Raw genomic sequence first — 62,521 nt, 5'->3', positions numbered from 1 at the left:
AGCTCACTTCCAGATGCAACAACGGAACCTCCTCGGCAAGGTAGCAGAGAGCTATTACTTGACAGCGGCATCAATGGGGTTGAGAGCAATTGAAAATCTGAAGAACAACCCATCAAGGTTGATGTGCTGGTGCCCCCTGCAGTCAAGTCTGCAGTAGTGAAAGCGAAGCCTACTGTGAGTGCCCCCCAGGAGATTGCATAATTTATATTAAAGAGTACAGTAAGTTCCCATACAAAATATTAGTTTTCTTCAAAGTTACCTATTCACTTTTTTGACTTTGATTCTTTATTAAAGTTGCATTCACACTCTCAAACTTACCCAAAGCCATATGTTACATGTCATATAAATGAAAAAAGGCCCGGTTTTCACTAACCCAAATCCATATGTCATTTTATTTATTTATTACTATTATTATCTTCTTCACCTTTTGATGCCAAAATTTAATTTTAAAAACTTTAATCTTCAAATAATTTTCCTAAACTCCAATTTCTTCTAAATTTAAATTTAAATTCCCAATTTTTAATTTTCACACCAGTTTATTTAATCATTGTCATTTTATTCATTTATTTATTTGTTTATTTTTAAAATTCCATCTTTAAACAAATTCTTCAAAATTCCGGCTTTCGAATTTAATTTTCAATTTCAAAAATTCCAATATTTCCATTCATTTATTTAATCATTATTTTCGTCCTTATTATTATTATTCCATTTATTTATTTATTTTAAAATTTCATATTTTTAACATTTTTTTCAAAATTCCAATTTCCAAACTTAATTTCCGATTTCCAAAATTCTAATTTCTTTCTAATTTAATATTCAAAATTCCAATTCTTAAATTTAATTCCCAAAATTCCAATTTTCAAATTTAATTCCCAAAGCTCCAATTTTCAAATAAATTCCAAAAATCCAATTTTCACTTGAACAATTTTAATTCTACTCCGATTCTCAAACCTTATGTTTTTCTTGGTTTTACATAAGCAAGAATAATGAATTTTCATAATTCCAAAATAATGGAATTTGTGAGATTAATTCATGCAAGATCAATCGGGCTTTGGTGGGGGCCCAACATATGTGATTTTCTTATGATCTATTGATTGATTTGATTGATTGACTTGGTTATCATACATGATTTATTTATCCTGCTCTCCGACATGCATGCTATTATTTCTTAATTGTGCACTAACCTCTCTCTTGATAGCGCATGGTGGCTCGTCGCCCAGGTACTCACCTACTTTCACTCTGGTAATTGTCCAAGCATATTTTGATTCTCACGTGTGCATGATTTATTCTGGGTACTCATTGATCTACTCGTCCACTGCCATGATTGCTTCATTTTATTAGTAGAGACCCCATTTTAGGGACTTAGAAGGGTGCTACGGTTTTTACCGTACCTTCCAAGTAACCTGACCCTCGAACCCGATCCGGTTTTTCACAGACCACCTTTTCCAAAGTAAGGAGTCACACTTATGGTTTTTCTTTCTTATTTTGTTTACCCTTTTAAAAATAAAACAAAAATAAGTGGCGACTCCGAGTCATTTTCATAATCAATAAAATCAAAATTTTCAAAATTAAAATCGAGTTTGCCATCGAGTGGGAAACGCATGAGTCGAAATGCAGGGTCCACAGATATATATTTTTTTAACTTTCTATATAAAGTCTTTATTTTGTAAAATAAAAAATGGTTAAAAATACTCAATGTGGTTTTATACAATAGAACATAACAATAATTTTTTTATGATATTAATCATAACATGTGAAATTATATTATTAACAATTGTTTGTAAAAACAAAAAGTTATTTTTCAGACTAAAAAACATATCTAATAAATTTTTTTTTGACATATTTAACATATTTATTGTCCTAAAATCAAAGAATAATTATATAAATTTGAATATTAATTGAAAATAAAGAAGTATAAATAAAAATTATTTTTAAATTTTTTTTGAAAATATAATAAATGAATTGAGAATATTTAAATTTTTAATCAGACTCCTGTTCTAAAAATATCATGAAGTAGATTTTTTTTTTTTTTTTTTACAAAAAAAAGTGATTTTCTTATATTCATATTCAATTTCATTATAAGAAAATAAATATAATTACAATTAATTAAAATTTTATATATTTTTAAATTATTTAATCTTGAGAAAAATTAATAAAATAAATTTGAAGAAATATATATAAAAATAATTTATTGATTTTAAATATATATGTATTTATTTATTTATTTTTATTTTGATGTATTTTTTCCCTTAGCCTAAATTTAAGGGGCAAAAAAGACTATTAAATACATTTAAAAGTTGCATAAAATTTTCAACAATTATTTTTATGGATTTCTTATAGAATAAGAACTTCAAATTTAGCAGGGGAGTTTTCTTTGAAGGCAAGAGTCAGCAACCGCCTACCTTACACACGGACGAAGTCCACGACCCGCAGCTTCCTGTCGCTCTACTCAATTGATCTGGTCCCACACGCCTTCTCCCAAACCCCTATAAATTCACCACCTCCACCCTCTCATTCCATCAATCACTCCGCCTTTCTCCGATATCAAATCAATTTCCTTTGCTCTTAGCCTCTCGATTTCTCACAATGGCTCAAGCAATCACATTCAATGCCATCGCCGTCGCCTTCATTGTGGCCGCAATCTTCGCTTCCGCCACCGTTTCTGCTCAGGATTTCTCTGGAGCACCAGCACCGGCACCGGGAATGGATGCCGGATCGGCGCATTCGTCCGGCCTCTCCGGCGCTGTGATGTTGTCGTCGCTCGTCTTGGCTGCAATGGCTCTCTTCAAGCATTAAATTTTTTTTTTTTGGGTTGGGGATTTTATGAATTGAGGTGGTAGATTATAGGTATTGATGATACATATCTATTTGTTGTTCTTTAATGATCAGTGATGAATAAGAGAGATTATTATTTATTTTTATTATTTTAAAATTTGTTTTTATTTGGTGAATAAGAGAGTGATGATTTTTAATTCTTATATTTTAAAAATATTTTAATTAATTATATAAACTTAAATAAATAAATAAAAAGCTACTTTCGCAACTTATCATGGTCAAATGTGTTCACAAAGTATTTTTTTTTAAAACATCTGAAAATATTTTAAGCTTATTTTGAAAAACAATTCTTTTTTAGAATAAATTACCAAAAATATTTTTTTTAAAACAATTCCTAAAAAATAGGAATAAAATTATATTTTAGAAACTTAAATAGTTAAATATTAACAATGGATTTGCCAATTGATCTTTTAAAAAATAGTGTTCTATTTTCAAAATATTCATATTTTCGAATATTTTTTTCCAAAAACATATTTTCGAAAAGCATATCCAAATATATATTTTTAAATTAAAAAACACTTTCAAAACATGTCATTGATTTCCAACTTTTGAGATCTCAAAGAGGATATGTTTCACCAATTTGAGAAAGTTGTATGACATGAATTGTGAACTTTTCTATGACCAAATATTAGTTATCAAATAAGAATAAGAATAAGAATAAGAAATGTTATGCCTTTTTATATTTATACCAAGCTGCTTTTTGAAAACTTGCTTTATTATTTTCTAAAAAAATGAAAATAGAAAGACGGTTTGGAAACTATTTTCAAAAATAAATTTATGTTTGAAAAAAAAACAAACAAACAAAAAAAAATTGTTTAAAAACCAAAAATCGTTTTCAAATTTTTTTTAATTATTTTTTGAGGATTATTTAGAAAATAATTATACAATGTAAAATGATTAAAAATAAAGTAATAAATATGAAATTATTTTTTAAATATATTTTAAAATATTAAAAATAAGTTTAAAATTTTTTAAGTTTTCTAATAGATTTTTATTTTACAAAACATTATAGAATAGTTTTCAAATATTGATATAAAAAACCATTTTGTAGAATGATTAAAAATAAAGTAATAGATATAAAAATTATTTTTAAAACATATTTTAAAATATTAAAAATAAGTTAAAAACATTTTAAGTTTTTAAATAGATTTTTTTTTATAAAACATTATAGAACAAGTCTCAAATATTGATATAAAAAACCGTTTTCCAAAAGTGTTTTAAAAACCAATTACCAAGCAGGACCATAATTTTTTTAATTATATCATTTGTTTTTCATATAAATTAAGAAACTTGTCCTTCAAAACAAAAAGTAAAAATATATATTCACCTAGAAATATCATTTTCCATGATTTTCAATGTGCCTATATGAGACTTGGTATCATTGATATGATAAAAATAAATAAGATGCAAATGAATTATAAGAGCTAATTTCAAACATTTTAAAATTCGTGTTAAAAAAAAAATTGAAAATTAATATTATTAAATTGAAAAAGAAAAAGTAAAACATGATTTTACACCCGGTAAAAATTAAATATCCTACCAAACATATCCAAATTTGATCATTGATAAAATCCAATAGAGAAGTGCATAAGATTCTAAAGAAGTTTCTTCTAGCTCAAGGTTTAGACCATGTCCCATATTCAAGAATTGTCGTTTAGGTGACAAATTCAATCTAGATGGTTCTCCTATTAGTTTGACTAGACATCCAGGGCTAAGTCGCTATTTGAGTTGCCTTCATCCCAAAACACTTGATTTGAACCATTTAAACACAAAGGAGGCCATTCTCAAAACCTCTGGATCATTGCATCACTCCGTTACATCTTCTGCCTTTATGATATCGACTAATATTTCATACGCCTCTCTCCTCTCTCTCTCTTTTTTTATTTTTTTTATTTATTATCCATATGAAATCTACACTGACACCTGAGATTCCATAATCAAATTTTTTTGTTAAATACATTTCAATTTGTTTGGAAAATGTTTTTAAAAATAATTCAAAAAAATATTTTTTGAAACGTGTTTTCAAAAACCATTTTCTAACATTTTGTAAAACAAAAAATGATTTAAGAACCTAAAATACTTTTTACATGCTTTTAAAAATAATTTTTATGTATAATATTTTATTTTTAATTATTTTTCATATTTATATATAGTTATTTGTAAAAACAATCCCAAAAAATCAAGTAAAAACAACACAAATATATTATTTAAAAACACCATTTTTTATTTTAAAAACAAAAAAAAAACCATTTTCTGGTTTTCACACATGTTTTCCTTCTTCTTCTTTTTTTCTTTTTCTTTTTCTTTTTAATTTAATTTGGAGAAGAGAACTATTTTGGGTCTTTCTTCTTTCTCAAAGTCATTGCTTTAGAAATATTGCAAGAGCGCTAACGCGAACTTCCTCGAGGCGGCACCGCCCCATCCATTCATCTCTCTTTCGGTCTTTCCAAATGGACATTTAGCTTCAAGGGGCTTTTGTGAACAAGGCAAAATAAGAGGTAATAGTACCTACTCTGGGCGTTTGATATCCCTTCTAATTGGGATATAGGTTGACTTCATCCTCTTTACTTGTAGGGCGCTTGCCTTTTAGTTTTAGGTATGTCCTATATCATTTTTTCCTCTCAATAGAATAATTTACCTAACCAAACCCACCAAAGAAAAGCAATAGACAGCTAATGAAAATTCTCCCATTTCCATTCGTTGTACATCATATATAAAGGCTATACAACACAACCTGGAATATGATTCAACTACAAAAAATGACACCAAATAATTCTGAACCCGAAGGATTCATACATACCAAGTATCGAGATTTCCACAAGTCCAATCTGCTCCTTCAATAATCTGATCTCTCCAGCATGAATTCATCACACATGAAAGGGTATCCTGGGGAAATCGAAGCCAAAAGACACAAAAAAACCTTATAAATAATGTTTTCCCAGTTCATCATATCAAGCAATACAGCGCCAATAATCACAGTAAAACCCAGTATCTATAGAGATTTTAGTTCCCAAGTGTCTTATTGATTGGAGCAGGCAGGCAGGCAGGCGGGCATACGTTGTAAACACACAGCTACTGGCATTTCCCTTATTCAAATTCAATGTTCTTTAAAAGGGGGGAAATTAATGGAAAATATCGACTGGCAAGCATATAGATGTTGAAAGCCTCAAACATATTTGGCCATTCTGATGATGTTATCGTCTAGTTTTATTTCACTTATAATTTAGATGCATTTTATTACATAGCCAGCCATGCCCCTGCCTTCAATCCTTGTTCGAGTTCCACTCCACCAAGCAATTCTGCATTCAACACCAATTGAAAGGTTAAAACAACATACTTGACAAGTAAAGTTACAATAATACAAAACTTCTCATATGTATTTTCTGTTTGTTGTTTTTCCCGTTCTAAGGACCCAAAAAAATGTTTGGGTCAGATCTGTCTGGCAGCATTTTAGAGAACAGTTCTTGAAAATGGATTCATGAGAATAGTTCTTAAAAACAATTTTATGCTGTTTTTTGGGAACAAAATTCTGTATGAGAACTCAACTCAAAACGGGTTTTTTTGGTCTATTCTCTGTAGAGGCATTGCACAATTATACACAATGCAATATTCCTGACCTGAGCTATTTTCTATGTTTCAATTGTTTCTTAAGAGTCGTGACATTAAAAAACAAAACACCAAAAAAACAACTCAAATTTGTTTTAAAAAAACCGCCCCTAGCTTCAGAATAAATTCTCAAAAAACTATTTTTCGTCTAAATTTTTCCAAACATGTCTTTGAAATTGGAAAACTGTTTTTTGATTTTTGTTTTGTTTGTTTGTTTGTTTGTTTATCATTTTTTTTTTATAGGAAATCGTTTTTAAAAAATACTTATCAAACAGGCCAAAGTTTTCACCAAGAAATTTTTAGTCAGAAATCTAAAACTAAGTAAATTAAAATAGAACAAATTTGGAAAATGGCGTTCATTCAAGAGGTTAGCAGGTTTCTATGCAGTTGGAAACTTCCCCATGCACATGCTCCCGAAAGGTAATACCAGATGAAGTGGAATGAACAAATTATAAAAGCAATGACCTATAATGATTTACTTCCAGTGTCCTCATGGGTATGATTTGGTCATATGCAAATTATCAAAATGCAACACACATCAAGACGGAAATATATAACAGTTGAGGGGTCCACTCGGGTTACACAAAATCATCTCAATGAACAAAAAAGAAGAACAGTGATTCTTTGGACCCATAAGATGAGATAGTACACCTACCTTAAAAATAACTGGCGAGTGACACTGGCAATTGAGATCTTCAGCATCTAAAGTAAAGTAGCACACATTTCCTTCATAGTTCATAGTAGTAGACATCCTGCACAAATAAACTTGATTAAACCAGTTGATCTCTGCTAAATGGCATAGGTGATCTGGGGGAACCTGTTATACTGAGGTGATTGATGCTTCAGTAGACACTACTTTGACCATCAAGGCCATGGTAAACTATCATAAGGGACTAGAATGCCATTGTAAATTAAAAGTTAGGATCCTAGAGTGTTCAGTGCTTCTCCAATCATCGGTCACCAATCACAGGATAACACATTGCAGCACAGAAGAGAATACCTAACATCTTCACTGGAAGAGCAGGCAAAGAAATAACTAATTTCTAATGCCTTGCCAAAATCCAGCAGCAATCATTATGCTATGATATGGTCTGAGGTTGGTGACTAGATAACAAAGGAGAAGAGTTAACCTGAGGAGGAACCAGGGTCCACATCTCAATCCCAGCACCAGACAACAACAGACGTCATGCTATATGGTGTAGACTTCCTTTCATTAATTAACATGGGCTTGGACTCATGTCTAATGCACAAGCATACAACAAAGGGAAGTTCAAAATGATCCATACGCTGAAACTTACACTCAGAAGATTTAACAGCACTGTTCACCTTATATGCAAGCCACCAAGGAAGTCTGAAAGCCTGAAAATACCCTCCATTTTGTAAGAATAAAAGAATGAACACAGAAAGCAGCTTTTGATCGATCATTAGAGAACAAATTGACAAGAAAAGAAGATGCAATGTAAAACCTGATATTTTTAGCGATCATAACATGTCCATCTTCGGCCCCGAGATGACGCAGAACTACCTCCTCCAGGCGACCATCACGGTATGCATGCTGCATTAACAGTATGTCCATGAAAATAAATGTAATAAGGATGTCTGATCTGATCAAAAGCACCATGTGCAAACACAAAGGAAAATAAAGCAGAATATCCAAAAAAACAGGTGCTTCTTGTGTGCCTACAAAGGTGGGCTTTTTTGCTTGGGAAGCTTCTTGGGGGAAGGTTCTAACCCAAGATCAACTCAAGAGGAGGGGCTGGATTTTAGCAAACAGGTGCTTCTTGTGTTGTGATGAAGAGGAGACGATAAATCACATCCTTGTTCATTGCCCCAAGGTGAGGGTTTTGTGGGATCTTGTGTATTCTTTGTTTGGTGTTAATTAGGTCCTCCTGCTTACGGTTAGAGACACTCTAATAGGATGGTCCGCTTCCTTTGTGGATAAGAAGCGTGGAAAGGCTTGGTGGGCAGCTCCTCTTTGTTTATTTTGGACGGTTTGGAAAGAAAGAAACATGATAGTTTTTGATAATGAGATTTTGTCGATTCAAAGAATGAAAAATTCTTTTGTTTGTAATCTCTTTTCTTGGGCTAAGTTTTGTTCAAATGGAGGACCCCGATCTTTAATTAATTTTGTTGATTGGTTGGGTTCTAGTTCAGGGCTGGTAAGTGTTTGCCTTTTTGTGTGTTTTTTGTCTTTTGGCATCTCGTGTATACTCCCTGTATGCTTCGAGTTGCTTTTTAGCTCCCTTTTTCTAATAAAGTTTCTGTAGTTTTATCTATAAATATATATATATATATATATCCGAAAAAAAAGTTTTACATTGATTACGTTAAAAATGAGATGGCACAATATCTTCTTCACAGGAAGATGATTGTATATTGTATATTGCAAAACAAAAAGTTTTAAACTTCATACAAGCCTGGCTTGAGCATGTCTTGGAAACAACAAACATGGTATCTATTATAGGAGTCATAAAGCTACCACCCTTGGAGATGAATGTAAATGATTAACATGATAAGGAACATTAATCTGAGGACTGTATCCTGAAGTAGCCTCTTTGGAGCATCTCTTGGACCATCCTCAAATACAATCTATTGATAAGCAAAATGGTATGATTGTGCTCTAACAATAGAAGACAAAGATTGATGGGGAAGAAAAAGCAGAAACTGGCAAGGTAACTAGAGAGAGAGAGAGAGAAAACAGGACAGAGGCATAAAATGTTTGACAATTTTTTGAACCCGTTCCAAAATACTTGGAAAGGCAAAGAAAATTATTTGCTACTTTTCCACAGCAATATCAGATGATGGAACGTATAAACATAAACATATGAAATTTTATACACACATATAGCATTGCAATTTGAAAGGCCAGGGAAGGAATCCGTGACTGTCTGCCACTGCTGTTTTCCAAAGAAAGTTTATTATTGAGTTAATATTTTCTGAGAACTCCTTGATAGACATATTTTGACACCAGAATTCCCCCACAGTAATGATTCAATGGTTTGTATTGCAATCAATCACATGATATAAAATATAACCCAAAAGATGGTAAAAATATCATACAGAGGCAACCAATAAAGACAACCAAACGTTTGAGAATGCAATGGCTTTTATTAAGAAACAATTTTTTTAGTAAACTGAAGAAAAATGTTCAACCCACAAGAAGAGAAACTTCACTGGGTGTAAAATATACAACACATCAAGGAAATTATTTTTACAAAAAGTTAATATTAACTAAGAGAAAGGGGAAAACACTGCTCATGAACACATGATAGTAAGTTGCTTCACCTTCAAATTCGTGCTCTATGAGGAACAGCACAAGTTCTAAGTAGACGCCATTATGACAATATAATCAATCAGTTGAACTCCAGATGAGAAGACAAGTTCCAGCTAAATGCTATTTATAATCAGTTGAACTCCAGATGAGAAGAAAACATACTCTACATAATTAACAAGCATGACAACAAATTTTACCTTGTAAAAACAACTAGTGCCAAAAGGGCATGTCCCATTTCCAAAATCAAAGTGCTTGCAGTCAATAGACCTGCGAGAGGAGAAAACACTAAGGCCAAAAATAACAATTACCATACAAATGAACAACTCCTGAACTTCTTTAGTTATCTTAATTGTTAATTAATATAATTATATAATATACAGATGCAATGTTAAAATTATCTGAACCCAAAAAGCAGGAAACCAAGGAATAACAATTCTTGAATCAAAACTTTGTATTTTTTTTTTCATACAAGTATGAAAAAGGGAACCACTATGGAAATCTAAGCATATGGTGAATGCTGAAATGTGGATTGTCAAATCAAACTTGGCTAAGCTACATAAAGTATGCCCACTAAGCGCACTCATTAAGCCAAACATTAACCTAAAAACAGTTTGTAAATGCATAGTAAACACTGATGCCCACATGGATATTATGACATTACCTGAGTTTTGCTTTGTAGCTGTCAACGATTTCCTGCTTTTCTTCTTTTGTTGAATACCAAATGACACTCGGAATGACAAAATATGAAAGCTTGCGACAAATTGGGCAGGCCCTCAATGCAGTATTGATATCCATTCCAGAGGCTGGTGAACTACTACGCCAATTTCTGATACAGGATATACAGAATGGATGATCACATTCTGAAAGCAATCCAAACTTCCGTTCAGCTGCTGTGGGCTTTGAAAGAACACGATCTAAGCACACACTGCATTCTATTTCTTGACTATGTTTTAATGCCTCAAGATGCTTTTGCTTTTTTTCACAAGTTCTTAAATGTTCTTCTATTTCCTCGGGTCTGAAAGGATGCAAGCAATGTTTTCCACATGTGGGGCACAAGTCGCCATGAATATGAGGACATTTCTCCCCACGTGGACAGCTACCAGCAGCAGCAAATGAACAGATGGACTGGTCAGCTGGCCTATCAGTCCTAGGTTCTCCAATATTATTTTCTAAGAAATCCTGATCCCCAGACTCTTGATTCCATGCTGGTTGAGTGGGTGGAAATAAAGGTCGACTAGAAGCTGATGGCTCTGGAGGGACACCTGGGGCTGGAATCAACCCATTTGTTACAGTTCTAGAAGGATGAGTGAGAGAAGCAGAATCTGGAACCAGCAACTGGTGAGAACTTGTTGATGAAGATGGAGCAGAAGGCTGAGAATGAGAAACTTTAACATGTTCATATCTGCATCGACCACCATATGAGCAGACACCTTTTTGATAAAAGGTACAAATCTGTAACACAAAGATGAGGAAACAAGGATATAATGGAGCCTCTAGATTTATGGGTCAATTCTAAGAAAGTCAGAAAATTTTACATTATTTGGTGAGGCCTTCCAATCATGTGAAAACTCACAATGGTCCCCTTTAAGACATGCTCCATGTGCAAAGAACTTGCATTGAACCCTGAAGGAAGTACAAAACATGAAGTTATGAGAACATCAGTTGTCTTCCAGCTGCTGCTGAAAGACAAGCTGACTCAGGACTGAAGAGACAGTGTGAGATAACTATTCTTGGAAAATGAGTTTTGCAAAGCCATGATAGGAAATGATTTCAAAATAAATAATCCTCAAATGCATTTCAGAAATCTAACATCAGGCAAAGGAATGTTTTGTTTCACAAATTAAAACATGAAGATGCCACTTATTATCATTCCATGCCTTTGTTGAGATAAAATAAGAACCACCGATTAAAGTTTTGTGCGTGCTGCAGCTGTACTGTATAGACCTATTCAACAGTAACATCCAGCATTTGGGATATCAATATCTCCATCTTAGGACTGCCTCTATATATTAAATTTGTGGTTTTATGATAATTAATTGAAAAATATGAAAAGCCATCATCAAATTTAATATAGCTCACTATGTCAAGCCTAGAACAGTAAAGGGGAATAGCACACGAGAATGAACAGAAAAATTCAATTTTGCATCAAGACACATATATGCAAGTTTTGATGCTGCAGCCATATAAATAGTCTCTTCGATATGGTTAAAACAGCAACTCACAAGAGTACTGCACGTATAGACCATTTATTTGTCTGAAACTCCAGTTGTAAACATTATGTATTCAATTAAACACATCGGTTTCCCAAATATTATGTATATATGGAATAACTTTACCTGTGTAATGAAGGATACATAACTAGAGATTTTAAAGACCGAATTGTCTCAATCAACATGAGCATAAAACCAGAACAGCTTTACATCCACAGTGAAGGATGCAAAAATGGAGACTCTCACACCATAAAGTACCAAAGTACAAAACCTAGTTAGGAATATAGATGATCGGGCTATCTACCATAGGCAAGGGCAAATTATTGCATATGTCAATAAGCTAAGAAGATCCATTTCTTTTGCTTTTGTTCTTCCTCCCTTTATTGAGATTGACCCTTTATCTTATTCATTGCGAATTTATCTGCCTGTCTCTCAATCAAAATAATAATAATTAAAAGATACACAAACTAATACATTTTTGCCAAAATCTTCTGTAAAAAAAAAAATGAAATCGTACTATATAATGGCCCAAGAGCACATTCCAGTTATGTGGCACCAATTTCACTCTATTATCAACACAAATTTCCAATTCCAATCATTCGTCCATATATAAACAGATGACCAAACAAATCCTAAGAGGTCAATATCTACAAGTATAGGAACAGAACAGAAATAAAGACCAACTTAAAAAATTCAAGCCATCTCACACCATGTTCATCACAATAATAACTAAAGAACAAGAAAATCAACAAAAAGCAAAAAACCATCATGATCAAGCCTTCATACATGTTTTGATCACAATATTTAGGAAAAACGATTCTTCGCAGAATTGGAATTTCAGGTTCAATTACTGAGAAACTCAGGAGATGAAGAGAATCAAATTCGAACCATATAGGTCACAGAATTGTACAGAATTTGGGGAAAAGAGTTTTCCTCCACCAAAATGAAACCCAAGATAAAAATTAAAAGTACAGATTTCCAAGAGTTAAATGAGAATCCGGAGCTCAGAATCAAGCTGAATCGCTGTTTACTCACATAAAAGTTTCATGCGTTTTCTTCTGTTTTCCCCCACAAAACCAAGCTGAATACTTGCTGTCTAATCTTTTATTTCAAAAAAGTAATAATCGACGCCATTTCTATTTCTTTTCTTCCCGTTTCTCAGCACCCAAACAAAAATCAAACCCCAAAAAAATCGAAGATTATATAATAATTTTTGAAAAAATATAATAAAATTACCTCTTCGACATCGCGAAACGGAGATGCGATAGATTGAAACACGTTCATCAAAATCGAACCCTAGCCTTTTCGAGAGCGACTCAGCGAAATTGAGGGAAGGAGAAAATTCACACATTCTAGGGTTTTTGGCGGCCAGAGGTTAATAATGGCCATCGTTTTCGAAGTAATAACGGTAATGCCACTTGCGTAAACAAATCATATTTCTTGAGGACGTGGCGCTAATGCAATTATACGAAAGTTCGGGGGTCGCATCAGATGGTGCGTTGATTTTTTTTTTTTGTGAGTTCCGGTTTCAGGTGTACGGACACGTGGTTTTCCGGCCCCGTACAATGCAATGAGTAGATTCTTCTATTTATTTTTATTTTGATTCCATAAAATAATAATAATAATAATTTTTTACTTTTTCTAAAAAAACAATTTTGTAACTCTAAAAACAAATTTAATAATATTTTTTGAAAATAAATTTGAAATATTTTTAGGTATTAAATATGTAGAAAAATATTTAAAATATAAAAAAATCTAATAAAATTTTACATTCTATATAAATAAAAAATACTTAAACCAATAAAATGTTTTTTTTTTAATATTTATGTTACTAAACAAAACTTTACTTTTAAAAATTATTTTCAAAATGATTGATTTCACTTGCCTCCTTTAATATTTTAACTAAATACAATTAATTTCCAATGGTTTGAAATTCCACATTTATTTTGAATTAAAAAAAAAATTAAATCAATGGGAGTTAAGTGTATTTAGCTAAAATCTTGAGGTCAATGAAATTAATCATTTTTTAAAATTATTTTGAAAAATGTTTTAAAAAACATTATTAGGCAATGAAGTTAAATAGAAAGGAAATATGATTGAAATATTGAAAATCGATGTTGTTGCTAGAAAATTCATTAAAACATGAAAAATAAAATTCATTTCATTTAAAAAATGATACAAATATGAAAATAAAAATATTGCAAGGTAAAAAAAATTGGATTTCTTGCCATACAAAAATGTGATTAAAATGAAATTATGTATGTATTTATTGGTATCATACTATAAAACAATATCTACATTAATAATAATAGTATTTGTAATTTTTTTTTTTTGGGGTTTAATTGATTTTATTCAAATATTTTATTTGAAAGGTATGAGTATAGCAAATCAATCACATGAAAAGCATACTTTTGTGGGTAAGAGGTCTTATCTTTTAATTAATCACACTCAAGTGTGAAATTTTGGGACTTTTCCTTTTGAGAAAGGTGATGAGTCAAGATTTCTTAAATAAAAAAAAATAAAAAAATGCAAAATGAAAAATAATAAAAGAAATTAAAAGGTTAAAAAAAAGGGTCAGAAATAAAGTGTATGAAAGAAAAAATAATTGTTGGAAATTTGATTGTTATGCTTGTTGGATAGTTTTTGTGAAATCCCAAAATTAGTATTTTTATTTATTTTACATTTATAAAAAAATAATCCAAAAAGTAAAACAATCTATTTCAAAAAGTAAATATATGAAAAAATATATTAAAATTTATGAAATTAGTCCATAATTAGTATTTTCATTTTATTTTGTCATGAAAAACCAGACAACTAAAAATTAAATATAGAATGTCAATAAAGTAGTCTTGATTAGGGATGATAATGAGATGGATATTTTTCGGTATCCATCCGGATCTGTTTTAAAAAAACAAGTTTGAAATTTAAATAAATGAATTAAAGACAAATTTAAGATGTTTTTTTAAACCTACTATGAGTTCCAGATGGTTTGGGTATTGTCTTATTTCGCTTTGCCCCAATGATATCTAAAATTAATTTAATTATTCATTTTAATGTAATTTAAAAATATTTAATAAAAATTAAATAAGGTAGGAGATGATAACTTGATAAGTATGAAAAATTCCTATATGCTCTAGTCCATTTAACTTTCTTAATGGGAAGTGAATGAAAATTATTTTGAATTAATGGTTGGAGATGAGATGGGGGTGAGTTTTATCCCGATCTCACCCCTAGTCTTTGGTATTATAAAACTTCTATTTAATTAGAAAAGAGGTTTTTATTTAATAAAATTACCCTAAAATTCTTATCAACATAAAAAAGGGTTTTCATCTCCAACCATTAGAAACTTTAATTCTTTCATCTATTTGTTTTTTTTTTTTGGGTAAATTTTAAAATAATTTCATGACCTAACAAAACCCTAGAAAACAAACAATGCTCTATTCTCCACCAAATGTCTTGTTTGATATTTCAATTGTGGAGAATGCATCACTCAAAGTTAGGTATACATAATACAAATACACCAACTTATATTGGTAGGTTATTAATGTTTACACCAACTTTTTTTACTTAATTAGAGTATGGGGTTAGAGGCTAAGCACAAGTGGATTTCACATTTTCATTTTTGTTCGTAATCACGAAAAAAAAAATTATTCTAGTTATCAAATATGTTTTCTTAAATCTTTGTTAGAATGTATTTGGAAGTGATTCTAGAAAGCGTTTCCACCATTTCTAATACTTGAATGATGAAAATTTTTAAGTGTTAAAAATATTAAAAACGTTTCCTAAATTTACTACCAAACAGGGTCTTGATCTTATAAAACTTAAAAAGAGAGTTATTGGGTTTTTTTTCTTTTTAATTAATTAGAAAAATGTTCATGTTTGAGTCGGTCGAAGAAGCATATCAGCCCACCCAGAAAGACAAAGCCCAGCCCAATCTTGGCCCATCTGACGTGGCATCATGCTCTCACATGATTGGTTGAGAGGTAGTCAAGCCCACTGCCACATGGCCTTTGCTGCCTTCCAATTGGATAAGGAAAATCTTCACCCAAAATCAAGATAAACCTGTAAGAAAACAAAGAGAGAAAGAACCATATCCACTATAGTCCACACACCACCACCCCATGGCAACCCTTTTCTCTCCCTCAGCCCTGTTCTCCACCACCTCCTCCTCCTCCTCCTCCTCCACCACCACCACAAAACCATCAAAAGCACCACCACCCAAACCCCTATTGACTCTCAAACCACCACCACCACCAACAACTAACTTAATTGTCACCTTAACTGCCACTGCAGCTGCCCTAGTCCTAACCACCACCCCTCCCTCACTAGCAGACCCCCCAAAATCCTACAACATATACTATGGCACTGCCGCTAGCGCCGCCAATTATGGTGGCTATGGAGGCAACTCAAACAGGCAAGACTCAGCTGAGTATGTCTACGATGTGCCCGACGGCTGGAAAGAGAGGCTAGTGTCAAAGGTTGAGAAGGGAACCAATGGGACCGATAGCGAATTCTATAATCCAAAAAAGAAGTCAGAAAAGGAGTACCTGACCTTCCTTTCTGGATTCAGGCAGCTGGCGCCTAAGGATGTGGTGCTAAACAACTTGGCATTGTCGGATGTCAGTCTGCAAGACCTCATTTCCAGTGCAGACAGCGTGAAATCAGAGGAGAAGAAAGACGAGAAGGGGCAAGTGTATTATGTGTATGAGATTGATGGGGTTGGAGCGCATAGCTTGATCTCAGTGACTTGTGCTAAGAACAAGCTTTATGCTCATTTTGTTAACGCACCAGCACCAGAATGGACCCGAGACAAAGACACTTTGATGCATCTTCACGAGTCTTTCAAAACAGTCGGATCATTTTAGTTCCTATTGTGATTGTTCATAGAGAGGAGAGGAGGGAGAGCTTTGAGATATGATAAACTTTTTCATGTATCTAATAAAGGAAAATTTGTATTGAATTCCTGGTTTGTTCATATTCAATCTAAGTTCATGATCAGTAGAGTAAATTGCATAAAATCTATAAAGCAAAAAGAAACGAAAATTTATGGGAATGTTGATGGAAGAAATGCTCAAAGAGGTTGAAAATTGTAATGGGGCTAGCGCATTTTGTGCTTGTGTTCATGCTAAAACCCTAATTCTTCTGATTTCTATATGGATTTATTGCCTTATTGAGCTCAAGCACCCCTGTTGTGCTTAGGGCCTTCACGCTTTAATTTCCTTATCCCAATCTCATAGAAAGGAGCTCAACCCGAATAATTTGGTTAGTGAAATCCATAGAGCAAAAAGAACTGAAAATTTATGGAGACATTGATGGAAGAACTGCCCAAAGAGGTTGAAAATTGTAACGGGGATAGTGCATTTTGTGCTTGTGTTCATGCTAAAACCCTAATTCCTCTGATTTCTATATGGATTTATTGCCCTACTTATGAAGCTCAAGCATGCCTGTTGGGATTAGGACCTTTGCCCTTCAACACCGTCATCCCAATCTCATAAAAAGGAGCTCAACCCGAATAAGGCTTGTGATCTACCAAGAATGAGGATGCAGCTTTGAAGAAATATGAGATAATTCCTTCAAAATGCGAGTTTTCTCGTATGGTTTTCCTGATTCTTATTGGCACTTGGTTGAAGTGTTGATATCCCAAATTCCTAATGTCCTAGTAACAATGTCAGAAAGTGAATCCTGCTTCTTTCCAAATCCAAATACGAAAATCTAAGATCAAAAGTATTCAAAACTCATCAACCCCAGCATCAGTAACACTACTCTTTCTTCAGTGTCCTGCAAAGCTGATTGTCTTGAAACAGAATGGTAACAATATATGCAAAACCCATTTCATTTAGCACATGTAACTTGTTCTCAGTAATGAGATGTATGGCTACTTACAGGGTTCTTGTGCTGCTGAATTAACAAGCCATGATGCCCTTGAACTAAGTATTGCTAATATAAGGTGAAGCCATCATCGTATGAGACATGCCATCCTTGTCGACAAGGTGGGGCATTCTCATCATACTCAGCACAACAGCTCCATCTCTTTTTCCAGTTGGTGCTTCCTGTATTTGGTCTGTTATTCTTCTCATTCCATTTGTAGACAATTACTCCAGAGCGGTCACTCCATTCTCCATCGATCCCTTGGTGTGGTGGGGCAAATGCAAATAATCCTTTCTCACCTACAAACATCAAAAGCCTTAGGTTTCATATGGAGACAGAATCATTGGTGGTTGCCTTTGGAGCATAATGCAAAAGATGAAATCCTGATGCTAAAGCTTGGAGGCCATGTTCAAGTTTGAGAAGTACAAGAAACTTCTTATGAAAATGACTAATGAAAGAAGTTGGTATATATGCTTTGTGATAGAGCTTACAAAGAACCATTTAGATTGAACTAGTTCTCTGTTTAGTGTATAAACCAAGGTGCTATCTCCACTTTTCTCCCTGAAAAAACTGATATTTGAATCCTTAAATAGTCCCTATAGTTCACACTATCAGTTTTATTCATCACAGAATGCCTTAACAATGTACCTAGGAGTATCAGTGTCTTGAAGGGTGTTCAATAAACAAAGTTCACATGTCCTAAAAATCAACCATTTCTACATGCAAGACTTGGATTCAGTGATTGCACTACCAATGAATTCTTTTTTGTTTCTTCTTTCTGTTTTCATATGAAACTTCCCTACCTGGTGAATAACAAAATTTCTAACAGGAATGAAACCTCTTTTTAGTCTGGCTTTTTTAGGCTTTGAACTTGGGTTTTGATTGTTTTAAAGGGAAATTTGATCACAAAAAGGATTACGATTCTGAATCCAATATAGTATCATATAGCAGTAATTGTTTAATATGGGATGAAGAAGATCTAACAACTTGTGTTTTGCTGAAAAACCAACTTGATTAGAGTATATAAAAGAAGAGGCCGTAGACTTCTTTTTCATTTGAGAGGAATTTCAGAAATTTTAGTAAGAAAGAAAATGATGGTCTGATCGGTTTTGTAGGACTATTTTCGGGATCTATTTCCTAGACTCAAATGGATTGGAGCCTAATTTATGGTCCCAAAATTTTCTTTTTCTTTTTCCTTTTTTTTTTGGGAGTTCCAAATTGAATTCATTAAAAGATTCCATGTTTATTACTTGAACAACAAAAGAAAAGGAACTAAGCAAAACCCCACCAGAAATTTTTCTTATTCACAATCCATTGTCACAACCAGCTATAGTGTATGGAGATATTATCACCTACTGCCCTCATGAGTCATGACTTTACCTCCTAGTACTGTCTTATGGGAAATCAAGTGTCAAAATTCACATCCTCATCGTGTCCTATGGCTCATGGAGTGTCAAATTTGCACACTTCCCATTGGAGCTTGGTTCCGGTACCATCGATCATGACTCACTATTATTTGCAGAAATATTGTCCACTCTGAGATTACTCATGCCCATAAAACATTTTCTATACAAGTATATATCAAAACTTCTCCCCTATACATTGTGAGACATCACAAGCATTGACAAACTTATACATCATTCAACCCAAATCATGAGAAAATCACTCCAAAGAAAAGGGTCACACTTCCTTTAGAAAGGAAAAAAAAGGGTGTATACCACCTATGATAGGAGTAATTCCTTATGAATATAATTCTTATATTTGGAATAAACAATGAGGTAGGCAATGGGCATCACACATTCCTTACATTCAAGGGGTGGGGGGAAAGCAAAAAATTTCATGATTCCATCTGCTCCAAAAGCACCCCCTAAAATCCAATCCTTTCAATAAAGAAAACCCATCTACAAACCCCAAGAGAACAACATATCTTCTCAACCACTTTTCCCCATTTCTGAGTTCCTCTCAAAACCTTCATTTCTTCAGCTTTTCTCATAATTTCAGTAGTTTTTGAGCATTTCAGAGGGTTTTTTTTTAGCATTTAGCCTAACGAATACAAACAAAGCAAAAACGAAAAACATCAGATCAAGCTTTGGGGCGGAGAAAATGCTCGGAGGTAATGCGTACCAGTGGTGTGGCCATGGAAGGAGCAAGCAGTTGGGGAATTATCCTTGTCCAAGTAAAGAGTCTTACACCTCAAACATCTCTTCTCTGCTTGGATTTGGGTTGTGTTTGGCTTTCCCTCATGGGTGTTTGAGCACACCTTGATATTTACAGTACTTGGTGGCATGGAGAAAAGGCTGTGAGCCAAAGCCATGTAAAGGAATGAGGAAGTGGTCTTTTGGATCAGCTCTGTTAAAGCTTTTCTCTTTGAATGATTTTCTAAGTCATCATTTGGGCCATCCACAATCATTTTTTATTTTTTATTTTTTTATTTTTTTTCTTGGCTCCTGTTTTGGGCTTGTATTTGAATGGGCCTGTTCCCACATTTAGAATTTGGGTCAATCATGCCTTTTGGGCCAACAAAATATAAGTTATACACATTTTTTAAAACTATTATTCAAAATAGCTAATCTTTTTAGTTCTTTCTTTAAATTACTTGGAAATCATATTTTAAAATAGAAATGTTAATAGAAATAAGAAATTATGGTTTCAAAATATGTTTCTAAATGTGTACTAAAATCCCAGTTTCAAAATACAGTTTCTAAATTTATACTAAAGTCGTAGTTTTGAGATGCACCTTTAAATGATTTTTTTAATAGATAATAAAAAAATAAGTATGTTGTAAAAATAGACAATTTTAAATAATTTTTTAAAAAGAGACCCTAAATATATTTTGTACATATGGCATGTTGCCACAATCAATGTTTAATTCTAAATTATTTTTTAAAATGGTTTTTTTAAGAATAGAAAATAATTTCTCAGTTTAAAAAAGATAATAGAAATTTTTTTAAATAAAAACAATTTTTTGAAAATTTGTTTTAAAAACATGAAATTTTTAGGAAAAATTTAAGTGTCTTTAAGAACTTTTTGTAGAATATTTTAAAAAACAATTGAAAATACGATTAGGAATTAGTTGAAAACACTATAGTGTGCATACGTGTATGGAATCTTCGTAAAAAAAATAGGTTGAGAAAATTGTTTTTCAGAATTAAGTTTCCAAACATAATTTTATTTATGAAAACGATATAAAATTAATTATCAAAAACTGATTTTTGAAAATGTTTTTAAAACAAAACATGACGTTAAATTTTAAAACCTTACAAAACTTAATTTTAAACAATAAAAAATTTTCATCACATTAGGGTTCAACATGTATTTTGAGGCCAGTGAGGAAATTAAAACTATGGAGGAGGCTATAGCTTCAAGAACATGGAAGAATCAAGAGCTCCTAGTCATCTTAAAATGCTATTTCAGAGGGCATGCAATGCCATAGTTTGATTTTAAGCTTACTTAAGTATCACCTTTGTAAGGAACAACTTTTGACCTTTACACAATTTTTTCAACTTAATGGACATATTCAATATGAGTGATATGTTATACCCAATTGGGACAACTTCTTGTTTTTGACTCAAATTAAAAAGAAGTTCATCATAAAATCATAATTTTAACAAAATAATGTTAGTATTACAAAATTTTTATTAAATAATAATTATTTTAGAATTTATTGACATAGTTATAAAAGTTGTTATTAAATTTGAAAGAGAGATTTTTAACTGATCATAAACTAATCATTGCATGTGTTAATCAAACCATTTACACGAGCGAGAATACATAAAGGATAAGAGTTTTTTTAATGTGGATCAGTGATCATTATTATTCCTATATTCATGGAGTGCATTAACACTTAAAAATCTATTAATCAAATAAAAGAGAAGAAATATGATAACAAAGCTTATACACCTTCCTCTTAATCATAGTGGTACACTTTAAAAACAAAATCTTAAATTATAAAAATGTTAAATATACAATGAGGGCAAAAACGTCATTCATCAAATAAAATTTTTTAGGACATTGCCCCGTTCAAACCTTATTAATTGATTAGACAGATTGATCATTGTGAACTCAATAAGAAATTCAACTCCTAGTATTTCCTATAAAGTACAATAAAACTAATTCAAACTTCATAATTCAACACATCCAAATAATGTCATACTCAAGGTCTCAATTCTTTTTCTACGGACTATTTTCGAAGCAAAATCCTTCCATCATCTTACTCATGAAATACGAATTTAGATGTAACAGGTCAACTTTTGGTACAATTGTTTGGAATTGAAAACTATCAACTAGTTATATCTATATCCACAAAGTATCAAAGTTGCTTCTTAGGAGTCGTAAGAAACTAAGAGTCCATTAAGAATTAGATATATATATAAATTAGGTATTTAGCAAATTTTCACGATAATTTTTAAAACTCTAAAAATTTACTCAAAGTGATATTTGGATTAACACTTAGTGGTAGGTTCTTTTTTCGGAAATCCCTTTTATGTTATGTAACACATTACCAAAAATGCCCTCCAAAAATTTTTGTAACTTGTATAAGAACACTACCTGAGTATATAAGCACAGTAAATGAAAACATGTTTACAATAGAAACACCTCAAAACAGTTTGTAACATCAATATAGACATGAAAGTATATATGGTTTTGTCTTCAAATTTTGCTTCCCATAGGATGCACATATTATAGAATCACTCCCAAACAGGTTCTAATATTAGTATTAATATCAAGTACACTAGGGTTTTGTCTCCAAATTTTGTTTGTCATGGATGCTTATAAACCATACATCTAAACCTAACATATATATATATATATATAACCCAAAAAAAAAGAAAAAGAGCTTTGTTCTTATATCCACACTCCATTCAAAAACAATGGGTGGATTTACATAAACTCATAACATAAGATGAATACTTGCTCCCAAAGCAACTAAATGATCATAAAGATATATATATATATCACACTGAGGGTGAGGGTTCTCCATCATGTTCAATTTCAGATGCAGGATCATCCTCTTCCTGATCAAAAAAGTCAGTGCCAATGGCTGCATGGCCTCGGCCAAAGGCCTTGATGTGGTCTTTGAGAGACCTCTTGTGCTTGAAATCAGAACCACAGATGCAGTACCAGACTTTGCCACAGTTCTTCTCATGGGTTCTCCAGTCTCCTTTCACAGCAAAGGGCTTATTGCATTTTCTGCAGAGGAAGTGCTTTATTCCATGCTTTCTTTTGTAGTGGGTTTGGAGGGTTCTGAAGTCTTTGAGTGGCCTTGATCTTGGGTGATCTATGTTGTGCTTGCAGCCTGGTGAGCAGCAGTAGCATGGGAGCTTTAGCATGGCTGTTGGCTGTGTTCCCCTCAAGGATTCCGGTCCTTTTCTGTATTGAGATCCATGTCCCCACATATGCATCTATAAAGATTAAGCAAATTAAAAACCATATTGAGTAAAAAATTGAGCAAAACTCATATTTTCAAAGAGGGAGAGAGGAGGGGAGAGAGAGAAAGTTATGCTTCTATAAAATTAAGCAAAACTTGTGGTCAAAGAGGAAGGAAGGGGGAGAGAGAGGGAGAGAAAGGGATGAGAGGACAAGAGAGGCTTAGGTCCGTGTGAGAATTGTTTTTTAAAACAGTTTTCTTCTGTCTAGAATATAAAAATAAGAAAACAATATTTAAAAAACAGTTTAAATGGCTTTAATTTCAGAATTGTTTTCAAACACACTTCCCATTTAGAACCTTGGCTAGACATCTCAAAAATTAAGCAAAGAAAGGGAGAGGTAGAGAGGGATATATGCATCTTCAAAAGTAAGCAGAACCCATATTCAAAGAGGGACGGAGAGAGGGAGAAAGAGTTGTATCTAAAAAAACTAAGTAAAACTCATATACTCAAATAGGTAAAGAGAGAGAGAGAGAGAGAGGGAGAGAGAGAGAGAGAGAGTTATGCATCTTCAAAAATAAGCAAAACCAATATTCAAAGGAGAGAGATGGAATAGAGAATGAGTGCTGAACAAACAGTCTCAACGGAGAACCATAAAATTGATAAGCAGTCTGCTTAAATCAATGAAACTTTTAAGAAGATGAGATCTTATAAATCAAAGTAGATGGAGATAGCTACTAGCTAGATATAGAGAGAGCCACAAAATTGATCTACAGTTTGCTTAAATAGATGAACTTCTTAAGAAGACGACATCCTGTAAATCAAAGTAGATGGAGAGAGGTGAGCAAACACTCTCAAGCAGAACTATAGAATTGATTTACAGTTCGCTTAAATCAATGAACTCGTTCAGAAGATTTCTTATAAATCAAAGTAGAGATAGTGAGATGAACAAACACTCTCAAACAGATCTATAAATTTGATTTCCAATCTACTCAAATCAATGAACCTTTTAACTAAGAAGATGTCATCTTATAAATCAAAGAAGAGCTGCATGCTGCTGATCATATTTGTGTGTAGGGGAGAGAGAGAGAGAGGATTTCTTATATATCAAAGTAGAGAGAGAAGTGAAGCAACACAAAAACAAAACTATAAAATCTATCCACAGTCTGCTTCTTTAAAGACATTCAACACCTTAACAAGATGGCATCCAATGAATCAATGTAGAAGTGCTAGCTGCTAAAAATTCCATATAATCTTTTGCAATATAAGGGCCTTTGTTACAGTGGGATTGTTTCAGATTGAGGACTTGGTGATTCATGATGAAAACCATTTGAACCTTGTTGATCAGACAGGGAGGATTTACAGAAAATGGAGATGAAGAAGTTGGGTTATTTTCTTATTGAAGATCATCAGATATGAACCCTGTAAACACCATAAATGATTAGTTTTAATATTAATAACCTACAAATGGGAGAAGCACAAACTTCAAAGTCCCAAAAGCAGAAGGAGCAAAACTGCATGAATGGTTAAAAATTAAATAAAGGAAAGAAAGTACTGAGATAAGTCTCAGTTGGGAGCAGATACAGATACAGATACAGACACAGACATAGAAATTTTCTCCACACAAGTGCTCATAAGTCAGCTCTCATCAAAACCGAAAACCCAAAAACCATGCACCAAAATCCAAAAGAAGAAGAAGAAGAAGAAGAAGAAGAGAGATAAACCCCATCTAATGGAAATGAATTAAGTCGAGACCAAAAAAGGCAGAAGAAGAAGAAGAAGAAGAAGAGAGATAAACCCCATCTAATGGAAATGAATTAAGTTGGGACAAAACAAGGCAGAAATGAAAATGCAGAAAAATGACAAGGGGAAAGAAAAGTACAGTTGGTTTAGGGCTTAGGGTTTTTATCATCTCATCTCAAAATCAATTGACACCATACCCATCCCTGGTTTCTTTCTAGAGTCGTCATTAGGCGGGAGTGATATTGTTGCACTCTCAACAAAAAGGATTATGAAGGTTATGGGGAACATAGCAGTGAAGGGCATACCTGGAGGTTGTTGTATCTATTAAAGGTTTTGCAGCAAACAGCACATGAAAACTGTGTAGGGCCAATGAGAATCTGAGAGGGAGTAGGGATCCAGTACTGGCCATTGTTGACTCTGTTGAAGGGGCACCCTGAAGCTCCAAGGATTCCTTGATCCTGATCAATACTCATCTCTGTTGAGGAGGGTAGGCTAGAGCCCACCAGATCAGAACTAGGGCTAGGGAGTCCAATATGTAGGGCTACTGTCACCGTTCTTTTATCATCACCATCAGAAGCACTTGTTGAGAAGAGGCTCTGAGCCTTATCTCTGGTCTTGATTTTGTCTTCTTCTTCTTCTTCTTTTTCTTCTTCTTCCATTGCACTACTGCATGGAAGTACTTGAGGCTCATCTTGTCTTCTACTAATTGGGCTGAGGCTGAGGAGGGGAAGAGCTTCTTTCAGAGGGGGTGAAGGAGGTGGGGTTTGAGATTGTGAGTACAAGTTGTTGCAGGCATGAGCAGGATAGGGAGAGATGGAGGGAGGGAAGTGGGGCTGGAGTGGCATGAAGTTGAACCACCCTTTGAAGAAATTGCAGTGGGGGTCTGTCATGGTGTAAGATGGAAGAAGATTCCTAGTTGAAATAATTTGGTATTTTTATTTCTCAGAGATATGCAACTATGGGGAGGGGGGAGGGAGGGAGAGGGAGAGGGGGAGAGAGAGAGAGAGCAAAGGGGTATAGTGTACCTTGGCTATAAGAGTGGGATATATAAATATGGAGAGAGAGAAAGAGGAGCAAAGGGGTATGACGGAATAATGTACTTTAGCAATGAGAGTGAGATATACAAGTATGGAGAGAGAGAGAGAGAGAGAGAGAGAGGGAGAGAGGGAGAGAGACAAGCAAAGGGAGAATCAAGAAAATTACCATGGTGTAAGATGAATGACAATTGAGAGAGAGATGCTCAGTTCTTGAGTCATGAAAGCATGTGAAGGATAAAAAAAATTACCCACCTGCCAACCCAAGGAGGAAAAACAGGTTGGAAAATAATAAAGGAAGAAAAGGAAATTAAGGAAAAGCCGTAGACAAAGGTCAGAGTCTATACTTGCAATTTGTCTCCAAGAGTGTAACATTGAGAGAGAGAGAGGGAACATTCTGTTATTTGTATATGAACCCTCTTTTTTCTTGCTTCAAGCAAACAAGAAGTTTCAGCATTTACTTGGGTTGGTGTGTTTACTGTTTCTCATACATGAATACACATCTATGTACTCTTTCTTCCACCACCACTCCTTTCATTTATTTTTTTTTCTTTTAAATTTATTTGCTTGCCTCAATCAACATGCTCATCAAAGCTATGCATGACTACCACCTTAGGTTTGTCTTTTAGGAAAAATCCAATGGTTTATTTGGTAATCCCTTTTTATTTAGAAACATTTTTCTCCTAAAATAGAAAACCCTAATCTAACTTAAAAGATATGATTAACAAATTTTTAATAAAAAATAGTTTTTAAGAATTTGTTCTAAAAACAGGTTTTTTTTAAAACAAAATTTAGATGTTTTCTTAGAGTATTCAAGTAATAATTGAAACAATGAAAAATAACTTCAAAACTTTGTAATATACATACATAGGAAATAATTTTAAAAAATTATCTTTCATATTTGAGTTCTCGAACGTAATTTTATTATAGAAAGTAATTAAAAATTATTTTTAAAAAGTATTTTTCGAAAACTATGACCCTATTTAGTAATTGTTTTCGAAAACAATTATTTAAAAACAATTTTTTAGAGTGAGTTTTTTTTTTCTGTTTTATAAAATAAGAGTTTGTTTAGAAATCTAAAATATTTTTAATATTTTTAAATATATTTTAAAAATAATCTTATATCTAGTATTTTATTTTTAATCATTTTAAATGTTTGTATAATTATTTTTTAAAATAGTCTTAAAAAAATAAATGAAAATAACTAAAATATGTTATCTAAAATATCATATTTTCTGTTTTTAAAAACAAAAAATAAACAAACAATTTTTTTTATTGCCTCTTTTTTTGCTCTAGAAAATAAAAATTTATTTTTGAGAACAATTATCAAATTGACCTCATATGTTTTCGAAAACATTATTAAACAAGCTCTAATATATTGAATTAATATTTATCGAAGTTCAAATTTAGACTATTAAAAATTTGAATCATTAAATAAGGATATAAATATATAAAACCATTATTAAGTAATGAAACTGGAATAGAAAATAATAAAATTTGAATTATACCTTTAAGATCACTTAATTAGTGATACTTTTCAATAAGTATCAATTAAATATTCTAGACTCAATCTTTTTGTTCATATATTTCATATCTAAATTACCACTGCTTGTTTCTTTTCTCATGAATCAATTGCATCTTACAAAGTAACAAGTACAAATAATTTATTTGTATGTTAAGCAAAGGATTGTTTGGAGAAGCAGTTTTAAAACAGTTTTCAATAATTATTTTCAACAACTGTTTTTTAAAACCGTTTTCAAAAACACTTTCTAAACAAAACCTTAGAATCGCTTTCTGAAAATCCCTTTCCATAGATGAAATCTCAACCATAAACCCCCTTAATTACTATCTTTCTTTCATTTTATTAGAATTTGAAGAACTGCTTTCAAAGATTGATTTTTGAGAGCTGTTTCGAGAAAGCAATTGATCAAAACAATTCTTAAAAAATATGATTCTCAATTTCTTTTAGAAACAAAATTTTGAGAACTTAAATATAAAAATTAGTTTTTTCAACTTATTTTATGCTTATATATAATGTAAATGTTTTTAAAATATTTTTCATCTTTCCATTGTTACTCAAAACACTTTATAAAAACAAATTGAAAACACTTCAAATTTATTATAACAAATAATAGTTTTTCAGAACAAATTCTAAAAAAAAATATTTTTTTATTAAAAGTTTACCAAATATGTTTTTTTTTTAAAAAAAATTAATAAACTAATTTTTGTTCTAAAAAAAAACATTTTTTAAAATAGTTATCAAACAAATTCTTACATTTTTTTTTGTTGATGGACTTCTCAAAATATTTCCTTAAAGTGAAATTTGCATAAAAACAATTTAGGAGAAGCATCAAAATTTATGATAATTGCTCTGATCCATGCTTGTATATATATGCATGGATGCATATGCTTTTAGGTTTCAAGTTATAAGAGCTACTGTACGTGTGCATGCGTACATTAAGGAGAAGATGCTGACAGGCTTAATTGAGGGCACCACCCATCCAAGATATCTTCTCAACCTCCTTACACTCCCATGGCTGTCATCTATAGATTGAGCAAAATTGAATTACAGTTTATACACAATAAAATAAAATTGCCTCTGAAATTTACAGCTTGGTTTTTTAATAACTATTTTAAAAAATAATTATACAAATTAAAAAAATAATTTAAAAAGTATTATAACAAACGATATTTTGCTTTATAAAACATCAAAAATAGTTTTCAAAAACAGTTCTAAAAAGAAATTGTTTTTTTTGTCAAAATTCTTTTAAAGAACACTTCTCAATCAGTGTCTAATGGTTCTCGATAGATTGTTTTTATGTTTAGTTTATATGAAAAATATGAAATAAACTAAAGCTCCAATGCTATTTCAAAAAATATTTGGATAAAACTTTGAAATATGGGTGCCACACTTCCCAATATGATATATCCATCTTTTAAAGAAGGGGGAGGGGCCTGTTGGCAATGGATTAAAACAATAGTCATTCAATAAATAGTTTTGAACAACAATTTTTAAAAACTTTAGAAACAAAAATTTTATTGAAAATTCAAATATGAGAAAAAAAATTTAGATTATTTTTTAATAAAGATACTATAATGTAAAAATTCTCAAAATATTTTCTATATTTTTCATTTTGTCTCAAAATATTCCTAAACAAACATATAAAAATGTTCAAATTTATTCCAAAAAAATACTTAATTTAAAAATAAATTCTCCAAAAACTATTTTTTTTTTAATTAGAAAAAATTAATTTGTAACCACTTTTATTTCTATTTCTTTGAGTACTTCAACTCCATTTAGACTTTTTGAATAAAAACACGTTTGACAATATTCAAATTATTTTTAGTAAAAATGTTTTCTTCAAAATGTTTTTAGAAGAATTATTTATTAAATATTTTTTTTAAAAACACTGAAAGGGATTTTTAAAATATTTTTAAATTTTTGTACAATACTTAATGTTTTTTTCAAAATATTTTTAGGTTAAAAACGATTTTTAGAATCATTGCTCAACTCTAATATTTTTTTCAATGGCAAAAAATTGGAAGAAAAGAAAAGAAAAGATTGCCTAGGGCAAATAGTTGGATTTCAATAGTTCAAAATAAAATTTGAAACTTAAGATCAATTGAGTTCAAACCCACTCTCCAAATCAAATATAAAATCCTCGTAGATTGAAACAAAAACCCATACATATAGTTTTGGTCAAACCATAATAACCACTTATGTTGGATGTGTTGACCTTTAGGGGAATTGAAAAGGTGTCTTCCTTCAAGATTAAGCCATTTTTTTATAACTTAATTCAAAGCCACTTATGATATAAACAAAGAAAAAAATTCTTGGGGGATTGTAACCTAGTGAGTAGCAAAAGAATTGTGGAAATACCAATTCCTTTTTCCCAAATCATTCACATTTTCAATACACACACTTTGGGTAAGGAAAAAATAAATATTTATATTTATATTTATAGGGTTACTTTGAAAAAAAAAAGTCATAATTTTTCAAAAATTATTTTTTGAAAAAAACTCAAAAGTTAAAAGCCTATTTGATAATAGTTTCTAAAAATTATTCTTTAATTTTTGTAAAACAAAAGTTTGTTTGAAAACTTAAAATATTTTTAAATATATTTTCAAAATAATTTTTTTATATAATATTTTATTTTTAATATAATTATTTCTTAAAACAGTTCTTATAAAAACAAGTGAAAATAACAAAAAATAATTAAAGATGCTATTTGAAAACATCTTATTTTTATTTTTAGGAGCAGAAAATTGAAAACAACTTTTTATTACCAAATATGTTTCATATATTTTTTGTTTTGAAAAATAAAAAATTGTTCTAAAAATATTTCTCAAACATGCCCTAAATCATCTTTACACTAGATTAAAAATGCAAAACTAAAATGATTAAGAAAAAATAAACATAAAAGTAAAATAATTTATTGCTTTTGTTTTTGAAAATAAAGGGTTATTAAAAAGTCATTTTCATTTAATGATTGAGACATAGTGGCATCTTTCATATTATTCTTAGTAATAATACAAAGAGCACAAAACATAACCCAAATAAGTACCTTTTTTAGCTCAACACCAACCAACCTATTTCCCCACCTTCTTAATTTTATCCATCCATATTTAGGACTTATTTAGATTCTAAAAATAATTCTATATATAGGATTTCACCTTTATTTATTTGGATTCCTTCTAGAAGCCTAAAGCTTTTGTCAAGCCTAATCAAATAAAAGCTTCCTCATGCATCGGAGTAAGTTCAATAAAATAGCTTTTATCTTTAAAAAAATTAATAAAAAATAAAAATGATATTATTTCTTATGGAAGCCATTTTGTGACTATTTAAAAAATCTTTTCATGATTAAAGAAACATTTATAATCCTTTAAAATCTTAATTTCAAATTTTTGGGCATTTAAAATCATAATTTTAATTTCAATTTTTAAACAAAATAAAAAAATATTATACTAAATAAGATATTAAGGGCGTGTTTGGAATACTCTTGAAAATAATTTTCTATACATGGTTTTTCAATTAGAAAAACATACACATTTTTCTTTAAAAAAATATCTAGAGACAAATTTGAAGTGATTTTTAATAAGTCGCATTTAAAGTGTTACAAAAACTAAGTGAAAATATGAAATGATGTACAAGAAGCCAATTCTCTCTCTCTCTCTCTCTCTCTCTCTCTCTCTCTCTCTCTCTCTATATAGCCTATATCCATTTTAAAATGTGTTTCACCTTTGAATCAAGGACAATATCTCTCTCTCGCTTTTAGCCTATATCCATTTTAATATATATATATATATATATCTCTCTCTCTCTCTCTATAGCCTATATCCATTTTAAAATGTGTTTCACCTTTGAATCAAGGACACTAACTCTCTCTCGCTTTTAGCCTATATCCATTTTAATATATCTCTCTCTCCCTCTCTCTCTCTCTAGCCTATATCCATTTAAAAATGTGTTTCACCTTTGAATCAAGTACAACAACACATCTCTCTCTCTCTACCCTATATCCATTTTTGAAATGTGTTTCACCTTTGAATCAAAGGACAAATAGATCGACAATAACACATTGGCATTAGCCCTAATTAAAAATAACTCCATCTTACCATCCATGCATTCAGTCTTAGTTTTGACTAGAAACTCACCACATGGATTTGTGTAGTTTAACATTCCCAAGACACCACGAGTGTGTGTGTGGCTTGTGGGTGTGTGAGCCCTTCCTTTTGAATTTTCTTCCATAGTCTCAATTACCCAAAGCCTTTGCTCATTATTTTGATAGCTTCCAAACATCTCTGCCTCCCAGTTTCGAAATCCCATACAGACCACCACATCAAATCCATATCTCTTTCTTTCTCTTTTATTTTTTTATTTTTATTTTTTTGTTCTTTAGTTCAGTCTGCAAAAGAGGAGTCTGTCTGCTCAAAAAGTCTTAGTGAGTTTCTCTTTTCCATGTCTGCATTCTCAGTACAAATCTCTTTTTCAACATTTTGATTTCAAAAGCTTCTTTGACAGCCCTCATAACCCTTTTGGTATCATCCTATTCCGATCTCCATCTGGTTGGGACAAATCCTCGTAGTAATGTCATATCCTTGGAAAATTTTCTAGGGATTCTGTCATAGGTAATTCAAATTTTCTAGGGATTCATAGCTTCTTTTGTATTCTCTTTTTGCTCTTTCATTCTAATGATAAAACATTTAAAAATATGCAAGTTTTTAAACAAGAAAATTCTAAGCTATCAAATCGGTGCTTCCCGGACATGCAATTCAAACTGTTGAAAGTATATGACAAAATTTAAACCGTTATATTGAAGATACAAATAATGAAACCAGTGTATGAAATAATGTAATCAAAGAACAAAACAATAAAGTCAAACTTAATACAAAACAATGAGAGATAAACACATGTGAGATATAAATTAACTGACTATGTTTTTTGATGAGTTTTAAATATCGTCGTATTGTTTTGATATGGGTAGAAAAACCCTTTTAAATAATGCTTTTTATGAATAATTAAACAATAAAATCAAATTCGATACAAAACAATGAGACGTAAATACAAATGGGATACAAATTGATTGATCATGTTTTTCGATAAATATCAAACATGTATCATTTCGATGTGTATAGAAGAACCCTTTTAAATAATGCTTTTTACAATTAACTAAATAATAAAACCAAACTCGATACAAAATAATGAAGTATAAATCCATATGGAACATGAATTGAAGAATCATGTTGTTTGACAAGTATTGAGCATGTGCGGTGTCGATGCATGTAAAGAAACCTTTTTAAATAATGTTTTCGATGATTAGTTAAACAATAAAACAAACTCAACACAAAACAATGGGATGTGAATACTTATGAGACACGTATTCATTGATCATGTTTTTCGATAAATATTGAATATATATCATTTCGATATGTGTAGAGAAACCTTTTTAAATAATGTTTTTCTTATTGTCTTGTTTAATTATTCGGTCATACAAACCTTTTTCACTTGTCTCTTTCCGTTTCCCTTTCCTACTAGTATAGTTGAATAGACCAGCCATTATAATTTTCTTACAAAAGTAACTTTCTTAATCAACAACAGTCATAGTCGTACTAATACATTTTTTTACGATTGGTTGCTTTATTCTTATCTACTACTTAGGAGCTATTCTACTAGCGGTTATTCTTACTTTGAACAACCAAAATAGGACGGGTTAGATTAACTGAATTAGAGATTTCTAAAACATAGAAATACTTTAATCAAACAAACTCTAAATCTCTCTCTCATTTTTTATTTTTTTCTTTTCTTTTTCATTTTTGTTCTAAATCTCTCACTCTCTCTTTTTCTTTTTTCTTTTCTTTTTCATTTTTGCGGTAAGGATATATATCGCACAACCAATCAGCCCATGGTCATCCCATTAAAGGACACCACCTTCAATGAATCGAGATATCCTTGGAGGACCACAAAGGCTTTTTGTAGTCTCATGATAATGGACATATGTGGGGGTGTGTTTTGTGAGAATGGTTAAAAGGAAGAGGAGGATGGGCGAGTACCACAGTATAATGATTGGGAGTAACTGTTCATGTACATAACTGATGTCATCCCCTCTGCTCTCTCATTTCCTCTTTTTGCCTGGATGAAAGGGATGTGTTATCTCTGGCTACCTGCTGCCGCCCCCAGATGGGCCATGGATGCCATCAATGTTAGAGAGAGCTTCTTCAACATCCCAGCCATCTTTATGATTATGACAGAGTCCCCCCTGCTTGGCTACCATGAAAGTTGTTGGGGAGAACGGAAAAAGTAAGTCCTTTTCTTTTTTTCCCTGGTGAGAAGCTGTTTGGGAGAGGATCGGGAAAAGATAGGACTGTTTGAATCTTCGTCTTAGCTCATATGATTTCATGAGTTTGGGTGGTCCTTACTCTCATTAAAATATGGGGTTGATTTCGTTTATCCTTTGAAAATTAAGGTAATGTTTTGTTGCTCGGATGTAGCATGGGTTAGACTAAAAGAGAGGATAGTATATCTTATCTCATGTTAAGTTGATAATGAGAGATGATAAGTTATTTAATCATTTATTTTATCTTATATTCAATTAAATATATGATGAAATAAGTGATGAAATATATATATTTTTTTTATCCCTTCTCTATATGCGAAATGTTAATTTCATACTCAGATATGAAATATGTATATCTCATATATCATAATTTTTTTTATTAATTTTTTATTTTTTTATATACTTATTTTGCAAAAAAAACATATATTATAAATTAAATTTATGATTAAAAAATAAAAACTAAAAAAAATATTTATAAAATAATATTAATATATGACATATAAATAACATAATATAAAAAAACTATTTGTAAAATTTAAATATTTTAATTATGAATATTGTTAAATATAAGAGAAATTCCATTTTTTTTAAATAGAAAATATTATAATGTTATATAATTTTTATTTTAAACATTGAAAATAATATATATTTTATATTATTTTTTATACATTTCATAAATTAAATATAAATATAATATAATATAACATATGTCATTAGATATGCTACCTTAAAATGTATGTTCATAGGATATGTATATCCAAGGGATATCGTATTTCATTATAAATCATATCTTATGATAAATTTTGTTTGATAAAAAGGTCATTTTGATGTAAAATTCATTTTCTTTCACAAATTGTAAAATCTCAACCTTAAGCAAGTCTTTTAATCCTAACTCCAAATCTTATGCTTTCATAAGATTTCAAGTTTTCCCTTTTTCTTTATACAGAGTGTTTTTTTAATTCACAGAAAATATACTCTCTTTTTTTTTATGAAAAAAGATTACAAAGTAGAATACTTAGGAATTCAATTCAAAGATAAACCACAATAATCTTCAAAATCAAACTTTGTAAAATCTGTAGGAAATTTGACATCCAAATGATCAACTCTATATTATAAATACATTTTTTAACTAAACAATCTGTTGTACTATTTGTTTTTTTATAAATATAACGATAATTATAAATATTTAGATCCTAAGATAACTTCCAAATATCCTTCATTAATAGCATAATAGATTTAGGAATATTACTCTTTTTATTATAATAATCTATTACTATTTTTGAATCATCTTTAATCTCTCGGTTTAAGAACTTACTATTTTTGGTAGCTAACACGTCATTTCTTAAAATCATACATTTCGTAATAATTATTGAAACATTGCATATACGCTTACTTGCAATCATTTTTATAATTTCATTAGAGTTTCTAATAACTAATATTGATGCACATTTATTCTTTATTTTTGTACCATCAAAATTTAATTTGAATTGTTATTAATTGAAGAAATCCAACGAATCCATTTTTCAACCATTCAAGGTACATTGAGTCTTTTATTTTCAAGATAGGAGTCAATCACATATTCCTATAGATTTTAAAAGTTTAAAATAGTTTTCTCAATAACAAGAAAGAGTAATTTAATCATACTTTTAGTACCATACTTGAAAGTATAATTCAATCACAAATGACCATGTGATCAAAAGAGTATCGATGCCTTTTATAGTCTTATTGTTTTGTTACCGCAATTCCATTTTTTCATATCTTAATCTCATTTCCACCCCATTCTCACTTCTTTTCACTTTTATTCAATAATTCAAGTTTAACCATACACTTGAACTACCTAAATTGTAAGCTTGATATGACACTTGTTCGATATGACATTTTGCTATGTTTATATATCAAAATCTATAAGGAAAAGAGAGAATTTTATAGTTTAGGGAACATGACAAGTCAATTATTTTTGTTTTTTCGAGCTTTCTTTTTCATCTTTTCATAGTGAGAATTTGATAGATCACCAAGAATGGGGTCATTCTCCAAAGGGTGGAAGTACGATGCCCCTCCACTTTCTAGATGTCAATTATAGTTCAAATTCAAGGATTGAGATTAATCTCCTGATCATCCAATGGCTGGAAATGAAAGACATGATACCTTTACAAGAATTAAGGATAACAACGGGGTAAGTTTGGGATGTGCTCTCATCTCAAACCGTTTAATATTTTTTCTTATTATTTTGTGTTAAAAAGAGAAAAATGAAAAAAAAATTAATTTTATATATAATTTATGGTTGAAACAAGAAAATACTTTAATCCGTCCTAAACTTGACCTATTTTTTCTCAAAAAATAAAATAAAATAAAACATTTTCAATTTTTTTATAAAGTGTTTTGAATAATAATTGAAAATATTAGAAATACTTTAAAAACTTTTACATTATTGATAAATGCTAAGTCTCGACTATTTTTTATATTTGAGTGGCCAAATATAATTTTATTATTAAAAATAATTAATAACTGTTTTTAAGAACTATTCTAGAAAACAATTTTTTCTTTTTAACAACATTTACCAACTAAAGCCTAAGGGCTTGTTTGGAAACTATTTTCAAGAATAATTTTCTATTTTTTAGAACAAAAAAACTAAAAAACATATTTGGTAACCAAAAACTATTTTATGTTTTTTGTTCTCAAAAAATAGAAAATATGATAAAATAAGATGTGTTTTCAGATAACATATTTTAGTTATTTTTAGTTGTTTCCACTTATTTTTTGAAAACTATTTTAAACATAATTATGTAAACATATATAATGATTAAAAACAAAGTTGTGGACATAACAATTATTTTTAAAACATATTTAAAATATTAAAAACAAGTTAAAAACATTTTAGATTTCTAAACAGACTTTTATTAAATAAAACATCATATAACAGTTTTTTTTAAAACTATTTTTTCATAATTGTTTTCAAAAACAGTTACCAAACAAGTTCTAATATTCTCTTAAAATTTTCTCCTCTTTCTTCACTGTTTCCGGTATCCAAACAATATGATTTCCCTCATTGTTTCCAATGTTGAAAACATACCTCACCTAATGTTCTAATTTCGTACTCTTCAAATGTGGGTCACACCCCCAAGACATATCACATGTAAAGTAGTTACTTTCTTTCACTTTCTACTACTTCTCATCCATCCTAGAAGGAGCACCATTGAAAGCTAAGATAAAGGAGAGGGGCCCTATGAGTTTAGCACTCTAAAGAAATTAAATGTGCAACCCAATTGATATTTACACCAAAAAGGACTCGAGAAATGGTCCTAACCACATCAAATAAAGCCATACCTGGATTGAATATCCATGGTCCAGAATTTGCAATGGAAGTTCAGTTTGGGCCCAATAATAATTGCCTTCCCCTAGTCAATCATCAATTCTCCTGCAAAAGATGAAATCCTAGATTTTCCAAGGTTTATGGCCTTAATGCTCTATTTGTAAAAAAATACGAAATTTTCACATTTTAAGACTATGTTTGGTTGCTAGAAAGTTTCAAGCAAAGAAAATGGAGAAAAGAAATCTATAAAAATAAAAAAGTGAGGAAAACTTATAAAATTTTTCTCTTATTTGATCGATTGTGAAAAAAGATGAGAAAATGACTATTAATTATTTTATAAATTCACTTTTTCCAATCTTTCTTCGCCTTTATTTAAGGAAAAGGAAGGAAAATGTTTTAGCATTTTCTCTCTTGTTTTCCTTAATATTCTTTTCTTGACATTTTTTTCATAATACCCGAAACCATTTTCACATCCACCTTCTTTTTAGTACCTTTCAAGAATTAAGCATGGCCATAAAGTTGTTTTTTCTTAGTGGTGTCTAGTGTTGTAATATTATCAACCACTTGTTCCTTTTTGGTATGAAAGAAGCTTTAGCTTGTCGTAATACCAATTCTAATTACTTACTGAATACCACCTCAATGAAAAATATGAGGATAAAACAAACTATTTTTTTAACTACAATGCAAAAATATGCTATTTTGGTACTTATCAAGAAGGTACCATCAATTGGGTGGTGTCACGTATACATTTTAACGTCTCGTTATTTATATCCCAGTACATTGGTCTCATTCATTATTACACTTGTTCAACCATGTAGATCCCACTATACATATTCAATTATTCAAATCTTTTGTTCAATATATACTACTACAATGCCTTATCAATTTCCTTCTGATTAAGCACAAGTCAACTACATATTTGGTATGATCCAATAAAGCAATAATTGAGTACTTATTCAAAATGCATAAAACCGAGATGACATGAACACATGACTAGCGTAAGAGGCATCTATAATTGTATTTAAAGGAGGAAAAATCAATAAAACACAAAAGATGACACATTTCGAATAAGAATCTGTTTGATTGTCATTCTAGAAAATGATTTTAACATTTCTAACATTTAAATTTTTTTATCTTTTCAATTGCTAGAAAAACTAGACATGCTTTCTAGAGTCCGTATGAAACAAACACTAAGTCCAATACTAATTTAATTTATGGGATGTTGGGTAGTAAATTTTTTTCCCATTGTCCTTTGCAAATGACAAGTTGGAACCAAGGAGAAGAAGGCCGACAAATTTCGGCCCCCCACCAAAAACTCCAAATGGCATCATTCTTTGTGGACAATATGGAGAGCAACTGCAGCCTCTTTAGAACTGAGAGCAACAGTTAAGAGTGATTGTCAGAAGGATAGTGTGGCAGAAAATAGACCTCTCAATGAGCACCATTCCAAAGATGACAAAGACAGCTTGTATGAGCTTTTGAGATTGTTCCACCACTTGGGTTTTGATCCTGTATCCACAAAAGAAACCAAGACAAGCAAAACAGAGTGGTGAGACTGATTAATCTACACTATAAAGCAGAGAATGGGGAAGGTTCTAGCAGAATACCACTCTTAAGCTGTTTGGAACACAAGAAAATGAGACCACATTGAGAAGAATCCAATATTTTCCCAAACATGAAAGAAAATGAGTTTATCTTTGGTATAAACGGTTTGCTTTTTTAGAAAATGTAGGTCACGTGTGTTTGATAGTGTTTTTATTTAAAGTACTTTTATAATAAGAGTCAATTTGAGAATGCTTCAAGATAATGCTTCTAACATATAGAGTATTTTTTGAAATTTTTTTTTGTATTTTGCAAATTTTAAAAAGCACTTTTAACAAGTTTAATACTCATTTATGATTCAAATGTAAGTACTGTCAAACACATTTTAAGTATTTTCTCTAGTTTTAAGAAAATCGCATATCAAGTACTTCTTCAAGAGATACCGGTAGTGAATTTTTAATTTTTTAAACGTGCTTTTTAAATTACATTTGACAGTGTATTAAGAAAACACTTATAGCATAAAATCCCATTTTTGAGAAAGAAAATAAAAAATCAAGCCTTGGCAAATTTACAAAGCATTTTTAAAAGTTGAAAAATCACTTAATGTTTTTCAAAAAGCACTTGATAGATAATTCTCACAAAAACAATTCAAAAATAATATTTTCATAAAAAACGTTATCAAACACAACCTAACTTTTGTCAAATACCTAGGACCTATTTGACAACTATTTTCGAATACAATTTTTTATTTTCCAGCAAAAAATACTGAAGTAAGTTTGGCAACCAAAAAATATTTTCTATTTTTTGTTTTTAAGAATAAAAGATATGATATTTTTAGATAATATTTTTAAATTGTTATCTACTATTTTCACTTGTTTTCTAAGAATTATTTAAATAATAATAATTATATAAATATGTAAAATTATTAAAAATAAAATAATAAACATAGTTGTCAAAAATCAAGCCTTGGAAAATTTATAAAGCAATTTTAAAAGTTAAAAAACCACTTAACGTTTTTTCGAAAAACACTTGATAGGTAATTCTCACAAAAACAATTATAAAAATAATATTTTCACAAAAAACATTATCAAACACAATCTAACTTTTGTCAAATACCTAGAATCTATTTGACAACTATTTTACAGTGTTCTATTTTTCAATAGAAAAAAACTAAAAAAGTACGTATGACACCCAAAAAATATTTTTAAATTTTTGTTTTTAAGAATAAAAGATATGAGGTTTTTAGATAATATTTTTAAATTATTATCTACTATTTTCACTTATTTTCTAAAAATTATTTAAAAATTTAATTATACAAATATATAAAATTATTAAAAATAAAATAATAAACATAAAAATTATTTTTAAAATATTTAAAAATAAACTAAAAATATTTTAAAAGTTAAAAAAACAGTTTTCAAAAACTATTTTTAAAAATTATTTTTAAAAATAATTATCAAATATATCCTTAATCTTTCATTTAAATTATTTTGTATACTAAAAGTATTTTCTAAAAATAGTACCCAACAAACTTATCATTATTGCATTCGTTAAAAAAAAGAAGAATCGAGTACTCTAAAGCAAATCCAGCAAGCAATGAGTACATCTTCTTCAGCTAGATGCCAAGTGATCTGCTCATCACCCAAGGGCGAATCCCGGAAATCCTGCAAGAAACAGACATTTTTTGAAACAAAAGAGTTAATACTCAGAGCTTATGAATCAAACATAAAGGACAAGCACTCGAAACAGACCAACCCTGCCTTGGCCAAATTGGACAGTGATAGTGGAAATGGGCCCATGAAGTCATCCACCACCATAATGTTAAAAAGATTCTTCCTTTCCTCTTGATGGAAAGAGTCTTTTAACTCTTAAATCTAACTCACAATATCCAAATTAATCCAACTTTCCAAATGCTTAACATAATGTTTTCAATTACCAAACTTCCCCCACATATTATTTCTTGGAAACCAATGATTGGCATGTTGGTGTTTTGTTCAAGTTCCAGACTCTCACACCATAAAAATAGATAGATAAGTTCAAACAAACTTTCAAGGTCCGGGATTAACTCTTATACCTCATGAACTGTATAGGTGGAGAGGTGACTCAAACCCATAACCTTGCAAAAAGGGAGGTGGGTCGAATTCATAACCTTCAGTCAAATCAAACTCTGATACTACGATAAAATATCAACTTTCCTAAAAATTTAAACTATCATGTTTCATGACTTTGAAATATCTCTATATAATTAAGAAAAATTCATATATATATATATATATATATATATATATATTATCAAACACGCATACATAGATATAGTAAAGAGAAACAAACAAATAGGAAGTAATTGAAATAGCCAAAAATGGAACAGGAACTTTGTTTGCAGCACCCAAATCCAAAGGGGAAACTCTTTCCTGATTGTGCCATTACAAGAACATTCCACATGAGGCAGCCCCAAGATGACTAATGCAGATTTTCAGAAGCCAAATCCAGGATCTAGTTTTGCCGGTGCTCATATGATGAAAGGTGAAACAATACACAAATTCAGCATAACATAAATTTGCACTAGATCTACAAATCAAATAGCATCTGCCCTTCAAGTAACCTGCCATTAGGCACTTAAGCGCAGGAAGTGTTTTTGAAGACAGTTTTTAAAAATTGTACTATAATGTCTTGTAAAACAAAGTCTATTTGTATAATTATTTTTTAAAATAATTCTTAAAAAATAAATAAAAATTACTAAAAACAATTAAAAGATATTATGAAAACATCATATTTTATATTCTTAAAAAAAAAAAAAATCACCGGACATTACTTATCACTGGTTGTTCACCCAAAAACTTCAATTGCTTGTGGTTAACCTTATAAAATGTTCTGGATTTGTCATTCTAATTCCACAAATTGAGATCCAGTCCCTTGGCTTGGATAACTAGCTGGTGGGCATGGTGGGCTTGTCATTTTGAACTGCAAGTCCTTGTTTTCATGGTCCAGAACTGAAACCCAAAAGAGCACAAAGGAAACAAGCTAATTAGTTGTAGATATCTAGTACTGTATCTATCAAAGGCTTCCTACTCCACATCAGAGTACTTCATAAATTAATTAAGCTCCATTAAAATACAATAATTTTAAAAAATAATCATTAAAATAGAATGTTTTTGAAACTATTTTCAAATATATAATGTTTTCATAGAATTCAATTAAAAGTTATCTTTTAAAAAGATAACTTCACAAATTAAAGTTAAAGCAATTTTTATATTTAAATTAAAGTTATTTCTTTAAAAGACAAGTTATAATTAATGTTATAAAAGGTGTCTTAAATTTGAAAATAGTTTCAAAAGTATTGTATTTTAATAAATATATTTTAAAATTACAATAATTTAAAAAAAAATCCCGGGCAAAGGTCTGAGTTAAACATAATCTCACCATGACTTTTCAGGTTTCATGGGGCCATGGTTGATTAGGGAATGCTTTGCAAGAACTCTTTCAATATTGCCTTACTGTATGAGTCTTAAAACTAATGTGAAGTAAGATAGAAACCACTGAAACAATCAGCTGAAGACATAGCAGACACTGTTTCTAATATTGTTTCAATTCCATAGTTTGGAAACTGGTGCCATAACCAAACCCATGTTGAATTATGAAAGGGCATGATTGAAGAATCTTAGAGGATTCAAAAATATTTCCTTTTGTTTTGAAGAATGTGGATCAGAAGGGTTTTCTCTTCTTGGGCTTTGGGCTTTTGGAGGGGTGGGAATGTCTCTCTGTAGGGCTCTTGATTCCTCAGGGGGTGATTCTTAGTGGAGGTATTATCATATGGTATGACACATTTTCCTTTCATTTCATTTTTTGCCCTAAATGATGCCAGAGTAAATAATGCTCAGGAGTGGCATATACCCCTAAAAAATAAAATCATGACAAGGGTTTTGAATCCTTGACATCATGTTTAAGGGGAAAGTATGCTTTCCTCGATAATACATGGGTTCGATATTGATAATCGTCAAACGTGTTCTTAACTTTTAGAAGCATTTTAGTTACTTTGTTTTGCTTTCAAATTCTTAAAAACCCTTTTTCCGATTAATGTAATTATCATGTCAAATATTCAATATAATTTTATTTTTCTTTAATTACATTGCGACTTGATAATAAGACTGTATTTGAGCTATACTTCTATTTGAAAGACTTCCTATTTGAAATACCCAATAAGTATTTTTGAAAAAATCACCAATAAATGCTTTTGTAAGAAACATTGTGTGGACCCTGCATTTCAACTCATACACTTCCACTTGGTGGCGAGCTCAATTTTTATTTGAAAAATAATTTTTATTTATTAAGAAAATGACTTGGAGTCGCCATTTATTTTTGTTTTATTTTAAAAAGGTAAACAAAATAAGAAAGAAAACCTTAAGTGTTACTCCTTATTTGGAAAAGGTGGTCTATGAAAAACCGGATCGGGTTCGAGGGTTAGCTTACTTATCGAGAAGGTACGGTAAAGACCGCAACACCCCTCTAAGTCCCTAGAGTCGGGTCTCTACTAATAAAATGAAGCTGACGTGACAATCAATAAGAAAATCAATGGATACCGAATGAATATCAATCAAAACATAATAATCGAAAGAACAAGAGGGGCAAAGAGTACACCTGAGTGATGAGCTGATTTGCTTCATGGAAAACAAAAGTTAGTAAACAAGCAAAGAATAATCGCATGCATATATTAGAGTGTAATAAATCAATCATGTATAACAATCAATCAATCAATCAATCAATCAACCAATCAATGAGAAAATCTCATATGTTAGGCTCCCACCAAAGCCCGATTTATTTTAGCATGAATTAGTCTCACAAATTCTATTGTTTTGGAATTATGAGAAAAAAAAACATTCTTGCTTATATAAAACCAAAAGAAACAGAAGATTATTTGGAAACTAGAGTGGAATTAAAATTGTTTGAGAGAAAACTGAATTTTTGAAATTTATTTGTAAATTAGAGTCTCGAGAATTATTTGAAAATCAGAGTATTAGGAATTAAATTTAAGAATTGGAATCTTGGAAGTTAAATTTGAAAGGAATTGGAACTTTGAAAATCAAATTTAAGAATTGGAATTTTGGAAAATTATTTAAAATTGTAAGTTTTAAAAATAAATAAATAAATAAATAAAATGATAATAATAATAATAATAACAAAAATAGTAATGATTGAATAAATAAATATGAAAATTGAAATTTTGAAAATTGGAAGTTAAATTTGGAAATCAGAATTCTAAAGGGTTATTTAAAGATGGAACCTTAAAAATAAGTAAATAAATAAAATAATAATAATAATGAAAATAATAATGATTAAATAAATAAATGTGAAAATTGGAATTTTGGAAATTGGAAATTAAATTTGGAAATTAGAATTTTGAAGAATTATTTAAAGATGGAATTTCAAAAATAAATAAATAAGTAAAATAATAATTATAACAAAAATAATAATGGCTAAATAAATGTGAAAATTGGAAATTAAATTCGGAAATTGGAAAATCGGAATTTCGGAAATTAGAAATAAATTTGGAAATCAAAATTTTGAGGAATCATTTAAAGATTGAAAATTTTAAAATAAATAATAATAATAATAATAATGAAAATAATAATGATTGAATAAATAAAGATGAAAATTGGAATTTTGGGATTTGGAAATCAGAATTTTGAAGAATTATTTAAAAATAGCATTTTAATAAATAAATAATTATAACGAAAATAATAATGATTAAATAAATAAATGTGAAAATTGAAATTTTTGAAATTGGAAATTAAATTCGGAAGTTGGGATTTTGAAAAATTGTTAAAGATAGAAGTTTAAAATAAATAAATAAATAAAATAAAATAATAATAACAAAAATAATAATGATTAAATAAATAAATATGCAAATTGGAATTTTGGAAAATTATTGGAAAATGGGAATTTAAAAATTTTAATTTGTAAATTAGAATCTTAAAAAAAAGAATTTGAGAATGGAATTTCGAAAAATTAAATTTTGAAAGTTATTTGGAGATGGAAGTTTTTTTTGGAAAATTAAACTTTGATACAACAAAAATAATAATAATAATAATAATAATAAAATGAAGAATTAAAACGGGAATGTGGGGTACACGTGCATGATTGGAAGAGTGGAGAAAATAGTGGGAGAGAGAAAGAATGAATAAATAAATAAATAATTGGTTTGGTGGTGAAATGGGTGGAGGCAATCAAACCCATTATTGTCTTGCTTTAATAGGTTAGTAACTGGCATAGTCGACTCATCAACAAAACCCATTTTCATTTTTATTATACCCTGTGCTTTTGTCCTCAAAATAAGTGAATTGCAATACAACAAATGTTACATATCACCAACTCGCGTTCTGATCTTTGAGAAAAATGAGTAGCACCAGTCTTCGTTTCCTCGCGCAAGTTGCCTCCATTCATTCTTGTTTATATCTTTGATCAACAATTTTTTTTTTCTTTTCAACGATTTCTGGTTTCTGATTCTTAAATAAAAAGATAACTATCTCTCACTAAAGCTTCACCTCACGTCTTTCTCTCACTAAGACTCTACACAAACCCATAAAAATTTCACTCCTTCAAAATGATCAAAGACTCAACTTTCTCCCACTAAGTCTTCTGCCCCTCTAAAAAAAAAACTTCTAAGCACCGAGCATCAAGTGTAAGTCCATATTCGAATTCAACATTAGATTTAAACCAAAAGCAATAGGAGAACAAACCAGTTTGAAGTTTACAATCAATCTAAGATCAGTAAGACAACATATAATCTCTTATAATCACATCCAAACAACAAATGAAAACCGAAAAAATACCAAAAAAAAATGAGACGGAATTGAATATTAATGAAAAGAAATAAGATTCATGGCAACCATACCTGGAAAATCTTCAAGACAACCTCTCTATAGTTTTTTTTTTTTTTTTCTCCAACTCTCCTCCCAGTGCTCTGTCCTGTTCCTCAACTCTCTCTCTCCAAAAAAGTGAAGACCCCCCGTCTCCCAACTCCCCCCTCCAGGAGCTTTGACCCAAAAGACTACATTTATAAAAAAAAAATCCAAAAAGTACCCCCATTTCTAAAATAATGCCCAATCTAATGTGTCTGCGCCACGTAGATTGCCACGTCATAAAACCGTAGTTGGTAATTACGGTTTTAATTTTTAAAAATAGTCAAAATCGTAGTCACCAACCACGGTTTTAACTTTAAGTTTAAAACCATAGTTGGTGACTACGGCTTTGACTATTTTTAAAAACAGTCAAAGTCGTAGTCACCAACTACGGCTTTAACTTTCTTTTACCTTTTCCCCCTTTTCCGATTAGGTTTATTCATTTTCCCAGTTACCTTTCTTCCTTCCTAGTTACCTTTCTTCCCTTTAGGGTTTCGTCTCTTTAGGGTTTCATCATTCCCATTGCATCATTGGCTCAAATTCAAAGTTTTGAAGTCATTGGTCAGGTAAGATTTATGAGTTTTTCAGTTTATCGTAAATTTTAATTTTTTTTGTAAATCCGTTTGGTTTTCACGTTGTTGTTGTTGTTATAGATGTGTTTGGGTTCTATTTGGTAAAGATGTGTTTGATTTTTATTTTTTATTTTTTATTGTGAGCTTATCAGAAAGAAAAAAAGGGTTTTTTGGTAAGAAAATGGATATGGAATGGGGGCCAGCATGGATTTTTTTTTTGTTAAAGATACCAAAAATGGAGGGGGACCACTGTAAAAAACTCCAAAAATGAACGAGAAGAGCAGTGATTTTTGTTATAGGAATAGAAAAAATAGGAGTACTCCACTTTTCAAGGGTTAGATTTATCTTAAGCTAGGATATTTCTTATTCCTCACAATTGGGCATCTTCGTTAACCTAGTGATGAAAAGGATTTCTGTGAAGGCTTGAATTTTGGAAGACACTTCTTCTTGCACCGGGTCCTCAGAACTTGACACCCCAATCCAACAACATGAGCTTCAAAGTAAAGTAACCACGTAAAGAATCGAACAGAAATTAAGTAGTTATAGGACTTCCCACAGATGAGTTAATCGTATTGCAAGGCTTCCTACAAAGGATATTTAATCTTACTGTAAATTTCGGACCACTTGAAAATAAAACAGGAGAATATTTATCCTAAATAACCAAAAATAAAATTAAGAATGGATCTGTATTTTCTCTAAGTTGGGATCTACTGATGAATATTTGGGTTGAATTCAACCTTCCTTAATAGAGAGCTAAACCTTTCCAGGTATATATATATATATATATATATATATATATATATATATATATATATATATATATATATATATATATTTATTTATTCAAACTTCAGCTACCCCTTTGGATGTGTTCTTGAAGGGTTTGGAACTCCATGCCCTGTTAATTTTGCCCTCTCTTAGTCTTATGTGGCCAAAACACCCAGCCTAAGTAAAGGACATGCAAAGTTCAAATGTCTTAATCAAGCTAAGCAAGTTGGATATGGTGCTCCTTTGGTACCTACATCTTCTAGTTTCATCCATTGTATTTGTATGGACATGACATGATATGAGTGTTGGTATGAGATCCTTATATGATACTCCTATTTTGCTTTAAAGCAAGTCATTTGATTTTAATTAATTTATTTATATTTTCAACTTTCTTAAAAGATAAGGGTTAATTTCATTCATTTTCTTAGAAGTTCTAGTTAAGTACACTTAATCCTTATTAGTTTAAAATTTGATCAAATATCTCCCTTATTTTTCTCATTTATTATTTTCAGTCACCTCTCCTCTTATTAATGAAATTTCAAATCAATGGGGATAAAGTGTATTTAGCCAAATCCTGGGGGGGTGTGAGTGAAATTAACCTTAGAAGATAATTATATTAAAATTTTGATTTTGTTGGTAGTGTATTTTTATGAAAATATTTGGGAATAAGAAACAAAGGATAAAGATAAAAGCAAAAAAATAAAAATAAAAACAGAGTTCTCATTAAAAATATTTTTGTTTTTTTTAATATGTGTAATTAAATATTCTATAGTTTTTCCTTCTATTTTGTTGTATCCAAATGTTCATTATCTACTTACGAATATTTGGGTTGAATTCAAGCTTCCTTAATAGAGAGCTAGACTTTTCCAGGTGGTTCAACACCCTAAAAAATTCACTTTCGTGTAATATATATTTATTTATTTATTCAAACTTCAGCTACCCCTTTGGATGTGTTCTTGTTTGGAACTCCATGGCCCTGTTAATTTTGCCATCTCTTAGTCATATGTGGCCAAAACACCCAGCCCAAGTAAAGGACATGCAAAGTTCAGATGTCTTAATCAGGCTAACCAAGTTGCATATGATGCTCCTTTGGTACCTGCATCTTCTAGTTTCATTCATTGTATTTGTATGGACATGACATGATATGAGTGTTGGTATGAGATCCTTATATGATACTCCTATTTTGCTTTAAAGCAAGTCATTTTATTTTAATTAATTTATTTATATTTTCAACTTTCTTAAAAGATAAGGGTTAATTTCATTCGTTTTCTTAGAAGTTTTGGTTAAGTACACTTAATCCTTATTGGTTTAAAATTTGATCAAATATCTCCCTTATTTTTCTCTTTTGTTATTTTCAGTCACCTTCTCTCTTATTAAAAAATAAGTATTATTTTCAGTCACCTCTCCTCCTATTTAATGAAATTTCAAATCCATTGGGATAAAGTGTATTTAGCCAAATCCTAGGGGGATGTGAGTGAAATTAACCTTAAAAAATAATTATATTAAAATTTTGATTTTCTTGGATATTGTGATGTAAGCTACTTTGATACTACCTTTATGCAATTATTGGCTTTGGTTTGATTATAAATATTGATGTTATTTGCATAATCAAATTATTTTGTATTTGGAATAATGTCCATATTATAGGGGATACTTTGTCAAAATTTTGAAATTTTCTATTAAAAATGTTAACAAAATGCTCAATTGTATTTGTATCTCTATTTTTAATTTAGACTAGTATGACTTGTTTATTGGTCATAAATAAATTGATGTACTTAAATTTATAAAATTGATATATACTTAATATAGGGAAAACTCCATAAATTTTAAAAAAAATTCCATTAGAAATAATTTTTCTTTTTTAAACGATAAGTATTATTTATTTATTTTCACAATTTTGTTACAGATATGGAGTATAAAGGACATAGTTCTGATCCAGATCCATTAGATACGTTTGTTTTGGTTCTACAGGATAGACACAGGTCTCATTTAGTTGACTCTGGTCAGGTATGTATATGAAAACACATAATATCTCATTAAATAATGGAAAATTTTGCAGTTTATTATCTAACTGATATATTTGTATTTTTACAGCTTGCTTCAGTCTTAACTTATTAACAACATATATCTAGGTTTATGTGGGAGTGGGAGATGGATTCTCGTCTTCGACCTTATATTATTCGATCTGAATTTTATGGTGTATACCGTATTGGACACATTACACTAGATTGGGGATTGATTACTAATCTAGTTGAGAGATGGTATCTTGAGACACACACATTTCACTTACCTGTTGGGGAGATGACCATTACTTTATAGGATCTTGCTGTCATATTAGGACTTCGTATTCATGGGCTTCCCATCACTGACTCATGTGACATAGATTGGTCACTGCTATGTTATGAACTTTTAAGAGTGACTCCCTCTACATCTGAGATTAGAGGATTAGTGATATCCACATGATGGCTATGTCACCAGTTCTCTCATCCACCAGTTGATTTAGATGATGCCACATTAGAGCGGTATGCACGAGCTTTCATATTAGGACTCATAGGTTCAGCGCTATTTACAAACAAGAAGGGTACCCACATCCATATGTGTTATCTCCCACTGCTTAGAGACTTAACTCAGACATCTATGTATAGTTGGGGCAGTGCAGTATTAGCACACCTATATAGGGAGTTGTGTCGAGCGAGTTTGGATGGTGCCACCGATATTGCTGGATGTTTCACACTATTACAGGAATAATTAATTATTCACATTAGATTAAAATTTCTAGTTGCTTCAAGTTTATAATTTAAGTAAAATTTTAATGTTACATTTTTTTCCAATTGTGGTCTTGGGAGAGACTCCACGTGGGTCGCCCCAATTTTGGTCGACCACCAACCCCTCTAGCAGCCCAGCATTTAGAGCATGATGTAACCGATGATTTACCAGCTGAGCAGTTAGACCACGGATTACAGGATGAGGCATTATTACACGAGGGTTTACCAACTGATCCGTTAGGATGTAGGTAGAGAGTACCTTTATCATGGACTCAAAACCCATCACGTGTGTTGACATTTTATCGAGACCAGTTAAATGCACAGACCCATGACCAGGTACATATAAGATGTAATGTGCTATTGTTAACCATATAAACTTGTACTCAGTATTAATGTCAAATGTTGATTTTAACAGGTTTATGGGAGCCTTACATGGGAGACTTAGTTGCCCATCTTCCGACGATATCTCTAGCAGACTAGGAGATTTGGTGGACGATGTCACCTCTTATTTGCTTTGACATTGTTGAGTGGCATCGACCGGAGCGAGTGTTGCGACAGTTTGGCCTTCAACAAGGGATACCTCTATCTTGTTCCATAGAGCTAGACCTCCATTCCATGGATAGACAAGGATGACATAAGTATGATTGGGGAGCATTCCATGCACGGTATATTACCTTATGGGGTAGTCGTGAGGAGTGTATTGCAACAGCACCACCTATGGTGGTGTTATGCAGTTTCATGATCCATATATGGAGTGGTACCGACGTATTACACGACGTTTGATCATACCCCCTCTCCATAGAGATCAAATGAGGTATCATAGTACACCAACAACTAGTCAATTATTGGTAAGATTTTTTAATTTATAAATGGTTTATTAAATTATAATTAATTAAAAATCATTTTTGTTTGTTTAACTTTTTTATTTATTTATTTATTTATTTATTATATTTTAGATACTGGTATGGTTGAGATTGCTAGTCGATCTGCTGGGCTTACTTTAGGTGCCTTAGGCGACATTCATCGGATTGCTATTGATATTTTGCATGTTATTGGAGAGGAGCATCGCATACATTCACTCCGTCAGTCGCCTACATCATCATACCCATCCATGAGCCCACCTGTGTCAGTCACTACAGTTAGGATGCAGCCTATTCGAGGCCGATAGAGAAGTAGTAGACGAGATGATGGGCGAGCTGGTCGACAACCTCAACGATCTATACATCCACTTGAGACCATGTTAGCACAATCCACATCATCTACCCCATTTGTACCTGAGGCTTCCACACTTCCCCCTTCACCCCCACCATCACCTTCATCTAGACCTTCTCCCTTAGGGCATGTCGTATTAGATACCACTCTACCATCACCTGTATTTCCTACCACAGAGGCCACTATACCTGATGTCACTATACCAGAGACTACCCCATTATCTACTAGTCTACCATCACCTCCACCTTCTCTCGAGGAGACCACTACACCACATGTCACCTCACCATCATCACTTATATCTCCTCTGCTCGAGCCCACTATACCAAATGTTATTACACCAGCTACCATTACAGCAGATGTCATTCTTCCATCTCCTATATCACCTCTTCTAGATGCTACCATATCATATATCACTGTACCTGAGATCGCCCCACCATTTACCACTTTACCATCACCTACACGTCTTCCCATAAGGACTACCATGCATCATACCCTTACACATGTTACACAGTTAGATGTATGTCCACCTAGGAGACGTCGTGGTCCACGTAGACGTCCAGTCTTGCCTCCATCAGCTCCATCTCAACCTATACATACTGAGACATGACAGATTGCACAAATAGATTCCACAGAGATGTCTCTTTATCATAGGCGTCTGCAGAGAAAGAGGAAGACCCCATCATGTGGCATTCATTGAGGATTGTTTTTTAGTTTTTGTGTTTATTTTCATTTGCATTATATTGTTAACTTTTTTTTTTATTACGAACAAATTATTATATATTTAAATGAAAATATGATAAGTTTTAAACTTAAATTGAACTTATATATATATACCACTTACATATAGCAATCTGACAATCTAAAAAATTGGTTTTAGGTTTAAATTTAAACTAATTATATTTATAACTAATTAGTTACAACAACACTATATTGATATAGAAAAAACAATGTATTAAAAAAATTTTCAATCTAAACCTCCAATCAAAATAATTCTTAAAAAATTGAACATTCACATGATTTAAAATTTGAACTTAAAAAATTGGTTTTAGGTTTAAATTTAAAGTTATGATCACCAACTACTATTTTGACTATTTTTTTAAAAAAAAATCAAAAATCATGATTACCAATTACAGTTTTGTGATGTGAATACCCACATGAATAAGACATACATCACATTGAAAATTATTTTGAGAATAAAATTATTTTATGAGTTTTCTGTTTTAAAGAAATCATTTTTGCCCAAAACTCCCATTAGTACCCAATAAGAAACATTTTTCTTTTTATCAATGAATTTACAAAAATATTCCAAAAGCATTTTCATCTATTTACCAAAACAATTAAACTAAATAATGAATTGATCGGAAAAACAAATGTATTTTCTTTCTACAATTCTATATTTTAAGAAGTGGAAAAACAAATTCTTTTAGGTTGGCATTTTAAGTTTAACATTTTAAGCCTTTCCATTCCATTTTGATCCCATTTTGAAAGGAGAAAAATGGAAAAAAAAAATTATTTTTGTTGTATTTAAGTAATTTTCCAATTATTTACCCACTTGAAGTCATATTATATTTTGTACAAGTGCATAATTGCCTTTAATTTTTGCACAAAGTTACAAAATAATATAATATTCTTCATTATGAGGATATAAAATAGTATATCTATAACTAATTATATTTATATTGAGTGTAGTGTCAAATATTTTAATAAAATTATCAAACTATATTTTTATATCAAATTAAAGACATCAATTATTTAATTTCATATATTACTATTCTTTAAACAATGAGATCAATTAAAGTTAAATATTTTTATTACACCACTTACATATTTTTAATCAATATAAAATCAAAATAATATAATATTTTATTTAAAAAAAATTAAAGTTAAATACATATATATTTATATATAAAATTAAATTTAAAGTCGTAGTTGGTGACTACGGTTTTGACTGTTTTTAAAAAGTAAAACCGTAGTTACCAACTATGGTTTTATGACATGGCAATTTACGTGGCGCAAAAACATTAGATTGAGCATTATTTTGAAAATTGAGGTACTTTATGGATTTTTTTTTTAAAACATAGTATTTTGGGTCAAAGCTCTCCTCGAGCTTTTTTTTTTTATATTCTCTCTGAAAAACCATGTTCCAGCCATCATCCACTCCCCTGCTACCACCACAGCAAGTCACGTCTCAACCACCACGTCCATACATGCTCGGCTCCTCCGAAAACCGGCCCCCTACTTCTCCCATATGCTGCCAGCTCTCCCAGGTTTGAGAAAGAAAAGAAAAAAAAAAACTTGGTCCACCAGAGGGGTCTACACATTGCTTTTTAAATTTTGTCAAACATTCGATCATTTATCAAAGATATTTTTTAAGTCAGTATCGTTTATAAAAGTATTATCAAAAGTATATGTCATTATGTTTATATTTTAAGTGCTTTTAATAACTATATTTTGTTGGAAAAATAATTATTAAATGTTTCCGAATAAAATAATATAAGTGATTTTTCAACTTTTGAAAATTACTTTCTAAATTGCATCCAACACTTCATTTTTCTTTAAAACTGATTTTCTAAAAATATTTTCATACAAACTCCAAATCTGACATACGCTATACAAGTGTTAAAATGTTCATTCACTGAAGGTATAAGAGCTCCCACCAGCTCTCCCTCCAAAAGTATTCCATACACTGTTCGATCCTCTCCAATCTCCATGCTTCAAAGACCAAGACAAGACACAGCCCCCACGAATCATACGTTAACCTCGCCGAACAATGACCACTCTCCGCACGACTGCCAGTTCTTAAGAGCGCCCATGACGGCGGAGAAAAACCCAGCCAATGCCAGCAGAATCGGTTCCCTTAGCCGCCCCTTTCCGTCCCGAATATTCGCCTGCACCACCAACACGTCCGCCAAATTCTGAACGATCGAAACCCAGTTCATCAACTTCTTCTCCTTCAGTTTCTGAATCTGCTTCGCTTCCTCCTCGTACTCTATCCCTCTGGCAATCGAAATCTCGATGGTGGTCTGCAAAAAAAGTGATCTGCAAGAAAAATAATTCTCGATTGATCCGGTTCAAATCCCTGAGTTTCAACGAGATACTCCCGATGCAGCCGAATAACTCATCCTTGGCGCTGATCTTCTGCAACTGACGGGCGTGTCTAGTTTCGATCAAACCCGATTTTTTAACCAGACGAACTGTTCCATAAAGTGGGCCAAACCCCCGCCTCCGTAGGCGATGACGGAGATGATCAGATCTAGTTTGGAATCGAGACGTGAGTTTCTTAATTCGTTCAGAGACTTTTAAAAGTATTGGCCTAGTCTCAACGCTTTGCGAGTGACACCAACGCTCGACTCAAATCTCTTGAGTTGGCGATTCAGGGTGAGGTTTCCCGGGGTGAGAGAGGCGGCGAGGATGAACTTGGTAGAGTACAGGTAGATTTTCAGAAGCTTGTCGACTCCATCTCTCTTTGCGAGGTAGTTTTCGAGGCGGTTGAAAACGTCTTTTTCTTCTTGGTTACGGGTTTTGGAGTTAGGGCTTTATGGTTTTGCAGAGACGCAGGACTAACCGGAGCTTTGGCTTCCATTGAGTTGCTGACGGAGGAGATGGCAGCTCCGTGCAGTGAATCAGTGACGAAGGGAATGGCGAGGAGCTCTCGTTGTATAGTATGAGCATACAGCTTTGGTGGCATAGGCTTCGTGAAGCCTGCGGCGTTTTAGGGGTATAGGCTTCTAGAATGTTTGATCTATTTTAGGGATGCGAGCTTGATTAATGTAACAAGATGTGGTGTGATCGAATTTTTCAAAAATAAAATAAATAAAATAAAAATTAGGGCATAAAAAAAATGTCATTTGAATTTTCTTTTAATGGAACCAACTTTTTATTAATGAAAATATCAAATCAAACAACATTAGTTAGATTCGATTTCTTGATTTAGTAATTAAAATCAATTTAAGTCTGAATTTCAATTTTATTTAAATTTTTTAATTTAAAATATAATAAATATTTAAATCATTGATTGATTTCTCTAGAATATTATTTGATTTTTCATCTTTTGATATAACGGTTATCATTTGATTAATAGGATTGATAACTGATTGTAATGAAAGAATATTGACCAAGATTATACACCGATGTTCTTGATAATGTGACTATGTGGTTGTGTTCTCAATAACATGGCTATGTGGTTGTGTTCTTGATAACATGATTATGTGGTCGTATTCTCAATAATATGATTAAAAGGTTGTATTCTTAAAAGTACGACCATCACAAGATTAGTTCGTGTTGATGTTCCTAAATTGCTAACTCGTGGTTTGACATGCTTGTTTTGATTTCCACTTTCAATATATATATATATATATATATATAAAGTAACTATAATTCATAAATTAAAGTTTTAGAATGCTCATTTGATTTGATTTGATTTTTATCTATTAAGTGATAAAAAATTCGAAAATAAAAAATGATTTTCAAATTTCACAGATCAAAGCAATTTTTATAGGAATTGAAGACCTAAACTTTGTTCTATTGAATTGAGTTGGTCCTTGTTTGCAGCACCTTAGATGAGAGGTCTTGGTACAATGAGAGTTTAAGGTATGGACATGTTTCTAATACACTAATAAAAATTAAATAATTGAAAATATATAAAATTTTAATTATTTTTTATCATATTTTATTTTCTTTGATAATTTTTTTCACTTTTTTCGAGGACTTGCTTTACAAGGCTTTACATAGAGAAAGAACATATTTCATTTGAACCTACTTTCATAAAATGAAGACTTGATCAAATTTCATGAATAAAGATTTTGTGAATGGATGGAAGGACCAGCTACAAAGGAAAAAATTATCTTCTCCATAAGCAATTACTTATGACAAGATATCAATCTATCGAATTTATTGTAACTCGCCAAAGTGAGCAACAATTACGAAATACATAACAAGAGGGGTTGGACAATCAAATATAAGAAAACTATTTTCCTTCACATTTTCTTATTTATTTCCGTAATACTTTTTGAAATCAAACATCACCTAATAGAAAAAAAGGAAATGACTTTTATGTTAAATATTTTACTTGGAAAAAAATCCTTTTTGTTATAACAAAAATGCTATAATACATATATTTTAATAATTGAAAATAGTTTAAAATGAAATTATTTCTATTTTATATTAGTGCAATTAACATGAATTTTATATTTTATATTTGGAAAATTAAAAAAAATTTTATCATTCCCTTTTTGTTAATACATGCATTGCCTTTTTTATTTAGCAATATAATCCAAATAGTTTAATAATGAAAATAATAAGAAATACTTGAAGGTTATGTTTGGTTATAAAAAAGTACTACAAAAAGAAATTTAAAAATGTTAAAAAAAAATATATATTCTCATGTTTGATTATCATACCAAAATTTTTTATATATATATTTTTAAATTATTTAATTTTTATATTAAAGAGTTAAAACAAGCTAAAAGAATTTAAAATAACATATAAAAATAATTTTTTACTTTAAATATATATATTTTTTCTTCATTTTTTCTTTCCTTCCATTTTTTACTTTCTATTTTATTTTATTTTCTCTCAAAATTTTTCAAAAACTTAAAGTGTTATTCATTTTTTCAATTGAATTTTAGAATGAAAAAAATATATAAAACATGTCAAATTTGTTTTAAAAAACAAGCCATTTTTAGAAAAAAAATTCGAAAAAATTTTTGAATAAAAAATTAAATAATTTATAATAGAAAATTATGACATGTTTAGCAAGATTTTCAAATTTTTTTAAATATTTATTTTTAAAAATAATTTTAAATTCTTTTCACATTTTGTTAAAGCATTCCAATAAATAATTTAAAATTTGATGAAATTTTGAAAATTTTCTCTTACACATAACATTTATATGGAAAATATATATATATATATATATATATATATATTCATATTTTAATTTTGATACATAATTTTGTTATTGAAACAATTAAAAAATATTCTAAAAAAATATTCTCAAAAATTATTTTTAAAGAAATAGGGCTTCTTTTTTTCTTTTCTTTTTTCTTTTTTCTCTTTTCCCCTGTTTTCTTTTGGTTCTAGAGCCACGCTGCTTGCCTGTTTGGGAACGTTTAAAATAAAAAGTAAAAACAGTTTCAAAACGGCGTCGTTTTAATACCAATTAAAAATCTAAAAAGAGTTCATTACCTCCAAAAAAGAAAGTACGCAGCACCAACGGTGATCGAGACATCGATGATTGAAGTCAACAAGTTCTGCGAGACAGAGAATCAAAACTCCACAAAACGTGTGTCAGCGACTCATCGCCAGACAGCCAATCACACACAAGCGTCTTTAAAAAGCGAGAAAATGCTCCTCAAACCCGTCGCCACCACACAGTTTATCTTCGCTGTCTTCACTTCTTCTTCCCTTACCGGCGCCTGCGTTGAGATTTCATCGACTCCAATCTCTCCGAAGGTAACAATACGATCCAATCTCGAATCTTTTCTCTAATCTCTCTAAATCATCACTTTCAGGGTCCGATCTCGTCAGATCTGTGATCTATTGCTTCATTTATTTCATTTTAATTGTTCATTTCATCTCTAGTTTCCAGAGAGATATTCCGATCGGTCTGAGACATGGCGACCACGTACCGTTTCTGGATCTGTCTTTGTTTTTTCTTGTTTGATGCGATGATTTATTTGTAGTTTGTAGAAGTGTTTTTTTTAGGTTTTGAAGTTTTGGATCTATTCAATCTTCAGGCTCCGTTTGGATCTCATAGGAAAGTTTACATCTAAAAGCTTTTCTTTTCTTTTTTTTTAATTTTTTTTCATTTTCGTCTTTCTTTTGGGATTCAAAGAGAATCCCTGAGAAGGAGGAGAAAAGGAAAGGAAAATGATGTAAATAGTTGAGAAAAGTGTTTTCTACAAGTAGTTTTTAGTGTCTTCCTTTTTTGAGAAAAACGTTTTCTTTAAGCGAATTTTAGATCTGCTTACGTTTTTGCGTTTTTGAATCTCGTTACTGCTTACCAGTCTTGGAGTTAAGAGTGACAAATGGTGTCGATGACGGCTAGGATCTCACTGTTAGCCTTTTATTCTCGCAATTATTTTTGGAATAATGTGGTTCAAAATGTGAAATATCTATCTCTAGTTTCTCTATTTTCTATTTCAAATGCCTGTTTTTGTTTTTTTGTTTTTTTTTTTGTCATGTGTAAATTATTTATCACATAGATTTTTTATATTTAGCTCTTTTTCTTCATCAATCTTTATCATGATGTGAGGTGTGTTTCATTCCTTTCCTAACGAGGAATTCATCTCTGGCGGAAGGGAGTCTTTTCTGGTTGTATTTAAAATTCATTCTTTTGAAATATTGGAGCTATGCATCTTCTGGATATGATCTGTTTGTACTTTTGAGTGTTGATATTGATCTAACAATCAGCTTTAGGGTGCTTTGATAATTTGCATAGCAGTAACTAAAATAAGGATTGAAGCAAAGCCTAGATCCACCCTCCTCTCCTAGCATGATTTTACTTTTAGTAATGTGATGTCTCGAATTTGTTATCAGGGATGCCTCATATCTTTTAATAATTCCATGTCGTGGTTTATCCATGTATGCAACTAAAAGGATTTCAAATTGCAAAATCTGGTTCTGTCTTCACCCATTAGAAAAGGATTCTATGTTGTCATCAATGTTATATCGAGACTGGCAGGCATGTTTAATGCAATTCTTCTCTATGTCATTGACATGCCTTCTTTACTATGTTTATTCATTTAGATTCTTATTTTAAAATGTTTTCTTAATTTCATTTTTTTTTTTTGATAGTTATAATAATTCTTCTTAATTTCATTTTATTATTTAATGTCCTTCCTAAACATGGGGTGTTAGTTCATATCAGCATGGGGCATCAAATCATTCGAATGTTTTCTAGTTTCATACCTCATTTTACCTACTACTGCTCCAAGAACAGCAAAGGATTATCTGAGCTTGATGTTGTGTCACTGCTCTAGAGGAGCTTCATGTGAAGCTCTCATCCAAATTTAGAACCCTTTAAACATGAAGAAGATTTTAGGGTTTCTACTAGCACCCATTTTATATTTTATTCGGTTTTTGTATTAAATCATGTAAAGAAATTCCTGGGAATTATTTACATTTGGTTTGCTTGATTCACTAGTGGTGTGCTTGATGTTGTGTCACTGCTCTAGAGGAGCTTCATGTGAAGCTCTCATCCAAATTTAGAACCCTTTAAACATGTAGAAGATTTTGGGGTTCTACTAGCACCCATTTTATATTCTATTCGGTTTTTGTATTAAATCATGTAATGAAATTCCTGGGAATTATTTACATTTGGTTTGCTTGATTCACTAGTGGTTGCTCTTATTTCAATAGTGGGTGCACATATGTGTTTACCGACTAATTATGTATAATCTCACCTTTTTTATGTATGATCTTTTGCACCCTTGCAGGGGAAGACAAAATGATTGATCAGCCTCAGTACCCAACTATCATGCAGAAGGTGGCTGGCCATCTGCATCATTCCCAAAACATTCAGGCTTTTCATGGCAGATTCCAACAGCCTACCTTGCAACAGAGACACTCTGCATATGGGAATTACACCAATGCCGCATTGCAGTACCCCATGTGTGGAGCTACTTTTGATCCATTGATGGTTGGGTCAAATGTCTCCCCTGTTTTTGTCCCAGCCCCCAAAGAGAAAGGCCTTGCCGGTTTTGCCATTGATTTCCTTATGGGTGGAGTCTCTGCTGCTGTATCCAAAACAGCTGCTGCTCCAATTGAGCGTGTGAAGCTTTTGATCCAGAACCAGGATGAGATGATCAAGACTGGTAGGCTCTCTGAACCTTACAAGGGCATTGGTGAGTGTTTTAGCCGGACAATAAAGGATGAAGGGTTTATGTCACTGTGGAGAGGAAACACTGCTAATGTCATCCGTTACTTCCCCACTCAGGCTAGTTGTTATTTTCCATTTTTCCTGGATTCTCTGATTTGTGATTTTCCTTCTCATGCCCTTTATGATTAATTGCTTTTTTAATTTTGCACCAGGCCTTGAACTTTGCATTCAAGGATTACTTCAAGAGGCTTTTCAATTTCAAGAAAGACAGGGATGGTTACTGGAAATGGTTTGCTGGAAACTTGGCGTCAGGAGGTGCTGCTGGTGCTTCGTCCCTTCTATTTGTTTACTCGCTGGACTATGCCCGAACCCGTCTAGCAAATGATGCAAAGGCTGCAAAGAAGGGAGGAGAGAGACAATTCAATGGCTTGGTTGATGTCTACAGGAAGACCCTGAAGTCTGACGGTATTGCTGGGCTTTACCGTGGATTCAATATTTCATGTGTTGGGATCATTGTTTACCGTGGTCTCTACTTTGGAATGTATGATTCTCTGAAGCCAGTGGTCCTTACTGGAGGTTTGCAGGTTAGTATATTACCCCTTGCGTAACTGTGCTGTTTGTTTCTTAGCAATGCTAGTAAAAGATATATTATTATTCGATATGTGAAGGCACGCAACGCCTTATATGACAAATCTGTGGAAATCTCGACTTTCTAAAAGTATTCATCTTCAGATTTGTTTCAATTGATACGAAGAACAGATTCCCTTAGTAATATTTAGTTATACATCCAAAATAAGGTGATTTAAGGGTTTATTTTTTTTTTTCAAATTCATTCCTTGTTATGAAAAAACAAGGAAAAAGCAAAAACCATTGCAGTTTATTCATGGGCCCTAGCCGTTGAAATGTTGTGAGCTTTTAGGTTAGAGAAATCTCAAAATTAGCTTTGACCTCCTTTATATTCATTTCCCCTCCTGTTTTTCTGTATATTTCAGGATAGTTTCTTTGCTAGCTTTGCCCTCGGTTGGCTGATCACAAATGGTGCTGGCCTTGCATCCTACCCGATTGACACGGTTCGTAGAAGAATGATGATGACCTCCGGTGAAGCTGTCAAATACAAGAGCTCCTTTGACGCCTTTGCTCAAATCCTGAAGAATGAGGGTGCCAAGTCTCTCTTCAAGGGTGCTGGTGCTAACATTCTCCGTGCAGTTGCTGGCGCTGGTGTGCTTGCTGGTTATGACAAGTTGCAGGTGATCGTGTTCGGAAAGAAGTATGGATCTGGTGGCGCTTAATTATCAGTTTTCTCCCCTCATTTCCCCTTTAGCTCTAGGTATGGTGATGAAAAATCTTTGAGTTCTATCAGAGAAGTTATCCCGGCGAATTTTTTCCCTTGGAATAATTCAGTTTTTGCAGGGAGTTACTCCCCGAACTCGTTTTGCTTTTTCAGATGATTTTTTTGATCCCATAAAAAAAACTGATTCATTAGAGTGGTTCAAACGCCAATACCACTCCCTGGAATTTCAGTTCTTTCTATACTCTTAGCATTGCAATCAGATAATTTATGCTGGAATTTGATCCCTTTCCACAACTCTAGTGGTGGAATAATAAGGAATTTGCCTTTGATGATTTTCCAATTTTAAGTCTTATCTTGTTATGTTGTTTCCAGGTTTGGTAGGTTGTTTCCTTTGCCTTTTGTTTATAAGGTTTTATTCCTCGTTTTTTATAGGGATTAAGGAAGGCATGTTAAAGATTATCCAAACATTTCCCAATCATTGTTTCCTTCATTCAACCTTTTCTTCTAAATTTGGTAAATTTTGGATGAGCTAGCAACTTTCAATTCCTTGATTGGATTGAGATCAATGGCACCAAAATGAATTATTTTCCAAAATTATCTTGAATATATTAGCAATTTGAGAGTTGAGGGCCTAGGGCCCAGGGCAATCTTCTCTTTCCTTCCTTTCTATAAGGGGTGTCTGACTCTCTCAAAAACTCTTTTAAGGTATAGGCCCCTTGGAGAAGGGTAGCCATCAAAAGCCTACAAATTAAGGAATTAGATAGAAGAACCTTTAGCCGTAAAACCCTTATCAAGGAATTGGATAGGGGGCCTTATCACACATTTACACTCAACCTCCAAAGGGCATCATCCCCTTCCCCAAAAATCATATTCCATTTCAACTCCATAACCATTCCTGTGGTTTCCAAAAGTACTAAAAAGAGATAAAAAATTGTAAGAAAAATAATTTTCTCATATTTAATTTTATTATAAAAATATAAAAGAAAATCATATATAATTAAAATTATTAATAAATTTACATATTTTTAAATTATTTAATTTTTATATAAAAAAGTTAAATAAATAAATAAAAAGTTTGAAATAATATATAAAAATAATTTATTAATTTTAAATCTAATTTTTGTTTTTCTTCACTTTCTATCTTTTCTTTCTCGTATTTTCCTTCAAACTTTTCGTACTTTTTCGTAAATCAAACATAGTCTTAATGATATGAACCATTAAGGCTAATAATTGGTCTGTTCTTTCTAATGGAATTCTTATTTATACAATCTTTACTTTTATAAAGCAAGATTAGCCTACTCCCTTAATTCACTTTAATGAACTTGACTCCACAACATATCTCTCTCTATATATACATAGAAACATTACTTTAGAATAGCTGCTGCTTAACTTCACACACCAAATGACTTGTACATGAGTTGTGTTCTATACTTCTTTTGTAATTTCTTTGACCACTTTCTTGAAGTTCCAAAATCTCTCTCTCCCACTCCCTCTCTTTGCATCTCTTTACATAGACGACACATGTCCAAAGAAAAAAAAAACCCCCCAAAAAAAAAAAGGAAAAGAGAAGATGAGT

The 62,521-nt window shown here is 31.2% G+C and overlaps 5 protein-coding genes across 6 annotated transcripts; 2 read left to right on the top strand and 3 right to left on the bottom strand.

Moving 5' to 3' along the window:
• Nucleotides 1–5,500: 5,500 nt before the first annotated feature.
• LOC100243143 (putative RING-type E3 ubiquitin transferase C3H69) lies at nt 5,501–13,321 on the bottom strand. Of its 2 annotated transcripts, XM_019224536.2 has the most exons (8): nt 13,162–13,321; nt 11,251–11,338; nt 10,377–11,167; nt 9,913–9,982; nt 7,908–7,996; nt 7,768–7,800; nt 7,097–7,193; nt 5,501–6,134 (listed from the first exon to the last, which is right to left on the bottom strand). In XM_019224536.2, exons 1-8 carry the CDS (start codon nt 13,170–13,172, stop codon nt 6,099–6,101), a joined length of 1,215 nt encoding a protein of 404 aa, XP_019080081.1. In that variant the 5' UTR covers nt 13,173–13,321; the 3' UTR covers nt 5,501–6,098. The 2 variants fall into 2 exon arrangements, with proteins under 2 accessions (XP_019080081.1, XP_059597560.1); XM_059741577.1 differs by lacking the exon at nt 5,501–6,134 and having other exon boundaries at nt 7,092–7,193; nt 7,740–7,800.
• A 2,451-nt stretch (nt 13,322–15,772) lies between these two features.
• LOC100261871 (thylakoid lumenal 19 kDa protein, chloroplastic) lies at nt 15,773–16,885 on the top strand. Its single transcript, XM_002275716.5, has one exon. It carries the CDS (start codon nt 16,047–16,049, stop codon nt 16,788–16,790), a length of 744 nt encoding a protein of 247 aa, XP_002275752.1. The 5' UTR covers nt 15,773–16,046; the 3' UTR covers nt 16,791–16,885.
• An 857-nt stretch (nt 16,886–17,742) lies between these two features.
• Nucleotides 17,743–20,189, bottom strand: LOC100267061 (uncharacterized). The gene is made up of 2 exons (XM_059742062.1): nt 19,918–20,189; nt 17,743–18,092 (listed from the first exon to the last, which is right to left on the bottom strand). Exons 1-2 carry the CDS (start codon nt 20,105–20,107, stop codon nt 17,863–17,865), a joined length of 420 nt encoding a protein of 139 aa, XP_059598045.1. The 5' UTR covers nt 20,108–20,189; the 3' UTR covers nt 17,743–17,862.
• Nucleotides 20,190–22,484: 2,295 nt separating this feature from the next.
• Nucleotides 22,485–25,899, bottom strand: LOC100244743 (zinc finger protein WIP2). The gene is made up of 2 exons (XM_002275674.5): nt 25,208–25,899; nt 22,485–23,195 (listed from the first exon to the last, which is right to left on the bottom strand). The coding sequence occupies exons 1-2, from the start codon at nt 25,790–25,792 to the stop codon at nt 22,749–22,751; spliced, it is 1,032 nt and encodes a 343-aa protein (XP_002275710.2). The 5' UTR covers nt 25,793–25,899; the 3' UTR covers nt 22,485–22,748.
• A 31,217-nt stretch (nt 25,900–57,116) lies between these two features.
• Nucleotides 57,117–61,285, top strand: LOC100248265 (ADP,ATP carrier protein 1, mitochondrial). The gene is made up of 4 exons (XM_002279712.4): nt 57,117–57,286; nt 59,272–59,771; nt 59,867–60,238; nt 60,647–61,285. Exons 2-4 carry the CDS (start codon nt 59,283–59,285, stop codon nt 60,941–60,943), a joined length of 1,158 nt encoding a protein of 385 aa, XP_002279748.1. The 5' UTR covers nt 57,117–57,286; nt 59,272–59,282; the 3' UTR covers nt 60,944–61,285.
• Nucleotides 61,286–62,521: the final 1,236 nt, after the last annotated feature.

This window comes from Vitis vinifera, chromosome 13 (assembly GCF_030704535.1).
Source record: "Vitis vinifera cultivar Pinot Noir 40024 chromosome 13, ASM3070453v1".
Lineage (NCBI taxonomy): Eukaryota > Viridiplantae > Streptophyta > Magnoliopsida > Vitales > Vitaceae > Vitis > Vitis vinifera.
Note: the sequence above shows the minus strand (reverse complement) of the source record. Positions and strands in the feature narration are given on the sequence as shown.

Coding starts and splice junctions, on each gene's coding strand:
- LOC100243143 (XM_019224536.2), bottom strand. Junction 11,168..11,250: donor GGAAGGCCTCACCAAATAAT/GTAAAATTTTCT, acceptor TTTGTGTTACAG/ATTTGTACCTTTTATCAAAA. Junction 9,983..10,376: donor AGCTACAAAGCAAAACTCAG/GTAATGTCATAA, acceptor CTCCTCTCGCAG/GTCTATTGACTGCAAGCACT.
- LOC100261871 (XM_002275716.5), top strand. CDS start 16,047: ATGGCAACCCTTTTCTCTCCCTCAGCCCTGTTCTCCACCACCTCCTCC.
- LOC100267061 (XM_059742062.1), bottom strand. CDS start 20,107: ATGGCTTTGGCTCACAGCCTTTTCTCCATGCCACCAAGTACTGTAAAT. Junction 18,093..19,917: donor CTTCCATGGCCACACCACTG/GTACGCATTACC, acceptor TGATGTTTGTAG/GTGAGAAAGGATTATTTGCA.
- LOC100244743 (XM_002275674.5), bottom strand. CDS start 25,792: ATGACAGACCCCCACTGCAATTTCTTCAAAGGGTGGTTCAACTTCATG. Junction 23,196..25,207: donor ATAGATACAACAACCTCCAG/GTATGCCCTTCA, acceptor TAATCTTTATAG/ATGCATATGTGGGGACATGG.
- LOC100248265 (XM_002279712.4), top strand. CDS start 59,283: ATGATTGATCAGCCTCAGTACCCAACTATCATGCAGAAGGTGGCTGGC. Junction 59,772..59,866: donor TCCGTTACTTCCCCACTCAG/GCTAGTTGTTAT, acceptor ATTTTGCACCAG/GCCTTGAACTTTGCATTCAA. Junction 60,239..60,646: donor TCCTTACTGGAGGTTTGCAG/GTTAGTATATTA, acceptor TGTATATTTCAG/GATAGTTTCTTTGCTAGCTT.